Source organism: Leucopleurus acutus, assembly GCF_964270905.1.
Source record: "Leucopleurus acutus genome assembly, chromosome: 1".
Taxonomy (NCBI): Eukaryota; Metazoa; Chordata; class Mammalia; order Artiodactyla; family Delphinidae; genus Leucopleurus; species Leucopleurus acutus.
In genome coordinates this window covers 62016705-62088793 of record NC_139142.1, presented here as the reverse complement: position 1 = coordinate 62088793, position 72089 = coordinate 62016705, and the positions used below count along the sequence as shown (strand labels likewise).

The window sequence follows — 72089 nt, the reverse complement described above, 5'->3', positions numbered from 1 at the left end:
GTATCAGTAACTGCTCAAGAGAAACAATTCCTGCCCACATGGATAATTAATAGAGCAGTTCGGGGGAGAAGACCATCTCTTACTGTAACTACCTGGCACTTGCTTCGCAAACCTTTCAGGGTTCACTCTTCCTGCCTGTGCCAGTCCTTCCTGAAAGCAGCCAGAAAGCTTTTCTCCCTATGGGGTGACTGACTGCTTCCCCACAACTGCTGCAGCCCACGGGGTCTTGCCTATATTCCTGTAGGTTCAGCTTGGGTCTGCACAGATGAGAATGAAATTATCCTGTGCTTGGGACCCTCAGTAATGCTATAGGAGGAAGCCCTTCTCTCCAGCCCAAAGACATGCCCTAGCCTGGTGCTCGGCAGACCCTCTTTTTGATTATAATGACCTTATCCATCTTTTATTATGAGGCAAGATGTAACCCTGAGTTTGGACTCAAATTCCCATGAGGGGTCATTACACTTCAGCTTTTAAAATTCTCCCCCTCACCCCTGCAAATTCAGGTAGAAACTCTTTCCAGTTCTTGCCTGACTTAACCAGGTGTGCAATGTTAGCAAGGCTATGCTCTCTCACAGCTGTTGCTTTTTATCCAAGAAGTGGCTGAGGGCTACCCTGGTGGCGCAGTGGTTGAGAGTCCGCCTGCCTATGCAGGCGACACGGGTTCGTGCCCCGGTCCGGGAAGATCCCACACGCCGCGGAGCGGCTAGGTCCGTGAGCCATGGCCGCTGAGCCTGCGCGTCCGGAGCCTATGCTCCGCAACGGGAGAGGCCACAACAGTGAGAGGCCTGCGGTGCAGTGGCTGAATTTCAGAGGTGGGTGATTCCAGGATGGAGTTCTGGCTCATCCCATTAACTGGCATTCTATTGCAGTTTATAAAAGATGTTTCCTTAACAGGTGATATACACATGAAGGAGTAATAGGAGTTCTAATCTCTTAAAGGCAGACACATTAAATGAATACGATTTTAAAGCGGGATTTTTAAAAAGCTAAAAGAATAATGATAATTGTATCAGAGAAGCAAAAATGGATAAACTGAGTAAATGCACAGTTCCCGGTGGAAGTGAGAGTACCCTAAATCAGGAGAATACTCTGTGAAAGAGAAAGTTAAACCAGGAAATGGTATCACGTGTTACCTGGACGCTAGCAAACTTCTACGTAGAAACTGATGTTTGTGTCATTTCTTTTCAAAAACCGATTTTAAAGAATTTGCAAATAAGCAAATTATAAGCAATTTTTAAAATATATTGCTGCAAAAGAGGTTTTTAGGGTTCTGTCCTTAACTAATATCAATCCGGTTAGTATGATAGCTTAGAGAACTAGTAAGTTGAAGTTACGTAGAACTTTCTAGATGTAGAATATGTATGAGCTTTTAAATGCATATTCCTTCATGTATCACATGTACACACACACACGCTTACTATGTATGTGTGTGTTGACTTAAATTTAAAGTAAGGGTTTGCAAGAGAGTTTCCTCTCAAAAGTAGTTCTCTGCTATAGCAATTAAGAGAAAATGGTGAAAGGAGGAAAATGAATTCTGAAATGCAAAAGGCTTTTGTTAAATGGCAGGTTTTAGATAGTATGTCTTAGTGAACCTGACTGGACTCAGGCTGGTAAGTTCCGGCTGTGAATTCTGCACAAGTTGAAAGATGTGCAAAAACTGCAGCATCAACAGTTCATTTCAAAAAGGTTCCAGAAAAAAAAAACCCTGCAGTCACATTTCAGCATTAATAGATGGGGTTGCCATGGGCACCAGAGAGAAGCTGGGGATAAGGACTGCTGACTGGAGTTCCTTGTCGGGGATGGACAAAAGCGGGAGGCGAATATGTAGGGTTGGGCATCCGCAGCTGAAGGGGAGCGTAGTCATTCCATGGGGCCTCAACAAATGTCGCGTACTGTTGGTCAGTGGAAGAGAATGGGTCTGTATAATTGTGACACGCCTGTTAAGTGAGAACTAACTGATACCCTGGAATTTATAGACAGAGAGACTGAAGTTTCTTGCCCAGGGAATATGACTAGGGTTAGAGAAACAGTTGGTAACTTGATGCAGTTGCCCAGGTACTAGTCCTTGCTCCCGTGTGCTGTAGTTTAGGGAAGTGACTGGCCAGGTATCCTTCTGGATAACTGATTAGCTCAGGTCGGAATTAACCCCACGCTGCAAATACAGACAGAAGTTTGGTAAGCTTGTGTGGCCCTGGAATGAAACCAGCAGAAAGCGTCAGAAAAGGACTTAGTTCCTTCCAGTCAAATATAGAATTTGTATTTATTCAGGGAGAAGTTTAGGGTAGTCCAAATAAGCCACCTCTGCTGATGGAAGTCCCAGCCTCCTGCAGAAGCCTAGACAGACCCCAGAGAGCCAGAAATAAAATGTATCCTCAGCTGAGAACCACAATCCTGGAGTTGAAGAGTTCAACTTATTATATTCCATTCCATGAACATACAGAAGGAGCTTTATTGATTAATGGTAAATTCATAGTGTAGAGTCTGTTAGTATTAGCATCGTAAGGAGACCCTCTTAAAGAAAATGGCAACAGTAGCTGTTATGGTACAGGAGAGAAAATGAGCAAATACCCAAACATCGATGAATAACACATTCCCATCTTTCCTAAACTTGGGACAAAGAGACTAAGCAGGGATCTGATTTTTATTCCCCTCTTTTAGCCAATAAGGAGAACTTTAAAAAAAAAAAAAAAGAAAGAAATCCATGGAACAAACTAGAAATGTGGCTCAAGACAGACAAAGGGAATGCAAAATTAAATTCTTGATGTGAAAAGGAAGGCACAATGAAGGCTTCTAGATGAGATACCTTTGGAGAAAATTTCAATTTCACTGTTTCTTTTCTTGCTTGCTTGCTTTTTTTTTTTTTTCCACAGATATGCTCTGTGGAATGCCTGAAAGCCTTTGTATTATTTCTTATTTTCTTTTTCTTTTTACTATGTGGTATACATTCATTATTTATTTTTTATCTTCCTTCCGAAGTGGTTCCCATTTTTCTAGTTTTGTTTCTGACACCTAGCTGTGCCCAACAATACCTTCCATTGAATCCTTTCTTTCATCTGCTCTGTTTCTCTTATTTCCTCATCTCTCCTGTCCCTTCACTTTCCCTTTACTTCTTATTAACCCTTGACATTCCAGGTATATTGTGACTCTCATAATGATACACTTCTCTTTTTTTTCCCCAAGCCTAACCTATTTGTCTACATAAACTCTAGTTTCTAGCCATGATTCTGTCTAACTAGGTCCATGAACTCAGTCTTAGCAGACAAGGAACTCATATTAATTTATTATATGTTATATAATTTTACCTACTTTTTGAGGTATTTATAAGATGCTATTCTCCTTAGGAGAATAAAGTATATTTTAGTCTGGATGTAGAACAGCTCCACAAACAGCTTTATATTGCATTAATTTGCTAAGTCACTGACTTCCAAGGGTCTCTGACACTAGATTTTGACATGTCTTAGACATGACATGATGTCTTCTGTCAGTTTTTCATATCATTTTTCTTATGGAAGGGTGGTGAGTATTCCACTGAATGACATTCATGTCAGGAAAACGGATCTTTAGGAAGCTAAACTTATGAGAGATCAACTAAAATTTTAAATTGCCATATTATTTCAGTATCTTGAGCTCTTCCAGACACATGAACGCCCATGACATTTGGGTGCATTCATAATTTTTCACCATGAAAATCCCAAATTTATGAATGAGAGTTATCTCATTACAGTACCGTTCCTATTCATGAATATTTGCATTTTGCTATATTCTTCCACATGTTTATTTTTTGATGTTATATTCCCCAATATAATACTCTGAAACATACGGGAAAAAATAATATTTTCGGAAAACAGGGATTATGTTTGCTTGTGAGTGTGGAAGATGTAGGCTTTTCTTTAAATACCATCATCTAATATAAAGTCAGAAAGGTATAAAATCCAAATGTGCTTATTTATTAGACATAAGTCTTCCTTTAAGTATACTCAGAGAGGGATTTTTTTAAACTCACACTTTGATTAAATATTCTGAATTTACACCTCACAAGAGTCTCTGTAAGTTAAGGAACTTATTGGAAAATTGATTAATATGACAATATATTTTGCATAAATCAACAATGAAATTTTTACAGACTTAATCAACTTGGAATTTCTTTTTTCGTGGTCTTTTCTACTTTGGAAGTAAGGCTTAAGGAAAGTACTTTTACTTTTCTTCCTTTAGAAGGAAAAGTTCTTTTTTAATACAACATAGAAATAAATTTTCACTTTTTAAAACATTTTATAGAAGTCAAGCCTTGAGCAAATAGAAACTTTGAAAAACTTAGGGAAAGACTTTTTGGCTGTATCTCAATGATAAAGACGTGTTATTTTTGTGACAATACACTCGTGCATTCCATGGAACTTGCTCTAGGTCATTAAGTAGAGCAAATTTAAAACAAATGAAATAAATCATCTCAAGGAAAAGACTCTAATCAGAAATAACCTGAAATGTGAAATATTTAGGAAATCTTAGAAACTTTTTAAAGTAGTATTTTAAAAAAATTTTGTAAATGCTATGCTTTCCAAATTCAGAAAATCCATTAACTCTAACAGGCTCCTGTACAATTAAAACTCATGGAACACAGAATTGCTCCTCACCACACTATTCTAAAGTAGCCACAAAACTGAAAATAGAGTCATGCGTCCAAAATATTTGTTCACGTGACACAGCTGTCTTTTAATACAAGCAGTCATGTTCAATGGCAAAATGTGTATTTCAAAAAGGTTATTAGAAAGTTCGACAGGAAATGGTCTTTCTGTCTTAGGAAGAGGTTCTCTTTTCACTTTCGTATTCTCTTTCTGTATTTTCTTAGTTGTCACTTGCATCATAAACTTTCATTTTCATCAGTTGGACTTAGTAATATTTTTATTTCCACTGTGCTCTAGAAGGGATTTTTAGTAGAAGTGAATTGCAAAGCCAGTGAGCTTGGGGCATGGCTTTTCTTTTGTCTGTTATTTATCTGTTATTAAGTTTTATTGGGGTACAGTTGCTTTACAATGTTGTGTTAGTCTCTGCTGTACAGCAAAGTGAATCAGCTATACGTATACATACATGGTTTTTCTTTTATTCATGAATTCGGAGGTATTGTTCTAGTAAAATATGCTTTCAGTATTGCTCGGGATATCATATTCTTTTAATAGGCAACAGTAATTTTCTCCAACTACATTATGCCTCTCTGTGTCAGTCTAATAATTATATGCTATCAGTTTTGTGTCATTTCCTTGGGGATTCCCTGTCTGTCATCCACCACTTTTGACTGTTTCACTTCATTCAACATACTCTCTAATTGCCATATCAAAGGTTTCCTTGTACTCATTTTTAAGGATAATGCATTTGACCATAAAATCAAGCATTTACGGTTGAGTATGCATTTATGTCAAACTTATAGCTTTAAATTTCACTTAGGGGAAAAGCCTCATATTTTAATGCAGGTTTTGAATGCAGATTTACTATAAAATAAGTGAATAATAATGCCGGGTTATTTTGGAAAGTGTTCTTTTATGCAATCGCTGCATTTAATACAGTCACAAAATGGCAGCCCAACAGGTGGTCTTTTCAGAGTGTTAAGCCACAACAATCAGAACAAAAAGGACACCAGAATCTAATGTTCTTCAGAATTTAAAAAGCTGTTCACTTTCTTTTGTTAATTTTCAGATTTAGCCATGTTCATTATTGTTGAGTCCCAAATGCAGGACATTCTTTTTTGACATTTTGCCCTAAATAGACACTGACCGAGGCTGACTCTCCAACTAGCTGTTTTGTCACATGCAAGCGGAAACTAGTCGTGAACAATGAGTGGGCATTCTTGGTACTTAAATGGCTACGGAAAGGACCAGTTTTGACATGCTGCAAATCTGGCAAAGTCTGGGTTAACAAAAGTGTGTTTGACAAAAGATGAAGTTCCTTTTCCTCTATTTTCCCCAAAAGTATTTAATTATGTCCTAACACATTTTCTTCTTCTTCGCCTGGAGGATTATATGCCCTAGTGACAGGCTTATTCACTCTCTGAGGTTATCGGGTAGAATTATGGACCGACCATGCCATTCAAAAGCCTTCTGTAGGAAGAAACTATTCTTTAACTATTAATTATTCACTTAAGGGAGAAGGGTTACAAAAATATATAATTTCATTGTAGCATTATTGTTACACTGTAATAGTAGCATTTTATGAGGTAAAGTTGTTTGAGAAACTTCTCAGAAAATTGATAAATGTGGCAATATATCTTTCTAAGCAAAAGAACGGGCTACGTTAAATACAAGAAGGAAAACATTTCAAAGGATTTGAGTTTATAAATGTTCAAGTAAAGAAGATAACTTCTATACTTAAATGCAAGACGTAAAGTACACTTTAGAGTAAGCTGTTGAATATCTTACCCTTCACTGTAAAATCTGTAGCCTTTTAAATTGAGGCTTTAAATATTAATATATATAAAACATGGCATTATTTACATTTCCATAAAGCTAAATAATCCTCTACTTAGAGAAAGAGGCTAGTGATAGGTGCTTGTGAGAAGAACATATAGATCTTATGATACAAATAAGTTAATGTGTATGTAATAAATTACCATTCATTTGCAATGAATAAATAGGGAGGTTAAAATAATTGAAACTGTTTTGTCTGGATAGTGTCATAGAAAGAAGCAATAAAAACATCTTACATTTTAGGGTTTCATTTAAAAAATACAACCTAGGGAATACTGTGGGCTGTTCCAGGTTCAGCCAGGTCACCCTTACCTTCTGCATCAACCATACTATTCAAAGAACACTGATGTTCAGAAGGGTGAAACTGAAGCATTTGGACTTCTGCCTTGTCTGCACCATCATCTTTCATTACATCTGGTAGAGTTTTTTAAAACCTCTTTGCATTATTGTATCTTAATTCTTGGCACTCAGTACTGTGTGTATTATAAGTGGGACTTTCAGTTTTAGAGACACAGAGTCTTTTAAAAATGGAGTTTATTGTGATGCCCATAGCTTTTGTGAGACTGGCCTAAACAGCTCTCATTCTTCAAGGATTCCAAGGCTTTCTGGTTTAGAGAATTTCAGCCTAAAATTCTATCTGATTTTTAAGGTAGACCTAAGTTTTTCCATGTAAATGTGGACTGACCTCAAAGAAGATCTGGCAAGAAGAGACCAGGTCGGTTAGGGCCAGGCCAGAAAATGGCTTACATCATCATGTCTTTGGCTTATATCACTTCCACCCACGTTCTGTTGACCAGAATCAGTTGCATGATCCCTATCTAACTGCAGAGGAGTCTGGGAAGTGTAGTGTTCCTTTACGTCCAGAGAAAGAAAATGGTATTGGTGAATCTCTAGTAGATCTCAGCCACATTGATCTTTACCCCGGGTTAGAGATCATTTGCTTTTTCTCCCAGTCACTCAGGTATCCAGATTTCCCAAGCTTGGCCTTCTTGTGCACACATCTGAAGTGTCTTGACCTCTCTGGTCTGCACTGTAGACTGAGTTGATCATTAGCACTTAGGAGAAAAACTAAAATGCCCTTCCAGTCCTTCCAAAGCATTTTTAACTGATCTGGATTTTAGGGAAACAGCTTTAATTAGCTTCTGGTGGCATAAAGAAAAAAAGTGTTTTGATATTTACCTACTAAACTCTGGCCCTTAAACTTGTTTAGGTTTATCCAAATGTCAAATCTAAATACAGAAAAAACTATATATATACACACATATTTGCATAGTAAAGTTCTAGAAAAGAAAAATGAAAGGTTCTGAATAGACATTGTGGTATTTCAGTGGTACTAATTATAATTCAAAGCAAGACAATAAAGGTGTGAGGTTCAACATAGTATATTACTAAAGTGGAAAAAAATCTATTCATTGAAAAAAATTAGAATCAGTGCTGTCCATGAACTATTTGAGTGGACTTTGGCACTCTGGGTTATCAAACGTATATCTATTTACTTATTTTTAACAGATGATTATAATATTTTATCCCCTGACTCAAAGTGTGAGAAGTCTTCAGTGTGAAATTTATCATCAAGTAGCATTGAAGATGACTGTCCTTTTATTGTGCTCTTGGAGAGTGTGCAGTATATTGTGAAACTAGAACACTGTGCCGTTATTAATTTGGGTAGCTAGTCCAGCCACATGGACAGAAGCAATTCACTTGCACTTATGAAACTGATTGGTAGGGAGATTCTATTTTACTGCTGAGACCAAGTAGATTTTTCATGATATTGTTATGCTTAGTTGAACATCACACCTTTTATGTTCTCTCCATTTGGCCTTGAATAAACATCAGTACAATAATAATCTCAATGGTTCCCAAGTGGTCATGAGCAGTTGCCTATGTGCTTTGGACAGAATTATATAAATCAATTACATGGACATAAAAGCCAAACAGATGTGGGTGAATCAACAACAGAAATGAAATGGACGAACTCTTCAGTTTTGTTCATCATATATAACCCCTTTAGTAACCAAAGATGGGTAAATTACACTCATTGACCTTGAAAAATTAGATGATTTGTACATAATAGGTTTGAAACAATACTTTTCTACTCCCAGTTGTGATGAGTATTTTGTCCTGCACAGGCATAGTTTAATTGGAGGTCTACAAAGGGGATTGTTTTGATATGCTTTGCTCCTTTCTAGAGAGATTATTCCATAAAATTAGCATGTATTTGTTTTTCACTCTCGAATTCAAACTTAAAAATCCAGTTGCTCAGTTATGCTTAGGTAAAAGTGAACGTTGACTATCCTAGGAGCAAAGTAAGTATGTGTTTAGTTTAAAGGAATCAGTACTGAACCTGTGGGCAGGGACTTACCTTGAGAGAGGCCAAAGGAAACAGTGTTTAAGCTTTCTAATGGGTGTTTGTCAAGAGAGTCTTAAACTAGGCATCACTGCCATGAAAAACCTATCAATGAAGAAAACATGCATGTTGGGATAAAGTTAAGGCAATATCTGAAACATCTAGTTTTTCTGAGACTGTCCTTCTCCCATAAAAGGAAGACTCATTGAGATTACTTTTCCAGCCATGAGGCTGTCGGGGAGATCATTACTGGTAATCCCTGAGAGATGGGTTTTGGGTTCTGGTTCTGTTTCCTATAAGACACTTCAACATCACTGCATGTGGGTTGTCCCCTCCCCTGTCAGGGAAGCCTCCAATTTACAGGATCGGGGTTGAAAATCCCAGTGGCACCCTCTCAGAATGGCTTTGGAGAAAGCCATTGGCCATGAATTCTCCAAAATGAGAAAAGTCTATGCATGAATAAACAGGCTTGTGTTACAGAAAGGGAGCATTATCTTGCCGTAGGAATGATTTGACGGCTTAATTAAAATGAAATGGGCTGTGTAAGTGGAGAGTTATAATATGATGGTTAATTTTATGTGTCAACTTGACGGGGCTAAAGGTATCTGGTAAAACGTTATTTCTGGGTGTGTCTGTAAGGATGTTTCTGGAGGAGATTACCATTTGAATCAGTGGACTGAGTAAAGAAGTTTGCCTTCACCATTGCACGTGGGCATCATGTGATCTGATGAGGACCTGAATAGAACAAAAAGCTGTAGGAAGGGCAAATTTGTGCTCTGTTGAACTGGAACATTCATCTTCTCCTGCCCTTGGACATGAGACTCCTGGTTTTCAGTCCTTTGGGTTTGAACTGAAGCTATACCACCACATGTCCTAGGCCTCTAACTTGCAGATGGCAGATCACTGGACTTCGGTCTACATAATCATGTGAGCCAATCTCTCATATCTATCTTCCTGCCTCTTTGCCTGCCTATCTCTCTGTCTGTCCTATTGGCTCTGTTTCTCTGGAGAACGCTGACTAATACGTATACCTAAGAACCTCATCAGATGTTACCAGCCTGGACAAAAGATACCTTGAATCTCCTTTCTATGCTGCAAAACTACTTAAAATGACTGCAGGAAAAATATTTTCTTTCCATCCCTATCTTTTGTCAACGTTTTTTAATTTATTTCAGGCAACTTTCTTTTTTTGAAGACTTACTCTGTGCTAGGCCCTCTGCTAAAAGCTCTGCATCTTTCATGTCCTTCATACCTCCCTCCTTCCCACAGCGTCTTCTGAAGCGTGATGTGATATAAATCTAACATATTGAAGCTGTAAATTTTTAGCTTGTTCTGACAGTATGTCTGGGCTATCTTTCTAATTTCCATTTGCTATCTTTTGGCGTATTTTTTTTTTTTTTTTTTTTTTTACCAGCACCTACACACATCTTGATTTCTTAATCACGCTGGGTTGTTGCTTACCATTGCTCTTTTCAAAGCTCTTCCTGCATCAGGATTAACCCAGAGGACTTAAGCTTGGCACTGGAGGAGTTAAAACACTTGAGGAGTAGTGTACATTCTTAATTAATACAGAAAGAAGAATCACTTATACTTTACTTAAAAAAAAAAAAAATCCAGTGCTGATCCAAATAACATTTTGGAGTAAATGGGTATGTAGTGAACAGTCTTCTATGGTTCCTCATTCACTGATTCTTCCTGCTGGTGTGAGGGCTGTTCAGAATAGCACTTCACTTTTTGGTTTATTTATTAAGATCCTGCACTCAACTATAAGAAATTAGCCTCCTAGAGGTGAATCACTTTCTACAGTGCAAAGAAGAAATCTGTTCCTATAGCAAAGAAGAAAACCCTGCACACATTCCTGAGGCAGACAATAAAGAAAAGATCAGATAGGTTTATTGCATAGCCTATTCCCTGTGTAAAATAGGGCAAGTGGATGTTTACGTAATGTGGACTGTAGTGTCTGAAAGAGTGATTTCCTTACTACCCATTAGACAAGGGGGACGCCTGAGATGGGAACATGATGGGTTTGGGGGTGAACTTTTAAACTCAAAGCTCTTTAATAATTGAAAACTGGAATAGCTCGAAGAAAAGTGTTTCTCCCCACGTAGGATATTCTGAAAGCTAATAGCATAACTGCACAGGAAAAGACATTGAGAGAGCTCTAGTCAAGCCCCGTGCCAGGTACGTTCAAATCCCCCTGCTGCGAGTCACGGTCCTCGCTTTAATTATCCGCAAAACACTCTGACAGTTGGAATGTTTCTCTTCCCTCCTGTCCTCATCCAGTGTACTTGTGGCTGCTTTACTGCATCGGAATTTTCAAAGACTCCCCCACTTCCATTTCCAGGGAGAGAACGCCAGTTAGACTTTGTCTCAACAAAAACAAACTCCTCGATAAAGGCCACCTCCAGGACACAGGTGTACTGATTTATGGTTGGCCTGCCTGCCTAAGTGATGCTGTCTGCAAGAGGCCAGACAGGGGTGAAGAGAATTACTAAATTTGGCCTTGCCTCTCTCCCCGCCCACTCCTTTTTTCATCTTTTTTCATCTTTTTTCTTTGCTGCTTTACTAATAAGTAGAAAGGCACAAAAACCCATATTTAGAAAAGCTCACACATGGCTCACACTATGCCCTGTGGAAAGGGTGTACATATATGTGTGTGTGTGTGTGTGTGTGTATATATATATATATATATATATATATATATATATATACTATATCAATATATACAAAGGATATATAAATATATAAATAATCACTTTGTTCAACTGAGCAGTTTTTAGCCTGTTCAGATATAGCCAGTGGAAAACTTGTTCAATAGGCATTAGTTTGGGGCCTGACTCCTAATCCCTACTTTTCATAACACCTCAACAATTCTTCAAGAAACAATTAGCAGTGACTGTGGTCACAAGAGTCCGTGGTCTGTTGGATATGCAGCCCTGTCCTCTTTACCTAAATGGACTCACATGCTTCCTGGAGAGCTGGCCTTCTCTTTGAGGCAGGTTACCCTGGGCCAGCGTTTTCTCCTCGCACCCACCCCGTCGAAGTTCACCAAATCTGTGTTCCACTCCTTGGAGTTTTGGTAGCTGACTGGCCAGTTCATGAGGTGAGTGGGTCGTGACGCAACCATGCAGATTAACCAAGACCTCCACAAGGTAGTAGGGAGGCTGGTTTCACGAAGGAGACATTTCCTGTGCTCCTGGAATCTCAATATGTATGTAACCATTGGTGGCCCCCTGGCCCTGGATTAGCCTGTGTCTTTGAAAAGGCATGAAGTGATTTTTTCAGAGTGACGGGATCTCCCTCCAAAGAGAGTCTGTATTCTAGAATTTTTGTCACAAGCTTGGATGAATGCTCCTTTTGGAGATGGGAGACCCACCGTTCCTTGTAGCAAGGCATGTTACCTTGCCAGGTAGCCAAATACACTAAAGCAGCTGGCTTTCAGAGGATATGGTGCTGATCAAACCTCTTTGGCCAATGACAAATAGTCTATATGAGAGGGGTTGTGTTAAATGATTTAATAAGTGGATTTCTTCTCTGTAGCATTTTATCTTTAATATTAGTACCTCAGCAAGAAGACCGTCTCTTGAATTCTGTAATTCAATAGAAACTATACTTATGATTGTACTTGTCATATTCCCCCAAATTCAAAGTTGATACTCTCCATTATTCCATATCTCTTCATTTGAGAAGAAAATTTGCCTTTCTTTCTCTTATCAAAAGGATAATTCCTCATATTTTATTTTTCCAATTAAATGTTTGCCTTTGCTTTAGCTGACCATTTTCCCCCTTTTATTCTGTTGTTATTCAAGGTTACCTCAGCCTTTCCCCAGTCCATCTGCTGCCTAACTTAGCTGCACCATAAATGTATTTGCAGCTTTTTGTAGAGAAAAAACATGGGCTTAGAGAGGGTGAGGGCCGGTTAGCCAACCCTGCCCCTTGCAGAGGGCCGTACTCACCTTTCTGAATCTCAGGTCCATTATCTGCAAAGGAGGATAATGATACAAGAACCTCTCAGCCGACTGTAAGGGTTAAACGAGATAATGCATGAGGTCTTCATCCTCTGTCTGGCTTGAGTAAATCCAATTGTTAGTTCGTGTCAGGTCTTTCTTCCTTTTTCTCCATTTTAAACTCTTCTCCATTAGTCAGAATTCACAGACTCGAATACAATTGCAGATGTTTCCTATTTATATAATAACTTTAAAAACTACGTTTAGACAGACCGTAGTAAGATATTTAAAATAGACCTACTGTGGTTTCTTCAAAGGGGCCCTTTTCTGAAATTTTTACTTGAAGGCCCAGAGGTTTAAGGTTAAGACCCTGTTTATAATAATAACTTCTTAAGTGTAATGTAGGGAACAATAGTAATCTATTCCCCATGCTCTAGCCAGAAGCCAGAGGAATTTTTCTAAGGAGCAAGTCTGACAGGGCCATTCCCCTGCTCCTTCCATCGGCTCCTTAAGCTGATTTACTGGGCCCTTTGGACTTGGGTCCTTCTTCCCTCTCAAGGGTCTTTCTCCCACCCACCCCCATCCCCCCGCCTGACACAGTGCTCTGCATACAGCAGCCGAACAACAGCTGTAAGTTGAATGAATAAGTACATGAAGGAATCAACAAAGAACAAGGTGGTCACATATTTTATAGCTTTTATTAAGCTATAGAATTCAACAGATGGCCGCCTAGCTGCAGAAAAAAAGTTCATTTATTAATTTAAAATATATATCTGTAATTGGTGGCTATCAAAGAAAGGCATAATTGGGAAATTCAATCACAGTGTTTGGATTTCTTTTTTAAGGTAATTTTCCCCCATGGGAATTTTCTATTTTGTCAGCTGTGTGTCTGGTGTATTTTTTGGAAGACAAACCTCTTTTCTCCAGTTTACAGCAGCCGGTTAGCTTTAAGTGGAAATCAGTTATATTAACATACGTGCATATGTATTAAATTGTGCAAATAGCAAGGAGGGAGAGATAGCAGTGCCCGTGTTTTTCCAAGTGTTTTCATAAAAAAAAGCTTTCAACCCTTCAACACGGTGGAAAACAAATATGGTGAAAAATGAAATTCTTCGATCACAAATTAAATTTGCTTTTACGCTGGAACAGCTCACATGGAGATGACTTTCCAGAAGAGGGAGCAGACAATAAATGTGATATTTAAGTAATTATGTAGCTTGTTAGAAGAAACTGTTGGGAGGAAAGGAACAAAAATAGGGCAGGTGAGAGGAATCTGGAATGTGAGGGTAGAGGGAAGGCAGGATGTACTTGGGTGGGGACAGAATCCACTGTAGGGTTGCCAGATTTAGAAGAAAACAAAAACAAAAGGGCACCCAGTTAAATGTGAATTTCAGATAAACACTGGATAATTTTTTTTTAGTGTCCATGTGTTCCATGCAGTATTTGTGGGATGTAGGTGGCTATTTATTGCTTATCTGAAATGAAAATTTAAATGGTGCCCGGTGTTTTTTTCTGGCACGTCGATGTCATCGAGAGTGATGTTTGAGCAAAGGAGGTGCAGGGCATGTGGGACAATCTGAAGAGGGCATTCCCGGCCGAGAGGTGGGCATATGGTGAGCACACTGGGGCATCAAGGCAGCCAGTGTGTCTGAGGCCGAGGAGTGGAGAGGACACCGTCACAGAAGGATGGGGGCAGGCGGGTTCTGCAGGGCCCTGTAGACTTCTGGAAGCATTTTGTTTTCTCTCTTGGGTGAACTAAGGATCCATTGTAGCGCTCTCAGCAAAGAAGTGATGTGAACTGACTCCCGACTTTAAGGGATCACTCTGGCTGCTGGGTTGAAAACAGAGACGAAGGAGCCAGGGCAGAGGGAGGGAGACGCACAGGGGATTTCGCAGTTACCCAGGGGACTGGCGTGATGGTGGCTCAGACTGGGGTGGTAGCGGAGAAGTGAACAGAAATGGTTGTATCTTGAATATATTTTGAAGAGACAACAGAATTTTCTGACAGATTAAATGCGGGGGATAAAAGAAAGGTAAGGGTTAAAGGTGGGTTTTGATCTGAGGGCCTAGAAAGAAGGGAGTGGCCATCTCTGAGATGGGAAAGATGTGACGGGAAGGGGTCAGAGGAAAAGATCAGGAGTCCAGTTTTGGAAGTGCTGAGTTTGCTGGGACTCAGGACGGCTCAGGGGTGATCCGAGTGCGCCATGGGGAGAGGAGTCTGGTCTGAGCAGGAGATGTCAGTTTTGTGCTTTTTGTAATCTCCACGTAAATCAGCATTCCCAAGGAGAAACGACTTCTCACCATCCTCTTAAGGAAATTGTTACTCCTTCCTTCTAGTTTTACTTAGCAAATATCTGTCTTTGAACCCATTGCTGTGTTTAGTTTCCTGTCACCTGTCCTTCACTTTTGAGAAAAAGAAGTGTGACAGATTTAAAACATCTTCACTTTTAACCCTCCTGAAGTCCAGGAAAGTGGGAAGAGTCATTCTTCCTATACAATGATCCTTTCAGTGAGATTCTTCTCAACTTTGTCCTTGAGGATCCCATTCTGGGTAATCTGGTTCTTTTTTTAAATTTGACTTTTGGCTGTTTCTGAATCAAGATGTAAATAGGATTTAAATTCATACAAGTGTCTAGGCCAAGGCTTGCCACGTTCTGGGTTCATGTGGAATATGTCGCAGTTTCTAATAAGGGGAAGGTGATAGCAACATTTGAAACAGAAATATTTTGAACCTAATATATCTAAAGTTCCTAGATTTCAGGGACCTAAAAGCTGGGGCTACACTGGAAAGGATAAGGTCTAAAAGAAGACATTATATTTGAATTTATTCAGAAGAGAGATTCTGAATTATTTTTTTACTCTTTTAAAAGGCTTTAGAGGGTCAAATAATTTTAAGTTACATGAAACTTTGCTAAACTGATCCAAAAGCTTTGGGTTAGGAGAAGTAATTAGGTTTTAATCCTGATTCTGTAACTACTTAGCCATGAAGCCCTTGGGCAAAGCTTTTACCTTTCAACACATCCCAGTTCTCACATCTAAAAAAATGAGGAATCAATGCAGCAGGTTACCCCTTTCTAGAGTAAGAACGTGGTACAATTCAGATTACTGTATGAGAAGGTAACTTGAAAACATAAACCAAAGGGATTACTTCCCTATTGTCAGCAGTATTATTTAATACAAGAAGAATTCCTTCTACTCCGTCACTGACATAAAACATAAAATTTGACTTGTTGGCACATTATAAAACAGTCAGAGACATTTTTATTTCTTGAGGGACGAAAATGTTTGTTCAGTAATGGTGTTTCATTGATGAAATGAACAAGAGTTTAAATATTGAGCGATGCCTAATTTCTATTATTTCCCATTTGAAGTTTCAGGTTTGTAATTATTTTTCTGAGACCAAGAAATTATGAGAAAGACTTAATGGGGAAATAGGCATCTCCCAACATTGACCTTCTTCCCCTGTTGCAAAACATAGTCACATGGAAACATTAAAAGCAAATTAGTTGATCAATTTCTTTAACACAGGGATTTTAATTTCCCATTTACATCACTGTCTGTATATCCCTGAGCTTTACACAATACCTGTCCTCTATTTGGTTTGTTCATTTACTTATTTTTTCAGTTAAAAGTAGAGGACATTTGGCATGTAGGTGTTCAATAATTTAAACTGAACTAAATTAGTCTAAGCCAGTCATGGAAATGTAATTCCTCTGGACAGTCATTGGTTTGGGAAGGCACATGGGATGCAGTTCTGGCCAATGAGACGTAAAAAGAGGAAGTCTCATAAAAAAAGAGACACTTGAGAAGAAGTATCACAAGACAGCTTCTTCTGCTGTCCTACTTACATTGTTTTATCTGGATGTGATGCCTGGAAGTGTGGCAGCCATCTTGCCACCGTGAAGGCTTATAGGTGACAGAGCAGAAAGATGGGAAGAACCTGGGTCTTTAATGAAACTAGTGGATTAACCTATCTTGGACTTCTCTTTATGTGTAATAACAAACTTCTCATTGTTTAAGCCAGTTGAGTAAGAGTTTTCTGTAATTTGCATACAAAAGCAGCATAATATTACAGATATACAAATCCTAATGGTGAGCTTTTCTGGTTATTTTCATTCATACATTCTCTTGGTCATGTTAGTTATGCTTCCTGGCATTTCCAGATCCCCCTAGTTTTCTTGAAAAGAAGTAACTAGGGCTGTTGTCAATGCTGTGGATAAGGACATATACTGCTTCAGGCTTCTGAGGGCAGCAATTGCATCTGTTTTGCGTATCATTGTATACCCAGCCCCTTTATTGTGCTTGTTATTTAATATAAGTTGAGTGAATAAATGAATTTTCCATAATGCCTTTTTTACCATAGTGTTACATTAGGATGATAGCCTTAGGCAGCAGACTAAGGTTAACAGAATGCCTTTTCAATTCCATTCTTTTTTTTCCCCAATTTTGTTTATAAAGGCAAATAAAGGTCAGAGGCCATGACTTTTCAAGCATCAGTCACATTTTTTCCTCCACATTTGTTAACTGGCATGAGAGGTCATCTATGCTTGTCTATCTATTGAGACAGAAAAATGAGATCACAGTTCCAAGAACAAGGGGGAATAAAGGGTGGTGAATAGCAGCTATTTAATAGGCTGCCACGTGAAGGCTGAAGTTCTTTAGCAACAGTGAATTTTAAAGCATACTTCCCATGCTATTAAGCCTTAAATGTTTAAATCAACTGAGATGATACAGGAAAGAAACAGAATTTTCACAGTTAAAAATTGAGCATACATTTTATGCTTGGTTAAACTTTCCTATCTAACGTTTGAAATATCTGGTTCTATCTGTATTAAATGGCTGGTTAATTTGCATCCCTCTTTTAAAATTACATTCCAGAAAATCTCTAGGGTAGCTTGTTTTCCAAGGTTGGAAGCTATGTGTTTTGGAAATCTACCCACTCCAGAGGCTACCACCTGTGTACTTCAGGGTACCAGCCAAGAAGTAAAAAGAATGGAAATAACTTAGATGTCCCTCGTTTGGGAAATGAACGTAGAAACTCTAGTTTATTCATACATTTGAAATATTAAGTAACAGTGAAAATAGGTAAAGTAGATATACATAAATCAATATGGTTAAAACTCAAAAACTGTGTTCAGTGAAAAGTAGCAAGTTTTAAGTAGGATACAATTAAAATAACATGTTAAAAACAAAACTACTTTAAAAATGCATGAAAATGATGCATACCAACTTCAGGATTGTGGTTCCCTCTGAGACAGGGAGATTGATTGATTTTCACTGTATCTCCACTTGGCCTATTTCTTTAAAAGTAAAAACTTGAAGTAAGAATGGCAAATGTTAACACCTGTTAATGCGGGATGATGGGAAATGATTGTTTGATATATTATTGTCTGTACTTTTCTGTATGTTTGAAATAGTTCATATTTTTTTAAAAGGGGGCTAATTTCACAGTTCTGGAATGGCAAAGATTATTAACTTAACTCCTGTATGGTAGTCTAAACTTATATTAATATTCAAACTTTTAATTTTAGTAACTTGGAAATTTTTTCTATTTCCTAGTGATTTATAGCAGTGTAGATTAAGGTCATCCCAGGAAGGCCATTTAGACAAGAAAATAGTACTTATAATAAAATAAATTTCTCAGACAGTTCTGTGCTTACCAAGACTACAAGTTATAAAAAATGAGTAAAGAACATTTGAAGCATTTTGTCCTACAACGATGGGTTGTTTTTGAAAGTGTACCAACTTTTTACATAGAGAAAGCAACTTAAATGTTTACTTTTTTAAAAAGCATAAGCATGTGAATATTTTGCAACCCAAGGATTTTCTCACAATTTTATTCATTCCTCTTGACTAAAGTTTCCTAGAGAAACTGCATGGGGAAGTGACCTCATGTCTTTAAATTTCTTGAAACCATTAAAAAAAAAATCTTGGAAAGTGATTTTATCTTGCCTAAATACATGATAATTTTTTTTACTTTGCTACTATTATAAAATTAATATTGGCATATGAATTTTATAAAGCTCTTCATATTTTAAAAATATATCTTAATTCTCAATATACCAGGAAAAATACCATTACCATCTGTGTCCATTAATCTTAAAATTTATAACTATATATTTTAAGTCATATTATGAATAATTTACAGAAGTATAAAGGGATAGCCTAATTTAAAACTTTAAAAAGAATTTTAACACAGTAAACACAATTTTTATTTCATTTTTTTTTTTTGGCTTTGAAGTTATATATACTTGAAATGAGTAATGTCAGTTGAAGGTAACTAACGGCTCATTACCTGCCATGCATGAACCTGGAATATATCCATCTTGTTAATTGTGACTCCAGATTTCAAATACGTTTCTATTAGGTTCTGGCTTATCATTACTCTGGTTCTTCTTGCATGTGCATTACCAAAATGCAGTACTTTAAAAAACTTTGACATAATTTTTTGAAGAAGGATGGCAATGACTGGAAAACATTTTTGATTTAAAAGTACAAATTAGAATAAGTCCAGTAATTTTTTCACTTCTACATCATTTATTTACTTTCAATCACATTTGTGTACATACCTGTCTTCAGCATATTTCACTTAGGAACTATGTCAAGTAAATTTTGGTGGCTAAACATCATAAAAGGTGAAAGAATACTGCCAAACTATCTACTTAGCAAAATTAGATGGTCCAGGTCCTTGTCGTAAAATATTGCATGATGAAGCGCTTCCTGTTGAGTAAGTGGATGAGAATACCATATCTGCTTGTTGTCCTTAGAAATGTACGGTTCACTCATCCATTCTTGAGTTTGAGAAAACTCAATTAGAATATGCACCTGAAGACTCATGGTCTGAGGTTTTCCCTACATGATCAGTTTCATCACATCATTGGGATCTAGACTGTCCTCTCTTTGCATTCACCTTCTGATTCTCTTAATAATTGTGAAAATTCCTCTGTTAATGTTCTCCTACTTGCCATTATGGTCAAAATGAAAAATTCTAAACTCTCAACTCTACTACTCATTGAAAGCCTTTTAAAAAAAAAAAAGAAAGACTCAAAAGCTGGTGTCTTTCCAGAATTTTATACCTTCTCAAAAGATGATGTTAATACTGGGGGCAATGCGATATGAAAACTAAGGATGAAGTAATAGTGATCATTTATTGTAAAATAATTACATGGGTATAATTAATTAGTAATGATTAAATAATTCCTGAGCTAATGAAGTATCTCAAAAGATGTAGGAAAAATTGAATAAAATTAAGTCACTGAGATTCCATAATGTATCTTAGAGTTATAAAAGGGTCCAATGGACATGCATAGGGATTGAAAGATATAATGAATTTTATTATATTTTTAAAGAGTAGATTTTCTCGGGCTTCCCTGGTGGCGCAGTGGTTGAGAGTCCGCCTGCCGATGCAGGGGACATGGGTTCATGCCCCGGTCCGGGAAGATCCCACGTGCCGCGGAGCGGCTGGGCCGGTGAGCCATGGCCGCTGAGCCGGTGCGTCCGGAGCCTGTGCTCCGCATCGGGAGAGGCCACAACAGTGAGAGGCCCGCGTACCACCAAAAAAAAAAAAAAAAGTAGATTTTCTCTTTATCCCTGGGAGAATATTAAGAAAAAGCAAAAGTCATGAAATCAATCCTTATAAATAGTTAGTTGCTCAAAACAAAACAAAAACTAAAATTTTGTCCAGTGGACCCAGATGGTGTCTCTAGGGTTAACAATCATAAAACGTTTTCAGTTAAAGTAACAGGCAAAAAGGTACTTCTTAAAGAACTAAAAACTTTATAAAGCGGCAGAGATCACAGGGGCAGAGTTCCCAGCCCATGCTTTCTTTCCCCGTAGGGCTTGGGCAAGTGTGGCTATTTTTGTTCTTCTAGATCCTAACACTCAAGCCAAAGATAACTGGCCCAAGTGTGGACAGCTGACCCAAGTTGAGAATATGAGTTCCTCTTTTTCCAGATTTTGAATCATATGAAACAAACACGGGACACCGGAACCAAAGGGCTACGTCTAAGCTAACAGCACCATGGAGCCCAAAGTCTCGAGCAAAATCAAACTGCAAAGAGGCAGGAAAGAAGACATCTTTCAGAGAAGCCAAGCTACAAACAGAGTGAAGCAGGTATGCAGAATCCAGACAACATGCCCCAGTGCGGGCAAGAGGGTAACCAATCCTGGCTGAACTTCCTGCAATTTGAATTATTCACGTTCTTTATTACAACACCCCTTTACTTAAGTCAGAATTGGTTTTCTGTTTCTTGGAAACAAGAAATCCCTAAAACGGAAATCAGTGCCAGGAATAGGATTGTAATAGGCTCTGTGTAGAACTAGCTGTGGAGTCAAGGCAGAGGGATGGGGTGAAGGCAGGGGTGAGAGAGAGAATTCCCAATTCCATAGAAAACGGGTGGCATAGAGGTAGGAGGTGGCAAAATACCTAAACAACTGCCCCAAATCTCTTGGGCCCAAGCCACATGCCACTAAAGCCACAGCTTCAGATGTAAGTGATCAATGTTGAAATGGAGGAATGTGCTAATTCCCTTTGGACATAATTTAAAAAGTCAGTGGCAACGAGTTTTCTGTACCAGGTTGTCGGGCTAAAAGTAAATAGGAAAAAGCAGGAAATTACATATCTCTGTTTCATAAAGGGAATTCTTTTCTGCTGAGATTGTTGAAGGTAAGATCCGGATATTATTCATGAATTTAGAAAAGCTCAGGGCTCAGGAGCCTAGCAGTTGAAAGGATGATAGCTAGACTAGTTGGGGAAGCTCAGCCCTTTTCCACAGGATGAACATGCCTGTCACCCCCAGCCCCCAATTTCCAAACCCTAGTAAAACACGTCCCTAGATTGGAATGTAACCTGTGGAGGGGAGGGATTTTTAAGGGCAGACTAGGGAAGAAGTGCTTCCGGTCCTACAATCCAATCCTCTTTCAAGTCACTTTTCCTCCTTTATTCTTTTGAGGACAGAGCCATTAAGAATAATGGGGTCTAAGAAGAGCTGAATAACAAAAGTCCTGAGGGAATGGTCATTAGGTGGCCTGGTGATTAAGAGAGCAAGCTTACTCGCTCCCCCGGCCCACCCCAGAAATTCTCGGCATCACCTTTTAGTCAGTGATGCACTCAAGAAAGACAACGATTGAAAGCCCACTGAAATACTGGGTAGTTATCACCAGAAGAACCTGTCTTAAACAAGCAACTACACCAACTCACGCCAACGGCCTCTTCTGGAGGCTCCGACTCAAGCAGAAAAGGATGCTGGCACCAGACGTTACTTACTGTAGACAGGAGGACTCTCTAATGTCCTTCAGAAGAGTAAGTCTGAAGGATAACAGAAAAAGGAAATCCTTCTAATGGCCAGATCCTAGGACTGTCAGACATGACTTAGGAACATATTCTGCTACTAACAGCCAAGAAACAGATCTGTGGTATTTATTTAGGGGCAGACTAGTGACCAGTATATGATCCTGTTTTCTAGGTTTCTTCCCCACCTCTAAGTCATCCTCCTTTTCTAATCGATAATTTTTGTTGAGGTTTTTCCCACTGTATTGCTGATGTGATCGTAGTACAGTGTGCCAATAAACCCAGAGGTCATTCTGTCAGGATGGTGGTTATAAGCACTGGATAGAGACTGAAGGGCAGACATTTGTTGCTGTACCTATTAATACTGGATGACATTAGGCAAGATTATCTTGAAGGATAAGTTTGTTCTGCAGAGAAGAAATATAGTGGTAAGACATTAGTGGAAACAACTTGTCCACATGCAGTTCTTGGGAATGGTTTTAAAGTCCCGTATTTTTTTTTTACCAGGTGACCCCATTTTCAAGGATTCCACAAACATGGTACAAGACTGTGTGTACAGTGCATATTCCTATGAAGAGGTCCTGCCCCATCATCCTGGCCACAACTGACTGAGACCCCTGATGACACTGAGATTCAGTTTCTGAAGGACTTGAACTAAGATACAAAGACAGGTAAGCAGGCAAGGGTCAATGGAGTTGCGAGGCTCTATAGAGCTGGGCTCAGAGGGTGCACCATGGAAGTTCAAAGGTATGAACAAGCCAAGGTGATGGAGACAGGGCTAACATGTCACCCATGTGAGGAAGCAGAAATGAAGAGGCCTTCAGAGAAAGCAGTTCACAGAGAGAGAATAAAGCAGATGCATAGATGCTTATGTGTAAGAGAAAAAGAATGAGGAAGACAGAGGGAAAGAGACACACAGAGGGAGAGGGAGAGCAGAAAAAAAGGAGGGTAGGGGACAGAGACAGAACTAGACAGAGCCAGAGGCAGCTAGAGACACAGAGAAAGAGATGAACCAAACCACTGGTAACCTTCTGGATGCCACACTGTCAAGCTATACTTCCTGCAATTAAATTCCAGATTTCTGATGCTTTTTAACAATTCTGCTTTACAAGCTATTTTAGGTAGATTTCTGATTCTTGCAACCAAACAATTATTGAGCTAAACATCTGCTCGTTGATTATACCTGCTTTAAAAAAAAAAAACATTTTTTTTACTGCAGTATAGTGGATTTATAATATTGTGTTCCAGGTGTACAGAAGTGATTATTTTTGCAGATTATATTCCAATATAGATTATTACAAGATAATGGGTATAATTCCCTGTGCTATACAGTAAATCCTTGTTGCTTATCTGTTTTACACATAGTTTCTGTTAATGCCATACCCCTGATTTGTCTGTCCCTCCTCACTTCCCCCTCACCTTTGATGACGGCAGGTTTGTTTTCTAGGTCTGTCTGTTTGTGTTTTGCATATTACATTCATTTGTATTTTTTTAGATTCCACATGTAAGCGATGTCATAAGTATTTGTCTTTCTCTGTTGGACTTCACTAAGCATGATATTCTCTAGGTCCACCCGTGTTGCTGCAAATGGCAGTTATTTCATTTTTATGGCCAGGTAATATTCCACTGTGTGTATCTACCACATCTTCTTAAGCCAATCATCTGTTGATGGGCACTTAGGTTGGTTCCATTTCTTGGCTATTGTAAATAGTGCTGCTATAAACATTAGAATGCATGAATCTTTTTAAATTAGTGTTTTTGTTTCCTCTGGCTATATACCCAGGAGAGGAATTACTGGATCATATGGCAGTTCTATTTTTAGTTTTTTAAGGAACCTCCCCAGTGCTGCACCAATTTCCATCCCAACCAACAGTGTATGAGGGTTCCCTTTTCTCCACAGCCTCTCCATCATTTACTGTTTGTAGATTTTTTGATGCTGGCCATTCTGACCGGTGTAAAGTGATACCTCATTGTAGTTTTGATTTGCGTTTCTCTGGTAGGTAGTTGAGAAATGATGTTGAGTATCTTTTCATGTGCCTGTTACCCATCTCTGCCTTCAGAAAAATGTCTATTCAAGTCTTCTGCCCATTTTTTGATTGGATTGGGTTTTTTTTGATAGAGTTCTGTGAGCTGTTTAAATAGTCTGAATATTAACCCATTGTCAGTCGCATCGTTTGCAAGTATCTTCTCCCATTCTGTATGTCGTCTTTTTGTTGATGGCGTTCTTTGCTACGCAAAACTTACAAGTTTAATTAGGTCCCATGTGTTTATTTTCGCTTTTATTTCTTCTGTATTGGGAGACTGATCCAAGAAAATATTGCTACAATTTATGTCAAAGACTGTTTCACCTATGTTCTCAGTTTTATGGTTTCATGTCATACTTAGGCCTTTTAACCATTTTGAGTTTACTTTTGTATATTGTGTGAGGGAATGTTCTAATTTCATTCTTTTCCATGGAGCTGTCCAGTTTTCCCAGCACCACTTGTTGAAGAGACTGTCTTTTCTCTGTTGTATATTCTTGCCTCCTATGTCATAGACTAATTGATCATAAGTGTGTGAGTAGTAGCGGCATCTTTTAAATGTTTAGTTTGCAACTATGGAAATATATGTGCTGCCTAATAAAAAACTGGGGCACTCCAAAAAGGTGAGGCTCTCAAGGGAGAGGAACTATATAAGTTGTAACATCTTAACTACTTTCCAAAGACACACTTGGTTTTAGTCAATAGTAATAATAGCTAACGTTTACTAAGCACTTCTTTTAGGCCAGTTTCAAAAGCTGTACATGTAGGATTTCAACTACTGTTCATAACAAATGTAGGATATATTATCCTACATTTTACAGATAAGGAAATAGATTAAGATCACACAGTCTAAGAGGATAAAAGGTATGATCTACTATTTAGATTAAATTGACACTTGGAAAAGAATATATGCATTCATTTAAAACTCACTTCAAATTTTTATTGAATGCCTATTATGTACAAAGTACTGGTTTAAACTAAAACTGGTTAGTATCAATGTTACAAATATAAAGTCTTCTTAAATATCACTATTCAAAATAAATCTTCCTTTCTGTGGTAAACACACACATACACATGAAGATGTACTTTCAAATTAAGTTTTTCAATTTCCAAAATACCTCCTTTAAAACAGAAGGGAATAAATTCCAACATTGCTATTTTCAATGCATTAACTGTTTTAAAGTACACTGGAATATTTGAAGATTGCTTGCTGCAAGTGGACTCACATGAAAATAAACCTTGCTTTCAGAGGGACGTCTACATTAATACACTGCAATTAATTAAATGGCTATGTAAGTAAGTTATACACACATATCTAAAAAAGTAAAATGACAAGAGAGGAGTTTTTCATGGAAGGTGATGCGTCACCATAGATTCTGCTTCTCTTGATTTTCTGAGCAGAGCTTGCTTGAGGGCACTAATTTTCTCATCAAGTTCAGCCAGTGAATAGTTCTGCTGTAAACAATAACAAATTGCTGAAGTATCTTAATGCAGATAAAGTTCTAAATGTACTATAAATATATAAAATATCCAAAAGCATGGTAAATACCCTTTTCTCATGAGAATTTAAAAACTGAACTATATATTAATGTTGACTATACTATAAATTTAAAGGCATAAAATAACAAGGCTTAAATATTTCTTACTTTTGCTTTTCTAATGACTAAGCTCTCCTGGAACTTTTATACTTTTTGAAAGGATTGTAAAAACATTTTTTCAACTGACTGACTATTCTCATAATCAATAGTAAAAAAAAAAAAGTATTTAGGACTAGTTTAACTGCTTAAAATAACTAGAAATTCTCTTTTGATAGATTAACTGCAATCAACTACCTCTCCTGGAAAACGTGGATACTCTCAAATATACTCAAAATTTTACAATCAAAACAATAAGGAGAGGGGGATCAAGATGGCAGAGGAGGAGGATGTGGAGCTCACCTCCCCACACAAACACATCAAAAATACATCTACATGTGGAACAGTTCTCATGGAAAACTAACTAACTGGAACCTGGCAGAAGAACTGTACAACCAAAGCTGCAAGGAAGATCTCTACAAAACCAGGTACGACAGAAAATAAAACACATCAGGTCAGGACGGGTGCCCCTGGGAGGAATATGTAAGGAAGAGAAGGTTTGCATGGGTGGACCCTGGCATTGGGGAGTAAGCAGGTTAGGCCACAATCCTGAATTCCAGTCCTGGGGTGAGAAGTGCACAGGGGTGAGAAGTGCCCTTGCCCGCTGAGAAATCCACTGGGACAGAGAGAAGGGCTGGAGAAACCTAGACTCTACCCAGGAGGAGTACGTGTGCTGGCTTCCCAATAATCAGGGTGGAGAGAGCCTTGCACTGGTAGATGCTGCCTCATTACACTTCCCAATCCGAAGGGGTGTATGTACACCCCCGGCCCTGTTCACTCCACACCACAGACTGAGAGATCTGGGCCAACTGAACACTGGGAAAAAGACTTGGTCTAGCGATGCAGAGACAGAACAGGGTGCCTGGAGTATGATCCGGGTGGGGCAGGGGCAGCCATTGTCAGAGCACTCAGGAACACAGTGGTTCATCTCCTAGCGAAGAGTGCCCTGGAATGTCCAGTCCACACTGCAGCTTAGTGCTAGATTCTAAGAGAAGACTGCCACAGAGGCAGCCCAGCTCTCAGGCAGCGGTGCAGCCACCTCAATTCCTGCAGTCACAACACTCCTCCATGCCATACCTTTGCACTAGATCCTGGACAAATACAGTAGAGGAAAACACGTAGCCTTGGGCTGCTTCTAAGCAGAACCACGAACACCTACACAGGCAGTGCATAGGTTCTCTCTGACTGCACTGGGCCTCACTTGCTTCAGCAATCACCTCCTTGGGGCAGGGCACACACTCAAGGGCAAAGAAGCCTGATCTAACCCAACCCTCTGGGCTTCTACAGCAACTGTGAAATAGACCCCACCCTTGACAGGGCGGTGACAGCAACAGCAGAGAGAAAGCCCTGCCTCACACCCTGGACAGGCTTTAGATACTCCAACACCAACCACATACCCTATTAAGGGGATAATGGCCAGCACACCCAGAGGAAAGACATGGCTGTCATCCATGCTAAAACCATCCCTTGCACCAAAGACACTGGATACAGTTTACACAGAAATGTCCCCACGTAGAAACAATCCTTCAAGAAGACCACAGTAGATAACTTTCTGCCTCTATGAATTTAGAAGAAACAGTTAAGTAAAATATATAAAACAAATACTAACAGACATAAAAGGAGAAGTTGACTATAATGCTAGGAGACTTTAACAGCCCACTGACATCAAAGGACAGCTCATCCAGACCGGAAATCAGTAAGGCAACAGAGGTACTAAATGACACAATATACCAGTTGGACTTAATTGATTTGTACAGGATGCTACATCCAAAAAACCCAGAATACACATTCTTTTCAAGCACGCATGGAATGTTCTCTAGGATAGACCGACCATAAGGTCACAAAACAAGCCACAACAAATTTAAGAGGACAGAAATTATTTCAAGTGTCTTTTTTACTGAAAATGGTATGAAACTAGAAATCAACCACAGAGACAAAAACAGGAAAAGGAGAATAAAAAACATGCACTAAAAAACCAGTGGATGAATGATGAAATCAAAGAAGAAATCAAAAAATACCAAGACAAACAGAAATGAAAAACACAACTTTACAAGATCTATGGGATGCAACAAAAGCAGTTCTAAGAGGGAAGTTCATAGGGATATAGGCCTTGCTCAAGAAAGAAAAATCCTAAACAACCTATCCTACCAGCTAAAATAATTAGGAAAAGAACAAACAAAACTCAAAGTCAACAGAAGACAGGAAATAATCAAGATGAGAGGAAATAAATAAAAGAGGTCAAACAAAAATACAAAATATCAATAAAACCAAGAGGTGGTTTTTTTAAAAGATGAACAAAATCGACAAACCTCAAGCCAGGTTCCCCAAGAAAAAGAGGACCCAAACAAAATACAAAATGAAGAGATATAACAACTGATACCAAATACTACAAAGAGTTATATGCCAACAAATTGGACAAACTAGAAGAAACGGACAAGGTTCTAGAAACACAGCTGCCAAAACTGAGTCAAGAGGAAACAGATAATTTGAACAGACCAATCACTAAAAGTGAAATAGAATCTCTAATTAAAAAAAAAAAAACACAAAACTCCCTGCAAACAGAAGTCCAGGACCAAACGGATTCACCGGGGAATTCTACCAAACATAGAAAGAAGAACTCATACCTATCCTTCTCAAAGAGGAGGGAACTCTCCCAAATTCATTCTATGAGGCCACCATCACCCTGATACCAAAACCAGAAAAAGACACTATAAAATAAGAAAATTACTGGCCAATATTTCTAACAAATATAGACGCAAAAGCCTCAACAAAATATTAGCAAACCGAATCCAACAATACCTTCAAAGGATCATGCACCATGATCAAGTGGGATTCATACTACAGTCACAAGGATGGTTCAACATATGCAAATCAATGTGATACACCACATTAACAAAAGGAAAGACAACACATGATCATCTCAATAGATGCAGAAAAAGCATTTGAAAAAATTCAACATCTATTCATGATAAAAACTCACAAAGTGAAAATATCTCACCATAATAAAGGGCATTTATGACAAACCCACAGCCAACAGAATATTCAAGGGTGAAAAGCTCAAAGCCTTCCAGCTAAATTCAGGAACGAGCCACTGATGCCTACTCTTACCACTTCCATTTAACATACTATTCGAAGTCCTACCACAGCAATCAGACAAGAAAAAGAAATAAAAGGTATCCAGATTGGAAGTGAAGAATTAGAACTGTCACTATTTGCAGATGACATGGTACTCTCCGTAGAGAACCCTGAAGTCTCCACACAAAAACTATTAGAACTGATAATGAATTCAGTAAGGTAGCAGGATATAAGATTAATATAAAGAAATCTATTGCATGTCTTTACACTAATAATGAAATATCAGAAAAAAATTTTTAAAGGCCCATATAAAACCATGTCGAAAACAAAAAACCAAAACAAAAAAAACCTAGGAATAACTTAACCAAGGAGGTGAAAGACCTATATGCTGATAAAATGGCCACACTTCCCAAGCAATCTACAGATTTAATGCAATCTCCATCAAAATACCTATGACACTTTTCACAGACCTAACACATAAACCTAAAAGTTACATGGAAACACAAAAGATCCAGAATTGCCAAAGCTCTCCTGAAGGAAAAGAACAAAGCTGGAGGTATAATACTTCCAGACTTCAAACGATACTAAAAAGCTACAATAACCAACACAGCTCTGTACTGGCAAAAAAACAGACAAATAGATCAATGGAACAGAACAGAGAACTCAGAAATAAACCAATGCACCTATGGTCAATTGATCTGCAGACCAGGGAGGTAAGAATACACAATGGAAAAAAGACAGGTTTTTTTTGGTGGGGAAAATGACAGACTCCAGGAAGGCTAAAGCCAAGGACTACTTCCCAGTACTTCTGCTGCCAGTGTCCGTGTCCCTGTGGTGAGCAACAACTGCCCCCCACCCATGCAGGAGACCCTCCAAAACTAGCAGCCATGAGGCTGACACCGTCTTGGTGCTCTGAGCAGGTGTCAGGCCTGTGCCTCTAAGGTGGGAGAGCCGAGTTCAAGACATTGGTCCATCAGAGACACCCTGGTCCCACATAATATAAATCAGCAAGAGCTCTCCCAGAGATCTCCATCCCAACACTAAGACCCAGCTCCACTCAACGACTAGCAAGCTCCAGTGCTGGACAACCCATGCCAAACAACTAGCAAGACAGGAAAACAACACCACCCATTAGCAGAGAGGCTGCCTAAAATCATAATAAGTTCACAGACACCCCAAAACACATCACCAGATGTACTTCTGCCCACCAGAAAGACAAGATCCAGCCTCATCCAACAGAACACAGGCACCAGTCCCCTCCACCAGGAAGCATACACAACCCACTGAACCAAACTTACCGAAGGGGGCAGAGACCAAAAACAACAAAACTACAAACCTGCAGCCTGTGAAAAGGAGCCCCCAAACACAGTAAATTGAGCAAAATGAGAAGACAGAGAAACACAGAGCAGATGAAGGAGCAAGGTAAAAATCCACCAAACCAAACAAACGAAGAGGAAATCTACCTGAAAAAGAATTCAGCATAATGATAGCAAAGATGATTCAAAATCATGGAAATAGAATGGAGAAAATACAAGAAACGTTTAACAAGGAACTAGAAGAACTAAAGAGCAAACAATGATGAACAGCAGAATAAATGAAATTTAAAATTCTCTAGAAGGAATCAATAGCAGGTTAACTGAGGCAAAACAGGTAAGTGACCTGGAAGATAAAAGAGTGGAAATAACTAGTGCAGAGCAGAATAAAGAAAAAAGAATGAAAAGAATTGAGGACAGTCTCAGAGACCTCTGGGACAACATTAAACACACCAACACTCGAATTATAGGGGTCCCAGAAGAAAAAGAGAAAAAGAAAGACACTGAGAAAATATTTGAAGAGATTATAGTTGAAAACTTCCCTAATATGGGAAAGGAAATAGCCAGTCAAGTCCAGGAAGCGCAGAGTCTCATACAGGATAAATCCAAGGAGAAAGATGCCAAGACGCATATTAAACTATCAAAAATTAACTACAAAGGAAAAATATTAAAAGCAGCAATGAAAAAAACAACAAATAACATACAAGGAGATCCCCATAAGGTTAACAACTGATCTTTCAGGAGAAACTCTGCAAGCCAAAAGGGTGGCAGGACATATTTAAAGTGATGAAAGGGAAAAACCCTACAACCAAGATTACTCTACCCAGCAAGGATCTCATTCAGATTTGAAGGGGAAATCGAAGGCTTTACAGACAAGCAAAAGTTAAGAGAATTCAGCACCACCAACCCATCTCTACAACAAATGCTAAAGGAACTTCTGTAGGCAGGAAACACAAGAGAAGGAAAGACCTACAATAATAAACTCAAAGCAATTAAGAAAATGGTCATAGGAACATACATATTGACAATAACCTTAAATGTAAATGGATTAAATACTCCAGCCAAAAGACATACACTGGGTAAATGGATACAAAAACAAGACCCATACATATGCTGTCTACAAGAGAACCACTTCAGACCTAGGGACACATACAGACTGAAAGTGAGGGGACGGAAAAAGATATTCCATGCAAATGGAAAACAAACAGAGCTGGAGTAGCAATTCTCATATCAGACAAAATAGACTTTAAAATAAAGACTATTACAAGAGACAAAGAAGGACGCTACATAATGATCAAGGGATCGATCCAAGAAGAAGATATAACAATTGTAAATATTTATGCACCCAACATAGGAGCACCTCAATACATAAGACAAATGCTAACAGCCAAAAAGGGGAAATCGATGGTAACAAAATAATAGTAGGGAACTTTAACACCCAATTTTTACCAATGGACAGATCATCCAAAATGAAAATAAATAAGGAAACACAAGCTTTAAATGATACATTAAACAAGATGGACTTAATTGATATTTCTAGGACATTCCACCCAAAAACAACAGGATACACTTTCTTCTCAAGTGCTCATAGAACATTCTCCAGGATAGATCATATCTTGGGTCACAAATCAAGCCTTGGTAAATTTAAGAAAATTGAAATCATATCAAGTATCTTTTCCGACAACAATGCTATGAGACTAGATATCAATTACAGGAAAAAATCTGTAAAAAATACAAACACATGGAGGCTAAACAATACGCTACTAAATAACCAAGAGATCACTGAAGAAATCAAAGACAAAATCAAAAAACACCCAGAAACAAATGACAATGAAAGCATGACAACCCAAAACCTATGGGATGCAGCAAAAGCAGTTCTAAGAGGGAAGTTTATAGCAATACAATCCTACCTCAAGAAACAAGAAACAACTCAAACAACCTAACCTTACACCTAAAGCAACTAGAGAAAGAAGAACAAAAACCCCCCAAATTAGCAGAAGGAAAGAAATCATTGAGATCAGATCACAAATAAATGAAAAAGAAATGAAGGAAATGATAGCAAAGATCAATAAAACTAAAAGCTGGTTCTTTGAGAAGATAAACAAAATAGATAAACCATTAGCCAGGCTCATCAAGAAAAAAGGGAGAAGACTCAAATCAATAGAATTAGAAATGAAAAAGGAGAAGTAACAAATGACACTGCAGAAATACAAAAGATCATCAGAGATTACTACAAGCAACTATATGCCAATAAAATGGACAACCTGGAAGAAATGGACAAATTCTTAGAAGTTCACAACCTGCCAAGACTGAATCAGGAAGAAATAGAATATATGAACAGACCAATCACAAGCCTGAAATTGAAACTGTGATTAAAAATCTTCCAACAAAAAAAAGCCCAGGACCAGATGGCATCACAGGCAAATTCTATCAAATATTTAGAGAAGAGCTAACACCTATCCTTCTCAAACTCTTCCAAAATATAGCAGAGGGAGGAACATTCCCAAACTCATTCTATGAGGCCACCATCGCTCTGATACCAAAACCAGGCAAGGATGTCACAAAGAAAGAAAACTACAGGCCAATATCACTGATGAACATAGATGCAAAAATCCTCAACAAAATACTAGCAAACAGAATCCAACAGCACATTAAATGGATCATACACCATGATCAAGTGGGGTTTATTCCAGGAATGCAAGGATTCTTCAATATACGCAAATCAATCAACGTGATACACCATATTAACAAACTGAAGGAAAAAACCCATACAACCATTTCAATAGATGTAGAGGAAGCTTTCAACAAAATTCGACACCCATTTATGATAAAAACCCTGCAGAAAGTGGGCATAGAGGGAACTTTCCTTAACATAATAAAGGCCATATATGACAAACCCATAGCCAACATCATCCTCAATGGTGAAAACCTGAAAGCATTTCCACTAAGATCAGGAACAAGACAAGGTTGCCCACTCTCACCACTCTTATTCAACATACTTTTGGAAGTTTTAGCCACAGCAATCAGAGAAGAAAAGGAAATTAAAAGAATCCAAATCGGAAAAGAAGAAGTAAAGCTGTCACTGTTTGCAGATGACATGATACTATACATAGAGAATCCTAAAGATGTTACCAGAAAACTACTAGAGCTAATCAATGAATTTGGTAAAGCAGCAGGATACAAAATTAATGCACAGAAATCTCTGGCATTCCTATACACTAATGATGAAAAATCTGAAAGTGAAATCAAGAAAACACTCCCATTTACCACTGCAACAAAAAGAATAAAATATCTAGGAATAAACCTACCGAAGGAGACAAAAGACCTGTCTGCAGAAAATTATAAGACACTGATGAAAGAAATTAAAGATGATACAAATAGATGGAGAGATATGGAGAGACATACCATGTTCTTGGATTGGAAGAATCAACATTGTGAAAATGACTCTACTACCCAAAGCAATCTACAGATTCAATGCAATCCCTACCAAACTACCGCTGGCATTTTTCACAGAACCAGAACAAAAAATTTCACAATTTGTATGGAAACACAAAAGACCCTGAATAGCCATAGCAATCTTGAGAACGAAAAATGGAGCTGGAGGAATCAGGCTCCCTGACTTCAGACTATACTACAAAGCTACAGTAATCAAGAGAGTATGGTACTGGCACAAAAACAGAAAGATAGATCAATGGAACAGGATAGAAAGCCCAGAGATAAACCCCCGCACATATGGTCACCTTATCTTTGATAAAGGAGGCAGGAATGTACAGTGGAGAAAGGACAGCCTCTTCAATAAGTGGTGCTGGGAAAACTGGACAGGTACATGTAAAAGTATGAGATTAGATCACTCCCTAACACCATACACAAAAATAAGCTCAAAATGGATTAAAGACCTAAATCTAAGGTCAGACACTATAAAACTCTTAGAGGAAAACATAGGCAGAACACTCTATGACATAAATCACAGCAAGATCCTTTTTGACCCACCTCCTAGAGAAATGGAAATAAAAACAAAAACAAACAAATGGCACCTAATGAAACTTAAAGCTTTTGCACAGGAGAGGAAACCATAAACAAGAGGAAAAGACAACTCTCAGAATGGGAGAAAATATTTGCAAATGAAGCAACTGATAAAGGATTAATCTCCAAAATTTACAAGCAGCTCATGCAGCTCAATATCAAAAGAACAAACAACCCAATCCAAAAATGGGCAGAAGACCTAAGCAGACATTTCTCCAAAGAAGATATACAGATAGTCAACAAACACATGAAAGAATGCTCAACATCATTAATCATTAAGGAAATGCAAATGAAAACAACAATAAGGTATCACCTCACACCAGTCAGAATGGCCATCATCAAAAAATCTACAAACAGTAAATGCTGGAGAGGGTGTGGAGAAAAGGGAACACTCTTGTACTGTTGGTGGGAAGGTAAACTGATACAGCTACTATGGAGAACAGTATGGAGGTTCCTTAGAAAACTAAAAATAGAACTACCCAGCAATCCCCCTACTGGGCATATACCCTGAGAAAACCATAATTCAAAAGGGGTCATATACCACAATGTTTATGGGAGCTCTATTTACAATAGCCAGGACATGGAAGCAACCTAAGTGTTCATCGACAGATGAATGGATAAAGAAGATGTGGCACATATATACAATGGAATATTACTCAGCCATAAAAAGAAATGAAATTGAGTTATTTGTAGTGAGGTGGATGGACCTAGTCTGTCATACAAAGTGAAGTAAGTCAGACAAAAACAAATACCGTACGCTCACACATATATATGGAATCTAAAGGAAAAAAAAATCATGATGAAGATCCTAGGGGCAGGACAGGAATAAAGATGCAGATGTAGAGAATGAACTAGAGGACACAGGGTGGGGAAGGTTAAGCTGATACGAAGTTAGAGAGTGGCATGGACTTATATACACTACCAAATGTAAAATAGATAGCTAGTGGGAAGCAGTCACATAGCATAGGGAGATCAGCTCAGTGCTTTGTGACCAGAGAGGTGGGATAGGGAGGGTGGGAGGGAGACGCAAGAGGGAGGAGATATGGGGATATATGTATGTGTATAGCCGATTCATTTTGTTATAAGGCAGAAACTAACACACCATTGTAAAGCACTTATACTCCAATAAAGATGTTAAAATAAAAGAAAAAGAAAAAAGACAGTCTCTTCAGCTTGTGGTGCGGGAAAGCTGCACAGCTATATGTATATCAAGTCACTCCCCCACACCATGTAGAAAAGTAAACCGAAAATAGTTTAAAGACGTAAATATAGGACATGACACCAATAAAACTCCTGGAAGAAAAACACAGGCAAAACATTTTTCAGCCATAAATCACAGCAATTTCTTAGATCAGTCTCTCAAAGCAAAAGAAGTAATAGTAAAAATAAACAAGACCTAATCAAACTTAAAAGCTTTTGCATAGCAAAGGAAATCATCAACAAATTATAAGACAACCAACATATACTGCAGAGAGAAGACCAGCCCAGAGCATTTGGCTTTGAAGCCCAGCAGGGATGGCTTTTGGGAATCCCACAGGGTTGGGGAAATAAAGACTTCACTCTTAAAGAGCACACACAAAATTTCACACACTCTAGGATCCAGAGCAGAATCAGAAATTTGACAGGAGCCTGGGTCAGACCAACTTTCTGATCTTGCAGAGTCATCCAGAGAGACAGAAATTAGTTGTAGCTCACCCTGGTTACACAGCCACTGGCTGGTGGGCCAGCCATTTTTAGAAGCCTGTTCTAACATGTGGACAACACTGGTGCTAGCAAGTGGCATTGTGGAATCCTCCCTCTAGATTATTAGCCGCAGGACCCAGCCCAGTTCTAGCTCAGCAGCCTGTAGGCACCAGTGCTGGGATGCCTCAGGCCAAAGCAACTAAATGGGCCAGGACACAGCCCCACTCACCAGCAGACAGGCTGCCTTAAGACCTCCTCAGCTAATGGCTACCTCTGGACACAGCCCTGGCAACCAGAGGATCCAGGACCCAGCTCCACCCACAAGGAGGCAGGCACCAGTCCCAGAAACCCCTGGGCCCCGGCCCTGCCCTGGAAGCCTGCTTTAACCTCTGAACCAGTCTCACCCACCAAGGGACAGACACCAACCACAAGAAAACCACAGCTCCACAGCCTGCATACCCAGACTGCCTACCAGTAGGCCACACTTTAAACTGGGACCAGCTTGGCCCTGCCCAGTAGCAGGCCAACACAAGCTTCAGGATGTCCTGGATGCCACACTCAACTGTGTCAGGAACCGGCCCCACCCACCAGTGATGCAACACTAGCTCTGGGTCGCCTTGGCCATAGAATTAAGACTCCAGGACCTGGCTCTGCCTGCCAGTAGGTCAGCACTAGCTGCAGGACCTGGATTCACCCACCATGTGCAGGCAACAGCCCTGGAGTGTCCTGGAACTTGACTCCAGCCACCAGTGGGGCAAAATTAGCTCCAGGCCTACCTGGGGTTCTGCAGTCAGCCACCGTGTGACCCAGTCCCACCAACCTGTGGTTGGCAGCCTCCACACAAGGCAGGGCCTGGCAGCCAACCAGACTGGGAGCCAACCAAGCCTACTAGTCCACCCACATAGCCAGCCGCAACAGAAGGACCCATGCAGCCCTCATAGGGGGAACCCCTAGAGCATATAGCTCAGGTAACAAAAGGCCAATTCTCCATTGTTGGGAAACATAACCAACCACCAGATACATAAAAGTAAAAACAGCAACTCAGGCAAAATGAGACAACAAAGGAACATGTTCCAGACAAAAGAACAAGATAAAACACGAGAAGAAGAACTAAATGAAGTGGAGACAGGAAATCTACCTGAGAAAGAGTTCAGGTAGTGATTGTAAATATGAACAAAGAGCTCAGGAGAAGAATGGATGCACAGAGAGAGAAGTTAGAAGTTATTAACAAAGAGTTAGAAAACATAAAGAACAACCAAACAGAGATGAAGAATACAATATCTGAAATGAAAAATACACTAGAAGGAATCAATAGCAGACTAAATGAAAGAGAGGAATGGATCAGTGAGCTGGAATACAGAGTAGTGGAAATCATTGATGCTGAACAAACAAAAGAAAAATGAATGAAAAGAAATGAGGACAGCTCAGGAGACCTCTGGGACAACACTGAGCACACTAATGTTTGCATTATAGGGGTCCTAGAAGAAAAGAGAAAAGGGCCGAGAACATATTTGAAGACATAATAGCTGAAAACTTCCCTAATCTGGGAAAGGAAACAGACATCCAAGTCTAGGAAGCACAGAGAATGCCACTCAGGATTAACCCAAAGAGGAACACACCAAAACACACTGTAATTAAAATGGCAAAAATTAAAGTTAAAAGTAGCAAGGAAAAAGCAACAAGTTACATAAAAGGGAATTCCCTTACGGCTTTCAAGTGATTTTTCAGCAGAAAGTCTGTAGATCAGAAAGGAGTTGCATGATATATTTAAAGAGATAAAAGGGAAAAACCTACAACCAAGAATACTCTATGCAGCAACGCTCTTGTTCAGATTCGATGGAGAGATCAAAAGCTTTACAGACAAGCAAAAGCTAAGAGTTCAGCAGCACCAAATAAGCTTTACAAGAAATGTTAAAGGAGTGTCTAGAAGCAAAAACAAAAGGCCACAAATAGATATGTGAAAATTACAAAAGGAAAAGGCTCATCAATAAAGGGAAACATACAGTAAAGGTAGTAAATCATCCATGCACAAAGATAGTAAGAAGGTTAAAAGACAAAAGTAGTAAAATCATCTAACATCCACAATAAACAATTAAGGGATACACAAAAAAATCAGATGTAACAATATGACATCAAAAACAGTAATCATGAGGGAAAGAGAGGACAAAGGCAGGGTTGTTAAAATGCATTTGAAATAAGAGATCAACAACTTAAAACAATCATGTATATATGTGTGTGTGTGTGTGTGTGTGTGTGTGTGTGTGTGTGTGTGTGTGTGTGTGTGTGTGTATATATATATATATATATAGTCTGCTATATAAAAACCTCATGGTAACCACAAACCAAAAATCTGTAATAGATATATACACAGAGAAGAAAGACAAATCCAAATATAACACTAAAGACAGTCATCAAGTCACAAGAAAAAAAAAGCAAACAAAAATTACCTACAAAAAACAACCCCAAAACAATTAACAAAATGTCAACAAGTACATATCAATAATTACTTTAAATATAAATGGACTAAATGCCACAATCAAATGACAATGGCTAAATGGATAAAAAGCAAGACCTCTATATATGCTGCCTACAAGAGACTCACTTCATATCTAAAGACTCACACAGACTGAAATTGAAAGGATGGGAAAAGGTAGTCCATGCACATGGAAATCAAAAGAAAGCTGGAGGAGCAATATTTATATCATACAAAATAGACTTTAAAATAAAGACTGTTCCAAGAGACAAAGAAGGACATTACATAATGATCAAGGGATCGATCCAAGAAAAAGATGTAACAATTGTAAATACATATGCACCCCAGCACAGGAGCACCTAAATACATAAAGCAAATATTAACAGACATAAAAGGAGAAATTGACAGTAACACGATAATAGTAGGGGACTTTAACACCCCACTTATATCAACAGACAGATCACCCAGACAGAAAATCAATAAGGAATCACTGGCCTTAAATGACACATTGGACCAGAAGAACTTATTCATATACAGAGAACATTCCTTCTGAAAGCAGCAGAACACACATTCTTTTTAAGTGCACATGAACAGTCTCCAGGATAGATCACAGCTAAGCTACAAAACAAGCCTTGGTAAATTTAAGAAAATTGAAATTATATCAAGTATCTTTTCCAACCACAACACTATGAGACTAGAAATCAACAACCAAACAAACAAAAAAATCACCTGCAAAAGACACAAACACATGGAGACTACTAAAAAAACAATATGCTACTAAATAACCAATGGATCACTGAAGAAATCAAAGAGGAAATAAAAAAAAATACCTGCTGACAAATGATAACGAAAATACAACATTCCAAAATCTGTGGAATGCAGCAAAATCAGTTCTAAGAGGGAAATCTACAGCAATACAAGGTTATCTCAGGAAACAACAAAAACCTCAAATAAACAACCTAAACCTTACATCTATAGCAACTAGAAAAAGAAAAAACAAAACTCAAAGTTAGTAGAAGGAAATAAATCATAAAGATCAGAGCAGAAATAAATAAAATAGAAACAAACCAAAAAAATCAACAAAATAGGTAAACCTTTAGCTAGACTCATCAAGAGAAAAGAGGGCCCAATCAATAAAATCAGAAATGGTAAAGGAGAAGTTACAGCCAACACCACAGAAATACAAAGAATCATAAGAGACTACTATGAAAAACTATATGCCAAAATGGACAAATTCCTAGAAATGTACAATTTCCCAATACTGAACCCAGAAGAAATAGAAAATACCAATATCAACAGACCAATTACCAGTAATGAAATTGAATCAGTAATTTTAAAAATCCCCAACAACAAAAATCCAGGACAAGATGGCCTCAGAGGTGAATTTTACTAAACATTTAGAGAATTAACACCTATCCTTCTTAAACTACTCCAAATAACTGCAGAGCTTCCAAACTCATTCTACAAGGCCATCATCACCCTGATACCAAAACCAGACAAAGATACTACAAAAAAAGAAAATTACAGGCTAATATCACTGATGAACACAGATACAAAAATCCTGAACAAAATACTGGCAAACCAAATTCAACAATATATTAAAAGGATCATATACCATGATCAAGTGGGATTTATCCTAGAGATGCAAGGATTTGTCAATATCTGCAAATCAATCAATGTGATACACATTAACAAACTGAATAAAAACCATATGAACATCTCAACAGATGCAGAAAAACCTTTTGACAAAATTCAACATCTATTTATGATAAAAACTCTCCAGAAAGTGGGCATAAAGGGAACATACCTCAACATAATGAAGGTCATATATGACAAGCCTGCAACTAACATCATACTCAATGGTGAAAAGCTGAAAGCATTTCCTCTAAGATAAAAGGATGTCCACTCTCACCACTTTTATTCAACATAGTATTGTAACTCCTAGTCACAGCAAAAAAAAAAAAAAAGAAAAGAAAAAAGAAAGAAAGAAAAGGAATCCAAAGTGGAAAGGAAGAAGTAAAATTGTCACTGTTTGCAGATGACATGACACTATACACAGAAAATCCTATGGGTGCCACCAAAAAACTACTAGAGCTAATCAATGAATTTGGTAAAGTTGCAGGATACAAAACTAATATATATAAATCTGTTGAATTCTACATATTAACAATGAATTATTAGAAAGAAATTAAGGCAACAATTCCATCAAAAAGAAGAAAATACCTAGGAATAAACCTACCTAAGGAGGTAAAAGACTTGTACTTAAGAAAACTATAAGACACTGATGAAAGGAACTGAAAACAACATAGATGGAAAGATATACCGTGTTCATGGATTGAAAGAATTAATATTGTTAAAAAGACCATATTACAAGGCAATCTACAGATTCAATGCAATCCCTATCAAAATACCAATGGCATTTTTCACAGAACTAAAACGAATAATCTTAAAATTTGTATGAAACCACAAAAGGCTGAACAGCCAAACAACAGAGCTGGAGAAATCAGGCTCTATGACTTCAGACTGTACTACAAAGCTACAGTAATCAAAACAGTATAGTACTGGCGCAAAAAACAGACACGTAGATCAGTGGAACAGAACAGAAAGCCCAGAAATAAACCCACACACCTATGGTCAATTAATCTACAACAAAGGAGGCACGATTATACAATGGAGAAAAGACAGCCTCTTTGATAAGTAGTGCTGGGAAAATTGGACAGATACATGTAAAAGAATGAAATTAGGACATTCTCTAACACCATATACAAAAATAAACTCCAAATGTATTAAAGACCTAAATGTAAGACTGGAAACCATACAACTTTTAGAGGAAAACATAGGTGGAACATTCTGATATAAATCATAGCAATAATTTTTTGGATCTGTCTCCTAAAACAAAGGAAATAAAAGCAAAAATAAACAAATAAGGCTCTATTAAACTTAAAAGCTTTTGCACAGGAAAGGAAACCATCAACTAAATGAAAAGACCTACTGAATGGGAGAAAATATTTGCAAATGATATGACTGATAAGGGATTAATATTCAAAATATATAAACAGCTCTCACAACTCAACAGCAAAAAACAAACATCCCAATCAAAAAATGGGGCAGAAGGGAAGGGATGAGATTTAAATTACTTGAGCATTTATTATTTTTCAGCATTTTGTAACTGATATTTTCTTCTACAATTAACATCTGGATAGATTTTAATACTTATTTGGCCCATCTGAGTCATTCCACACACTTAAAATTATTTCTCTAATTCAACACATTAATTTATGTTGCTCTTTTTTTTTCAGTCCTTAAATCCACAAACAAGTCCACAACCACAGTAGAAACTTTTATTAATAAGAAAGGTATAAAACCAATCAAACTATTTCAGAAACAAAATAAAAATGTAGTAACTTACTTGAGGTGGTTGAACTTTTCTTCTTTTTCCAGAAAAGTTCTAGATTAAAAGTAAAAAAATAATAAGTAATCAATGCTTAGAAAATCTAAACAATTTTCCATTATAGAATAGTGAACAAAATAAGGAGAACCCTGGCAGAAATAAAGCCCACAAACTCACCTAGCACTATCTGTAACTAATATCTGCCTTTTTCTACTTTGGAAGTTACCCTCCAGAGATGGTATTAAAAGTATATAATAGTAACATCACAGCAACATGCTTGTCCCTGACTACACACACTTTCCCATTAATTCCCAGCTTCTAATGAGGCTGAGTGATTGTGGAAAGAGGTGCTCTGTGGATTTCCTACTTAGTTTCCTTTCTTTAACATTTCTATCCCAGGATATTGAACAAGTGAAGCAGCAATAGACAGAGGGAAACAGAATTTAGAATACCAGGCAAAGGGGTGAAAACACACACATACACACACACCCTTGATTGACTATAAGGGACACTGTGGTTGTCTAAATGAGCAGCTGTCTACTGTTCCTCTATGTGACTCGGAGGAATACTGATTCCACCCCACTGGTCTTGTCAGTGACCAAAATGGGCATGGGCCCAATTCTGGCCAATAATTAAGGAGAGTCAGCTGGGGATTAGGGGGAAAACTTCTGGAAGAAACTTCCTCACTTCTAAGAGAAAGCCCTCAAAGGAGGCAGTTCTTCTGGACACTGCTGTTATCTGGTTAGGACACCAGAAAGCACTGTAGCTATCTTGCCATCTGCCTGGGGAAAGAGCCAACACCAAACAGAGCTGAGAGGGGAAAGAGCTCAGTTCTTTGACAATCATGATTTAGCCCAGTAAATCAATTTACCCTGAAGACTGCATTCTGCTGAACTTCACATTTTATAAGATTATTTCCATACTGTTAGAACCAGTTTGAGTATAAACTTCTATTACTTGAAGCTGATAACATTCTCACCAACACACTGCTGTGTGTTTTTTAAACCCTGACCTAATGAATTATTTCTAGACTTTGTTCTTAGTTTCACAGAACCACAAGCTCTTGAATGGCAAATTAGTATATTAGTACATCTGACAAAGAAACTGTCAACATAGGTGGCAAAATTTTCTCTTGAACATTTGTGACCACTGTGATTTACAAGAGAAAGTAAAAATCCTGATTTTCCTTTGTGTCAAAAGCTATTTTCAAAGACTACTGAGGTATGCCTCTTATCAGTAGTTTATAATAAGTGGGAAATCAGTTAAGTGTTGGAATTATTAAATATGGGGAAGAAAGTGCCTATATAAACATGCTCCTTCCTGTGCCAAACTGAGCTGGATACCTGTGGTGGGGCCTATGGGCAGGTAAGGGCTTAATGTTTAATTTGGTCACTACTCAGTCACCTACCTTCCCACAAGGTGGTTTTTTACACCCTGATGAAAATATACTTCCCCTTGTTTTCCTAACAGCTTAATCTGTAAAATATGGACAGTTTCCATGTCATTGAGCAATCAGATTATTAATATATCATGAAACCAAAGTGAAAAGTATCAGAACAAGGACATCAGTGGTTCAATGACTTAAAAACAGTACAATACGGCCTTTGGGGGCTTATTTTAGGTCTGAGCAGAATATTTCAACACGCTGAACACTTAGAAACATATCTGTTGTGGATACACTGGACCAGCTTTAACATTTATTCTGTTTGGGTACAAGGAAATCTCAGTGTAAAAGGCAGAAATTTTAACAAGTCTTGGTACCTGAGAGAAAATATTTGAGAGCACAACACACTAAACAGCTGGACAGAGATAATTAAAAATTATCTCTACTCTCCCACTATTTTAAGTTAGCAGGTAATTTATAGCTACATTTATAATGCCTGTGTCCCAAAGAGAAGGTGATTAAACACATACATCAGGTTCAGAAAACCCATGCTCTAAGAAAACTCAGTGGTAAGGAGGCCTTTTTCATGACCAACCCCCTTCCTTACTTCTAATCAGTTTTAAAGGGTAACCAATTGCTAAGGGTTACAGATGGAGTGCCTTAAATGTTTCTTCCCTTCTAGTCCCACTGCCCTGATTCAGACCTTCATTTCTCCCTGGTATGGACAATGACATGTTTCCTAAACTACTTTCTTTGACTCCGAACTCTCTCCAACTCACAACTTCACAATGTCACCAGACAGAAACCCATTCTAGGTTTCTTTCGCAAAGACTTAACTGTGCCCCAATGACACTGGAATTACAAACAGGTTAATGTGACCTTCAAGGCCCTCCAAAATGTGTTTGCAATTTAATTTACCAGCCAGACCCACTTGTTCACCTCATGCTACAGGCCCACCATGACCTTCACGTGTAAACGGCCTGCATGCATGAAGTTGACGTGGCCTTCAGGGCTCCTTCTTCCCACGCTTCCCTTTAGAACCGGGACTTAACCATTACAGACTAGAGTTAAGATTCCACGTAGTCAGTGCTTTCGAACAAAGTTAACATACTTTAAAAGTCCAATAATTAACTATCAGCCAGGTCCTATCCACTCATTCGCACATTTATTCCATGCCTACTACACTCTGTGTTCAACGATGAACAAGACACAGTTCCTGCCCTTCAGAGGCTGAAAACATAGTGTGAAAAACAGATGTGTAAACATATAAGTCATAAGTGCTATAAAATGAACAAAGTGCTGTGGAAATATACCTGTGAAGAACATTACACTTACTGTTTTCAAGGATCATAATTTAAAATCAGTAAGTAATTCTCTGGAAATACTCATAAAATTGTATCTTTTAAATGGTATGTTAAGCAATGCCCTTAAAATTTTTAAAACATTACCACATTCAAATTTTTCCATGTTGAATGTGATGGGTAAAGATCTTAAAACGTGCAACAAATACTAACTTTGTTGTAATTCGTGCTTTACATACATTTTTTTGAATTTTATGTCTGTTTCATAAATGAAAAGAACTTTACATAATCTAGGTTTTTTTTAGGAACAAAATACAATTTATATCTTTTCTCTGTTAATGTTTCTCTTTTCATATGCTGTGCTTCAAGGTTCCCCAAGATAATCTCTATCCAACTGTGTTTAGAATTCATCTACATGTGAACCTGGATTAGACACATTTCAGTTAAAAACTTTTCATAAATTCAATTTCTAACAAAAGTTCAATCCTTAGGAAATTTAATAGGCTCAATCTTCCCTTACTTTCTAACTTTAGAAGCTACATATCTAGTCTTTTCCGTAGACTTCTGAGGAATAGATACGTAGAACTATGCAATTGCCATGCGTGTACTCCCAGCAAGAGGAAGGTAAGAGCGGTGAATAACGTGCTATGTCGTCTGCAGGGTGTGTGTTCATTTCCTCTCACGCGCAAGGACAATCCTAGAGCTGGCTCCATTCTGAGCGAGAAGCGCAGCTCCTAGAGATGGCACATTCATCTGTTATGGAAGGGTGGGTATGAAATCTTTGCCTTTGGGTCTGAATGTGTACCATACATATTCATAGGCCTTAAGGACAGAGTCCATCTGAATGTTTAAACCACTGTCAGTGTTTTGTGCTTGTTGCTCAGTATTAATTTGTGTATGTCATTTCCGATACTAATCCAGAAGTGATCCTTCTAATCAAATATAGATTGTTTAATATATTTGGAACTATTCTTTTAAAGCACTAGTTTTGTTACAGATATGACAACCCAACACATCCATGCCAATCCTGTTTACATTTATCACACTTCCTGCCCCTGAAGTAAGTTTCAGACCTTAGGCCTCTGAAAGTCTCAGTGTTCTTACCAATTCTATGTTCTCACCTCTACACTGTCTCTCCCAACTACCTCAAGTGTAAGTCCTACATTTTGAAAAGCTTACCCGATATTTCTATCTGCACAGCCTGCTATGACTCTAAGTTCACATTTCACCCAAAAATCTCTCTCTCCAGATTTTATTTCTACCAATGATGGTATCATTTTTCCAACCAGAAACTGGACTCATTCTTGCTCCATGTCTCTTTCCATATTCAATCAATTATCAATATTTGCCAACCTTTCTTTCCTACTGTCTATGGCACTAATCCTTTCTATTCTCACTCTCATGTCCTTGTTTCAGGATCTCAGTTCACATCTAAACTAGTATAATACTGTCTCCTTATTTTCAGTCTCTCCCTTTTCATATATTTCCCAGAACAGTAATAGATAAATCTTCTAGATATCACTTGCACAAGTCCCTTCCCTGCTCAAATGATTTCAATAGCATTTAAACTTTAAACTTCTGGGGACAGCATTTAAGGTCCTCTACAATCTACTTCTACCTCCTTAATCAAACATTCTAAACATTCTATCCTGTGTAAAATGGATCCCCCAAAATAAGATTATGATTTAAAGGGCTTGTTCTTTTGTTAACTAAATTTAGTAATAGGTGTTTGTTAAGCTTTTAAAATCAGAATCAGAGAGAAAAGATAAATGATGGGGCAAGATCTCACTTGAGGCATCTAATACTACGATACTCTCTTATAAGATCAGTTCTACTGTTAACAAGAATTATATTAACAAGGTATGAAATTGAATGAGAAAAAATAACCTGCCTAGGGATTTCTTAATGAAGGCAGCTTGAATGGGAAAAACTTATGGTATATTGTTGTAGGAAAAGGCATACAATCTCTATGAAGTTTTCTAGGAAGATACTATGAATAATTCTAAAAGTGGAAAGACCTTTGTAATTATGTAAAACAACCAACAAGTCTTCTAAAATTAAAGATATATTGTAATTGTATGACTTATCCATGTTTATACAGCTACTTCATAGATGGTTTCTAAAATTAAATAAATGCCAATATTTACTGAGGTTTTATCATGTGCTAGACAGCAGGCTAGGTGCTTGACTGGTATTATCTCATTTAATCCTTGCTTCAGCCCTCAGTACTTTAATAGACATCATTTTATATTTGAGGGAAGTAAATCACTAAACATCTCTAAATTATTGAGCTTTAAGATTCACTACTCACTTTGGTTATTCAACTTGCCTTCTTCATCTGGAAATATTCCTACCTTTGTACCTTACTCTAATACCAATTTGAAACTGGAAAGATTGCTGTTATTCCTAAAATAATTCTAAGCGCACTTTCACCAGTGACTTATAATGATCCATGCTAACTGAGCTATCTTACATAATATTTCAGAAACAGGAGTTTCAGTAAATTTTATTGAAAATTTAGTAAATTTAAAAATTTTGTTCACTTTTACTTTAGTTCTTTCTAATATGGCATTGCTTTAAAACAAACAAACACTAAGCCCCAGAAAAGGCAGTTGTTATGTACAATCACCCCAGAAGACTGAGGAAATTAACACAAGGAACTCAGAATGGCTGGTCTGAAACATGCTGATATGACAAAGAAGATGCTTATCAGCACAAATTGTTTTCTACTGTCCTTGGTAAAAGGGATAAGAATGAATGAATAAATAAATGCTAGAATTGAGAAATTAAACAAATATAGACTAGTCTTTCAGAAAGTCTAGTGGTTAGGGTAAAGAAAAAGGTAGGGTGGCAGATTGAGGTGTGTGTTTGTTTCGTATGGGGGAGAAATGTAAACGTGTATGAGCTGAGGGAAGGAGTCCGTAGAGAGTGAGAGATTAGAGAGACAGAAGGGACAACAGAGAACAAGGTTTCAGAGGGAGTCTTTGTTTTACAAGATAGCAAGTTCAGAGTGACACGACTCACCACTATTCAGGCTGATTTATTATGCCACAAAAATGGCTTAAGTTTGAGAATTTGGGTAATGTACCATAGAAGTAACCCTTTAAAAAAAATTGAGTCTATAATACAATATTTAAAATCACAATCTTTAAAGAACGAGGTAACTCTTTACTCAGAACTACGTTCATTCATCACTGAACTATTAAAACAGTGTTTTGCACACAGCAGATCGATGAGTGAATTATGTGATAATGAATCCTAAAATAACATTTATTTCTTACAGACACTTATACTTACTACAGATTGAAAATATTCAGGAGAAATGCCTTCCAATTCAAGGATTCTGTCCTCAAGTTTTTTAATTCTCTGATAAATGTCTCTTGGCACCGGACCACCTAAATACATTAAAAAAAATTCTGAGATACTATGGATAATTCTTTCTTCTTACAATTTTTATTCTTAAAATACCATTCAAAGACACTTATGCAAAAGAATGGGAATTATTTAAACTTAAGAAAACAAGTTAACAAGAGTAAGACAGAATGAAATCTTTAGCAAACATTTTCATAATATACTCTATGGGATATATTATTATACTACACTTCTCCCCAAGCCCCATTTATGCTTCCTATGTTGCTAGGCATTTTGTTTTATGTTAAATTCATTTTACAAGACATTGAATAGTTCCTGTTTAGAACAACTTGTATCTCTGACAGACTCTGACAGTTGTTTAGGAGGAGGAAAATGCATAGTGACAACTGACAATTCATTTCAGTGGCTGTAATATGTCATATCATTTTCTTCAATTTATACTTCTCCTTACATGCCATATTTTCTCCTTTAACCCAGAAGACCATTTAAAAGGAGCTTTACCATAATTTTTTTTAACATCTTTATTGGAGTATAACTGCTTTAAAATGTTGTGTTAGTTTCTGCTGTATAACAAAATGAATCATCTATACGTATACATATATCCCCATATCTCCTCCCTCTTGCGTCTCCCTCCCACCCTCCCTATCCCACCCCTCCAGGTGGACACAAAGCACCGAGCTCATCTCCCTGCGCTCTGTGGCTGCTTCCCACTAGCTATCTATTTCACATTTGGTAGTGTATATAAGTCCATGCCACTCTCTCACTTCGTCCCAGCTTACCCTTCCCCCTCTCCGTGTCCTCAAGTCCATTCTCTATGTCTGCGTCTTTATTCCTGTCCTGCCCCTAGGTTCATCAGAACCATTTTTTTTTTTTAGATTCTGTATATATGTGTTAGCATACAATATTTGTATTTCTCTTTCTGACTTACTTCACTCTGTATGACAGACTCTAGGTCCATCTACCTCACTACAAATAACTCAATTTCATTTCTTTTTATGGCTAATATTCCATTGTATATATGTGCCACATTTTCTTTATCCATTCATCTGTCGATGAACACTTAGGTTGCTTCCATGTCCTGGCTATTGTAAATAGTGCTGCCATGAACATTGTGGTACATGTCTCTTTTTGAATTATGGTTTTCTCAGGGTTTATGCCCAGTAGTGGGATTGCTGGGTCATATGGTAGAAAGGATGCTCAACATCACTAATCTTTAGAGAAATGCAAATCAAAACTGCAATGAGGTATCACCTCACACCGGTCAGAATGGCCATCATCAAAAAATCTACAAACAATAAATGCTGGAGAGGGTGTGGAGAAAAGGGAACCCTCTTGCACTGTTGGTGGGAATGTAAATTGATACAGCCACTATGGAGAACAGTACGGAGGTTCCTTTAAAATACCATAATTCTTAACTAACAAACTTTCTAGGCAGGGGTATGGTAAAATTAAGGTTACTCAAATTTCAAGATGATGATTATATCCCAAATCCTTCCATTTCTTAGCACCTCCAATGTAAACATTCTGGTCTAGACCACCATCACCTCTCCCTGAATTATCACAACCTCCAAACTGGTCTTGTTTCTGCCTTGCACACATGAAGTCTGTTCACAACACAGCTGCCAGCAACCCTTTTAAAATGCAATTCAGATAGTGTTAGTTCTCTGCTCAAAACCTTCCAACACCGTCACATTTCACTCAGATTAAAAACCAAAGCCTTTACAATAGTCTACAAGATCCTATACAATTTGGACATTCTCCCCACATTCATACCATTTCAGCCATTTTTCTGTTATTCAACTAGGCCAAGTACTCTTACAACTTTAGCACTTGTGATTCTCTCTACCTCTGTATTCACAAGGCTTGCACTTGCCAACTTCAGGTCTTGGCTCAAAAGTTACCATATCGGTAAGGCCTTCTCTGACCACACTTTAAAAAATACCAGTACTACCACTTCCCCCTACCTAGCACTCCCTCCCTATCTTTTTTCCCTTATTTTTCTCCAAACCATTACTACCCCAACATTCTGTGTATTTTGCTTATTTATGGCCTGTTTCTCCACTCTAATGTAAGCTCTTAGAGGGCAGAATTTTATGTTTTGTTCATTGGGTATGGCTGTGCAGGTTGTACGCTACACAAACCTAGGAAGCATCAGTGCATAGACTGAACAGGTGCTCAATATTTACTGAATGAACAAATACATGATTAAACAGTCGTTATGCAATTAAAGAATATGGATAAATTTTCATATCAAAAGTATCAACTTGTTAAATATAAAAACTCTAGAAATATGGGGGGATTTTTTTGAGAATTTTTAAAGTTTAGGATCTTGGTTGTTCTTGCTTTCGAATAAAGTAAAATGAATAACTTACTCACCTGACTTTGCTCTTGCTGCTCCCTTTACCTAGAACATCCTCTGCCTCACCTCCCTACCTTTCAAGAACCATTTCAAGCTTCCCTGGGTCAACAAAGCACTGCCTGAATCTCTTCACATGGAGGCTCCTTGTGCCCCACCATACCCTTCCCTCACAGCCCCTTTAACATCCCCCTTTGCTATTAATCTTTCTCCCAAACAGATTATAAAGTCCTTGACGCCAGAAACTGTGACTACATCTCAGTGTCCCTCCTGTCTAAAACAGTGCTTGGTGTATAGTAGGCATTCAACAGATACTTTTCAAAATTAACTACTTGACACTATTAGATTTAATAAACCAGTCAATCCCGTTATACAGTTTGTATTGTAAATGCATCTAGTTCTGAGAAAGGGAGTTACTTTTAATGCTAATCTCTTACTATCCTCAAAGATTTACTCATTCTCTTATCATCTTCTCCCTTCATCCACAAATACACCAGATAGACTGGACTCAGAAATTCCCTGAACCATATTTTATGCCTCTGTGCTTTTTGCAGATATTTAGAAGACAGAATCAACAGGATCTGGTGACTAAATCGGGAGGGAGACTGAGGCTTTGCAGCCAGTTAAGATCTAAGTTTGATTTCTAGTTGCCACTTACTACCTTGGGCATGCTGCTCTGAAAACTTCAGTTCCTTTATCTGACAATGATTACAGCACCAACATCTCACAAGGGTGCTGTTAAATAGTGAGTTGATATATGTATAATACTTTCAGAGTGACTGGCACTTAGGATTTAGTCAGTCACTTAATAAATGTTAGTCCCCAATGGCACTTATTTATTTATATGCTTATCCTCACTGGAAGATCTTAAAGAGCTAGGGTTACACTTATTAATACTTTTTACCAGCACAGTGGGGGATACGAGTGAGAGATGGTCATGGTTATGAAATTAATGGCAGGAAAAAAACTACATTAGTTTTCAGCTATGACTTTAATAAACTGAGAGAGTCAGGATATTGTTGAGAAGTGTAAGAGGAGGAAGAAGGGCGTAAACACATGAACTGTAAATTCCTTGAAAGCAGGGACTATGCTTTCTTCATTTTTGTACCAATCAGAACAATGTTTTTCGTACACGACAGCTGCTCAATGAAAACCTGGTGACTAGTGAATCGGAATTTCTTTAACCACTTGCAAAGATACATTACAGGACACTGCCCAGCACTCTGCTTACCTGTCTGCAATCGCAAGTGAGCCTCAATGTTTTGTAGTCGTTCTTCTACAGCCTGATTACCACAATCGCGGAGCATGCTGTTAGGTTTATGACCTGACCCTTGAATTCCTTCAGGTCTAGTCTGTGGTCCATATGTATTCACAACTCTAGAAACTAAATTAAGAAACTTTTGAGCCTATTAAATTTACATTTCAAAAATCAGAAAGTCTCTCTCCTTAACAGTATTTGATGTTCTTTTCATAACCACAAACCCAAGTACAAAGAAAGGCAAGAGTTTTTGATTTGTTTTAAAATAAATAAAATTTAGATAGGAAAGTGATTTCTATTCCATTTTGCTTATAATCTAGAATAAGTTTCTGACAGTGATGAAGATATTATATAATGGATACTTACCTTTTACATGACTTTTAAACCCAGGGTAAGGAGTAAAAACGGCATCGGTTCTCGCACAACTATTTTCTAAGGAGAATTCAGATGAGTATAAGTTTAAATATATTCTTAACTTCAAATGTATGATATTTTGATAACCCTTCAGTAATGCATATTAACATATTACTCATAATCAGAGAATATCATTTTAAATAACTAATTAAATTACTATCATGCACAGGATAAAATTTAGTGATCTTTACTCTCTAAAACTTATATCTAATGTTACCTATTTCCAGATTTATATATAGAAAAGTCCTCAACATTTGGTGGCATAATTTAATTTTTAATGAATACCAATATCCCTAAAAACCATCTGGGCCTTTGGAGAAAATAATTTATATATTATAGAGAGTTAAAATTTCTAAGCTAAAGAGACATAGAAATAAACAAAACTCAGTATTTTTACTAAAATATCTTTTTTAAAAATACAGCATTTTTGATATTACTGATATTAGTGAACATGTAATATAAAGTATTATGCCTTTAACACATTTATATTTCAGAACGCCACACAAAAAAGACCTTGAAACCTACAACACATACTTTTATACTTTTCCTAGATTTCCAGTGCTCATCTAAAAAAAATCCCTAATCACAAAAGCTATCTATCTCTTTCCAGACTGCCGCTTTCAAAAAACGCAATTTTAAAAATGATACCATGTGAAATTTCGTTCCAAATTTTTTCTAAGCTGAAAAGTATAGTTTCTTTCAAGTTATATATCAACAAATAAATCATAAACCAAGGGAGAAAGTTGGAATGATATTAACATAATATATAAACAATTCAAATATTATAAAATAATCTTTAAAATGACATTAAGTAAAACCATGCATTGCAGTAAATTTCCTAAAAGACTCCCCTTAATTATTTTGTAATAAAAATGGATGGTAAAAGATAATGAAGGAAAATTCTTTTTTTCCCTAGGGAATTTGATTTTTTAAAAAACCCATTGTTTATATTTTGGTCAACTGAGAGGTATTAAAAGGAACACACTAACACGTTACAATACATCTGAATTTTTTCAGTCTAAGTTTCCTTAAGATAGTTCTGCTGACACATCAAACTGTGAATAAAATTCCAAACCGACCTATCTTTTATATATAGATACTAGAGTCATTTTCTTTTTCTTTTCTTTTTGAAACACCTGAAAATATGTTTAAATGGCCATCACCTCTCCATTCTCTTTCTACCATTTCATGGGGCTAAGGGTTAAAAAAAGAAGCTATCATCCCTTCCAGAACTATATTCCAAATATATAGATTAACTGACCCATTAGAGAAAAATTCAGCATGGTGTGAAGATAGTGAATGTGTAAGTGCTAGTCACTCTCCACAGCAATTCTTCCCAACACTGTTTGGAGCCAGCAAGGGATTGAATGGGCTAAGGAATCCTGCTGAGCATTTCAATTCTTGTCAATTTCTATCCCCTGGTGGTTTATAATAATAGAGTTAGCAGGGAGAACAGAGGAATAACATTAGTGATACATGTGCTTGCTCCTTCAACAAACGCTTTCTCATGGGTAGCTTGCAGTTGGATTGTAGTACCTGAGATTTTGCCACTGCTGAACCTGTTCTGAAAAGCTAACAGTAAAATATACCAAATCTAGAGATACGTATGTATAATGTTAACAGTAGAAAAGGTTGCATTTAGGACCCACCTTGAGCCTGTATTATCAGTGTACCAGTGTGATACGAGTCAATTCTAGGTTCATCTGAAAATTGTGTTCATAATAATTAGCCACAAGATATTAGAGGCAACAAGAAAAATGTTCATTCCAATTAGGAACTCTTCTCCATAATTTTTTCTAAGAACTACTTGTTCTGATTATTACTATGATGCCTGACTATGATCTATGCTAGTGCTTTGCAATTTTGTATTCTGCAGCATACCTGCAGATCTGTAAATATACTATAAAATCATGTGGAGAGGAAAGGAGAATCTGATGAAAAACAGCAAATGTATGCACTATGAGAGAAAGGAAAAAAGCATAAGACACCATAGTCTTGTTGACAAATTGGTTTTATCGTGACATAAAACATTTCAAACAGCTAAGGAGTAGTGAGAAAACTGCTCCCTCTTGAGGAGTATTAACTTTACTAAGTTCACTTCATGTATTAATATCATAATTTCATAAATACCTTTAGAGACTTGAAATTTATATAGCTTAGACCTTCTTACTAGTGAGACTGAGACACCCTACCACCCACACTTTATCTTCATTTCCTGAAGGAACTTTAAAACAATCTTTACACCTGTGGTAAACATTTGCCTTTTTACGTTAGCATTTATTTGATTTTTGGATAACCAAGATGAAAACCATTTTGTATTATTAAACAGAAGGAAATACTGCTGTCTTAGTTTCCAAATAAACATGTGAAATAATTAAAAACTGTGTTCTTAATGTTATTCATTTTAAAAAACAAATGAAAGATCATTAAAATCCTACAAAAATTAACTTCTTCTAGGTAGTTACCTTGATTACAATCAATAACATTGCAAAATTCCCTGACGTTGTTTTCATTGATTTCAGCTTGCTTTCTTTCAATAAATGCAGATATTCGTCTGTCAATCTACAAACAATAAGCATGTGTGTCTTAATTCAAACACAGTAAGATTAAAAAAAATAGTCCACCCACCCCCCAAAACCCAACTTCTTACTTCTGCTTTTCCAGCCTTTATTTGAACTACTTCTGGATCAAAATGGATCTGTGTCTTTTTCACATCTCCCAAATCACAATCTTTGTGCTTTTCTTCCTCCTGTAGGTCGCCAATGGGAAATTTGGCATTTACTTCATTCTTGTTCCCTGTTTCTGTTTTTCCTATTTCTTCAACAACAGTTGTATTCTCCTCTTTAATCAGAGGCTGAAGTTTTGCTAAAAAAGGCTGAGAACACAATTCCATCTGCTGAGGTTCAAACTGATCAAAATTAATCACATATTTACCATATTTATATAAATTTCTGCTAAGTAAAGGCAATATTCAATATCAATTAACTAAATTTAAAAGGTTGGCACATCATACATAGATCTGAGCACATGTAAGTGTTTGTGCTGTCCTCTGCTATTGTGACCAATATCATTTGCTATAAATCTGTTTAAAAAAAAAAAAAGGAAAGAAAAGAAGAAAAAGAAAACCTGAGGAAATTTAAAATTTTCTTTGAGGGAATCATTCTGTCACTCATCTTTTATTTTGTGCCAAATCAAAGCCTCAGCCTCTGGCACCAATGCCACTTAATTAACATGTCATTCAAATGCCTCCTCAGAATACTAAGGCTTAGTATTTTTCCTCCTTAACACGAGAGCCAGTGCTCTCACTCAGCAAAGCCCTGTATTATCACTATATCACTGGAGATTCTCCACTTGAAACTGCAGTTGGCCGAAGTAAATGAGAGAGCATAGACATGAAATATATAGGTGTTATGCTGAGTGAACACTCAAGCTTCTCCTGACATGGCAAGATATCTTCTTGGGTCATGAAATTAAATTTTTAAAAAGAAAACGAACAAGAGCCATAGCTGAAAAGAGGTAGATGCCTATCACCATACTAGAGGGGGAAAAAACCCTGTTGTATAATGTAAATTATACTACCCATTCCCCCCGCCCAGACCCATCCACAATTAGGCCTCAATTGAGTCCTATAGCTCATTGCTTCCGCCCTTTAAAACTAGGGTTAACTATTACTTTTAACATGAAACAGAGTTAAAATTTCCCATAAAGTCACTGAATAGAGGACTGAAAATTAAATGTCTACTCCATTAATCAAAACACACCAACACTTGTCAGTGTTCCAATTATTTCATACCTACAATTTTGCTTCCATTATTTGCTATACCAAATACTCTTCTGAATCCTTGTAACATCTTAACAGAAGTAAACTTTTCGACACTTCATATTTTATACTTTGATTAGAGATAAACTGCAAACTTGCATCAATTGTAACTGCAAAGATGTTCAATTGGAAACTAGCAAGGTCATAATACTGTTCAGTTATTGAACTGAAATACTAAAAAATATAACTACTATTATAAATTAACAATTCAGTGTTGACTTAATATAAAGGATGAATTTTTTCAAACTCAAGAAAAAGACGATAAAAAAGTGACTGGCTACTTACTAATATGAGACATTAATGTCACAGAAATTACTTTCTTTTTAAAAACTATGCTGAAACTGTTTAATTGCAATAGACACTCCAGGATGTGTCATGCTGGGATAATGCCACTTCTTGAACCACTGAAAGCACTCCATGAGCCTCCAAACTCACCCAAGGCATGGAATCATTATCATAGCATGACACACACCTGCCGTGTCTTATTGCTTAATTATAACCTACCATAGATGCAACTGTATTGAATTTTCAGTGCAAGTCTAGAATTGAATAGAACTGCATTTTCAATCTTCACATCCACATCAGCCTATTGGGCTATATTCCTGTAATTGTCCTGATCACTATGTAAATTAACAGATTTGGATCCAATCTGGCCAAAGTAACCTTTTATTAATACCACTATTAATACAGTGTTAAGATAGAGCTAACAAATACTACAGCTTACAATTTAACTACAATTAATTTCTAGTCTCAATATCGAGTTAACATTTTTAACACGAAATTTACCTGTAAATATAAAACGTGTTGTTCAAGTGCACTAAAGAGCAAAGCAGGCTGGAATGCCGAGAGGCTCTGGAGCTTGTTCCAATCGATTGTAATTTTCACCACATCATCTCTGATGTTAAGCTTCAAAGGGGCAAACCAGCAACATCACAAAAAATTACAAGATTAAGCTGTACACATGGGATTGTCCAAAAATAAGATTTCTATAGAATAACACACCATTTAGCTCAAAGTTGTCAAGTTTTCAATCATACATAAAAATGCTCTACACCTAGTTACCACTTTAAAAAGCCAAAAAACGTGAAATTTTCATAAAAAAATAGAATGACACCTCACTCTAATTCTATTCTTGGGTCTGTGTAACAGGACCATCTTTTTCGATAATTCATTATCTAAAAACCTTTGGATAGGGGTGAAAATAGTCTTGTCCTACTCAGAATCCTACTGCTTCTAGCTCAGAGCATTAAACAGAGGGGGCAGGTACCTTTATGAAAGTTCTGATATACACATTTCTTTTTGTTAAATATGCACATAAATACATAACGAACATATCATTCCTCTGATGTCTTCTGAATCACATTTTTATTGTTTTCAATTTTAACCAATTTTAAAAATAATTTAAAAATCAATTCATACATTTATATTCATACATATTATAAAGTCTAGTGATACATGGCAATGTGTTTATCTACTTCAAATAAAAATTAAACTATTATTTAGCTGCGGAAATCTGAAATTGAAAAACAAATACTTTTCCACAATAGTGAAATAAATGGCCAGAGACTGGATGGAAAGGCCAGACTTACTGCTAAACAGTATTTTCTAGTAAAGTATGAGGGCTCATTGTATGAAAATTTCTTATAAATTGGCTATCCGTGACCTATTACAATAATAGTATATACAGAAAACTACCAAGAACCTGAATATAAAATTAATATCAAAATGAGTGAAGATTTTAGAGGGAAAGCCTCCATCTCTAGTCTTTCGAGTGAATAAAAGTGAATCACCGTAAACTTTTCTAGGGACACGTGTTTATAAGGATATGATACATTGCAGAATCAAGTTAACTATTATTTTTTCAAAAATCATTTATTTAAAATTAGTCATGTTTTCTACGAAATAAAGACAACTGTTACATTAGTTCAAATACAGATCTTATAAATTGTGATTGTAATAAAACAAAAATATAAACCAATGTACATAGAACCGAAAAGATCCAAAGTTCCCAAAAAAGGCACTATATGAATGAACGCTACATGACAGAAGTTTACCACCCTTTGACCAGAAATATTTAAAGTCCATATTAGACAAGTGTAAAGAAATAAGTTTTGTGTAGGCTGCACTGGCAAAAATTAGTTTACATTATTTTAACTAAGGTTTTATATTAAGATAACCACATTAATCTTAATTTACATTATTTAATGCCTATAAAGATTTCCTTAGACAACAACTTATGCACGGAAATAAACTATTACTATACTTTTACAGTTCTCAAGGGATCTATAGTTTATTATAACAAATTTATGAATACAGTTTGGGGATAATGCAGGCAAATCCTCAACCAAAGGAAAGCATCAAATTTTCTAGAGAAAATAATAACTTATAGAAATTAAATTTAATGTTTGGATCATATTCTCATTTCAATTCAGCAAAATTATGTAAGCTTTCAAGTGCAGTTAAAGATATTTGGTCTTTTAAGAAAATCACATAATGTCACAAATTAACTTTAAAACTATCCCAATACATCCAACTATTATTCAACAAATTCCCTGTTAGTAATATGAATTCTATGCATTTTTACACTGTAGAACTTGTAAACCATTCACTCAAAAATGTATTAGTCTGCCATTAATATGGTCTATTTAAAATATGTATTTCAGTAAAAACTTTATTAAATTAATATGAAAATCCAAGCTAACAATAAATATTTCTTCAGCTTGGTAAAATGGACCAACTAGAGGTAAGCAATAAGTTAAAATTAGAAAATTGGAAATCTGAGATAAAAAATACTTTTTAAACATTCAACTTTGTTTCCTATTGAGGAGAGCTAATAACATGATACTATACAGAATAAAGTAGGCATTTTACAACATACATTTTTAAAAATTCCTTAAACTGGTTTTGAAAGGAAATAGTGATTTCCACCAAGGGCAATTTTATAAGTATAGTACTCGGGCTTTAATTCTTTAAACAATACATCTCGAAATACAGAGAGTATTACCAAGTTGGCTAGCATTTAATTGATAAGATGATCTTATTTTTGACACTTGTATAAATGGTCCTTTCACTCTGTCATGAAAACTCACCAAATATTTACTCTAAACATTTTTGACAGGTGACATAAGTAAATTTTAATCACATCTCTACTTTTACCTACAGAATATCTGAATGGTTAAAATTTTTTAATGAATTTAAAAAATTCAGTATACAAACTATTTCAAAAGAAATGTTTTATTTCTTAATGTTATTTTTAAAAAGTATATCATCAGTGGGGGGAAAAAAACTTGCGTAAACTATAGGTGAGTATAAACTTTTTTCATCCTGATATTAGGATATTAAAAAAAAACCTTTAAGTTCCAATGTCCACGCCATAGAAAGTTCTCAAACTTTTAAACCATTTACAGGTCTTGAGTCTTGAGACTGAAATAATGTGTCCCCAAGTCTTAAAAAAAAAAGTTTAAGTCCTTGACAAACAAGTGAGTTTAAAACTTTTAGCCGACTCTATTAATAATCGTTCTATTAAACCAAACTGAATGTTTAACTTAGAGTAATGCTCTTTTTAAGTTAGACCAAATATTAGGATTTTAAAAAATATTTAAATAACGTTTTAAGAGACTGTTTCTCCATTCACCCAAGGCTTTTAAAAATAATTTTCACAAATCAAACGCTCTATTTTCATAAAGGAAGTTACCATTATCTTCAACATAAATGCCTAATTCCGCCTTAAGATTAAAAACATCTGTTTTTTAAAAGCAGACAAACATATTTTCAAGTTGTTTCTCATTTAAAATTTGCTTTGCACTTTACATCATGAAACGAAATAGTGACTTGAATGTAAGGAGTACCTTTATTTAAACCCGATTTTATTATGACATTTCTACAAAAGCTATTTATCAGCCAGTTAAACTAGTTAATAGCTAAATTACTAAACAACAGTTGTGATACAAGCAGTATCGACCATGGATAACTCAGCCAACTTTACGCTGTGAGTAGTTTAGATTAATTCCTTTTCTCTTCCTCCCCGTTTTAAAGGGGAAGAGATGCAAGCAACGGCCAGAAGCAAAAAAGAAATAAACAAAAGCAAGTGACTCATAAGAGGAAATCACCCAAAAAAGGCGGAGAGAGAGCTTTTCCAGAAATCGCAGGCCGTACTAACCTATCAATTTCTATAATGAATGAACTGGAAGTAAAAGGAGCCTGAGGGCCAGACGCCTCCCAAACCCTCAGAGAAGCTTCTCCGCATCCATTCTCTCCAAGCCTGTTCATCTCCGAGCCGGGTTTTCACTTACACTAGCCTCACTCACTCTTGGGGAGAAGAGTTGCAAGGAAATCTAGCCTGCAACCGGCCGTGAACTAACCCGCGCGGCCATCCTCACTCAGACCGCAGACGGTTGGGCCCGGGCTCCTCCCCCGGCCTCGGCTACTCGCGCCGGGTCCCACACCCCGCAGGCCTCCGCTGCCCCCTGCCTCCGCTCGAGGAAAAAAGGGGGGGAGGGGCTAGACGGTTCCCAGACCCCTACTCCCACAGACCACCACTCACTTGTCCAGCCAGGGTATGCAAGGAGCGAAAGACTTCGCAGACCACCTCTTGGGAGAGGTTGGGGCTGCAGCTCCGCTCTAGGCTCCTGTCACCGATGGTCGGGCAACTAAGCTCAGCGGCAGTAGCCATGACACTTTCGTAGGCCGCCCCCGCCAGCACCGAAGAACCCTCACAACCCACCCCACCCTCCCCTGCTTTGGTCGCTGCGCGATGATGTAAAAGCACTGCGTCTCTTTTAGAGCGGGGCTTTGAGCACCCGCCCCCTCTGTGTGACTGACAAGCACGTGCACCAATCAGGTGCAGCTACAGGGTTCCGCAGAGGACCCTGAGCGGATGACTGCGAACCTGCGTGAGGCTAGCTACAGTATTTCAGATAATGATTGGAGTCGTTATCTAATGAGGGTTAGCTTCTTGAACCCTCATTAGTTAGTTAACATCGCTAATTTAACATAAATTAGTTATCATAACTAATTTTTCATGCGAGGAAGAGGATATAAAACAAGAAAAAACTTTTATGCCTCATTTACCATCAAGGGAATGATATTAATTACTTTAAATCTGCAAAATAATTCTGTCAAGTTTAAAAACTCGTAAATCAGTTGCTATTCCCTGTGTACTACGGTAGAGACGCTCATCCTAAAACTGTTTCAAAGAAGGGAAACACTGTCAATATGATTCTAACAGGAATTTAACTAAGTAAGCAATCGCATGCAACACAATCTTTGAAATTAGAGATCAATCCGAATTGAAATTTGACAAAGTATTACTTATCAGATAACTTTGGTAAAAGATATTTGAAAGACTTTGTAGTATTACAGAGTCTAACATTAAAAATTTTGTTGTGCAATTGAAAAGTTTAGAAAGTTTTTAGTGTTAAACTTTATTCCAAAACACTTGAAAAAAATAAATATCATCAGTTTAGAGATAAGGGATTTAAAATTCTTAATTCCAGTAGTCTAATGCTCTTACAGTAGAAGAAGCAGAGGTGGAAACTTGCACAATGTGTATTCAGTTTTAGAGTACGCTGAATGAAAGGGGGAGGAATAAGCCATCAAGGAACTGGGATTAAGGGCAGTAGGGATAAAAGAACGCCTTTGACCTGCCTCTAGGGAGCCTGTTAATTAGGCTTTCATTTCCAAAGATCACCAGGCGACAGGATCTTGAGTAATCTTGTCTGCTCCCTTGTTCACAGCAGGATATACAGTTTATAATCCAGCCTATGTCTAGAGATGTCCATAGAAAGATTTCACAATATCTAATCCCAAATTGAGCAACCTTCTCCTTCAAGCCACTCATCCCCATATTTAACCTAAATTCATGATTCTTTGCAATGTTAGCAATTTTCTTTGCCTCTGGTTCTCCTGTTAGAGAATAATTCTAATGGGGTAACTAAAAGTTTTTGTTTTGTAACATATTAGCAACTAGTTTCAGATTATTTGTTTTCACCTAGGTGTGAGGTTTGTTTTTGTTTTTTTTTTTCAAATATTCAGGCCAGTGGTATGAGACACATTTGGGAACTTGCTTTGTGTATTATAAGAATACCATCTTTAATAAGGTACTGCTCATTCTTTCCTCTGCCATCACTGATTTTGAAATTTCAAGTTTTACTTGTTCCCTTGAACATCTAATATAGCATTAATTGATGGCCATTTGATCTCTATATAAATTCTCTATGAGATTCTGTTTCAATACGCAGACTTCCACTTATAGTATTGCTTACTTAGCTAATACTTGCAATTTAACTCTTTTGTGCATTATTTCTTCTTTCCAGGGACTTTTCTTACTCCTTCCTGATGCCTATTACCTTCATTTGGAACTTATTTAAATAGAAGAGTTTGTAGGCTGAAAAGATGTGGATTTCCTTAGGCTAACTTTATATAGAAACATATAGAAAATAATGTGTAACAAAAATATGATGAAAGCTCTGAAATTTAAGAGAGTAAAGGAAATAATTTACCCTTTATAGAAAACTAATTACAGTTTATAAAGTGGGTTGCTGAAAAATCTTCTGCCTGGTGGAAATAATTCAAACTGTTGGTCTTGGCATTAGCAACAGAATTAGAAAAACTGTCCTGAAAATTCATCCTAAGTATCACTGGGGAGGATAAATGAAATCTAGGCTATCTACCTTATCAACAAAAATGTCCTTTATGAAGAGCTTTAAAGGTACAACCCTATTAAATAAACCAGTGCCCAGCAAAGTGCCTGAGATATACGTGCTCAATAGATGGTATAATACACCTTTTTTCTAATGTAGAAAAGGAAAAGTTTAATTTGCCTTCTCTGGCTCCCCATCACCTGATGGATAAGCCCAAGTTCCTTAGAATGGCATCTAAGGCTCTTCTCATGATCTGGCCTTTGCCTAAATTTCCAGCCTCATTTTCTGCCACAAACCATCTGGTGCTTAATGCTCTCAAAACTGCTTTTACTTCTTGAAAGCTTTACTATTTTTTTTGCCTCCATGTTTTTATTTGTGCCCCTGCCTCCTATCCGATTGGAAAACTCCTATTCCTCCTTCAAAAACTCCAGTTCAGAAATCTCTGGGAAGTTTTTCCTCATACTCCTTGTCATAAAGACCTTATCTTCTCCGCTAAACAACTCCTACAACTCATATATGCTTCCATTATTGTACTTATCACATTGATACTGAAATTTACTTGACTACGAATCTGTCTCCCCACTGAGCTATGAGAATTTATATGTATCATGTTTGTATACTTAAGGCTTAGCATAGTTTCTGGCACAGAGTAATTGCTCAGTATATGCTTGTGGAGCTGAATTTATTTGCCTAAGTTGAACAGATTTGTAAAATGGAAAAAAAAAAAGAAGTTCCTACACTTGAGGGGAAATTGTAACATGTAGTAAGAATGCTACAAACAATTCATTTCAAATAATGAAGCATGTCCGTTTATTCTCCTCCGGAACAGCAAATTCAAAGTGCTCAAATTTTTCTTAATGAATAAATACAGCTAGTCTCCATAACCTTCTCACGAATGATATCCATACAAATTAATTGTACCTACTATATGCCAGACACTCTGACCATGTTGAAGGTACAAAGATGAATCAGGCAAGGATATTTCTCAAAAAGCTCCAGTTCTCATGGGTGAGGCATACATGTAAACAAACATCTATGATATAATGTGACAATGATCATATTAGAGATACGTATAAAGCAATACAACCTATTAGTTCCTTTGGGGAGGTGTTTGGATTCAGTGTCAGGAAAAGCTCTAAACACTTGATGTAAAACATTGATTTTGAGGCTCAAATGATGAGTACAAATTCTTAATTAAGATAAAACAGGAGCAGGAACTTGAACATGCAGTGATGTGTTTAGGGAGGATCATTGGATAGATAAGTATGGTGAAGCCAGCATTTCCCAAAGTTTGCTCTGCTGAATACCAGTTCTGTGAGATGCTTCTTCCAACAGAAGTTTCCACAATCAAAGAAGTTGGAGTAAAACTGACTAATTGTGTTGCCATGTCGTGCAACGGATCACAACATTCCACTTTCTATTAGCAAGGAGCTCAGTACTACAATCAAGTCCAAGGACACAATAAACCAGTTTCAAAATCCCAGCTTTGAGGACTGGTTTATTGGGACTTCCCATACTGATTTGTGATTCATTCAAGGTTTAGAAAACATACCTGTTACTTGAACAGAGAAAAATTTTAAATAAATTATTACTTATGATAAGTTGTTAATTAACTGAAAAGATAACAAGAAAACAATAATCTATCACAGTGTTAGCAAATTCAGGAAGCAGCTAACCCCTCTAGGGCTGCGGGAACAAAGGGAAGAGTTTGGAATTATTAAAATTCAGGAGCTTAGAGGAACATGGAGTCCCTCAGAGAAGGGGGTGCTGCTCAGATAGGATTGGTGACTTAAGGGGGGGGGGCATGATGAGGCTGATTTTGCAAGTTTTTAAAACTGAAAATAGAGCATCCAACCACTGTAGAACAATATAATGTAGTCCAATATACATATAATTGGAACCTCTAAAGGAGAATAGAGAAAGATTGGGGCAGAAGAAACATTTCAAAAGATGATGACTGAGAAATTTCCAAATATAGTGAAAGCATCAAACCACAGATCCAGGAAACCCAGAGAACTCCAATATTATATACTGCTGTGTAACAAATTACCCTGAAATTTAGTGGCTTAAAGCAACAAATATTTCTTATCACCAAGTTTCTGTGGGTGAGAAATTCAGGAGTGACTTTGCGTGGTAGTTCTGTCACCCACTGTGGAGAAAAGCAGTGAGAGAGAAGCCACAGGGCCTTTTAGGACTAGTCTTTCAAGTCACACATTGTCATTTCCATCTGATTCTACTTGTTAGTAGCAAGTTACTATGTCTGGCCCACACCCAAGAGGTGGGAAATTAGGTTCTATATCTCCACTTCAAATATGAAGGAGAAATAAAGATTTTTTTAAAGGTAAACAAAACAAAGATTATTCATTACCAGCAGACCTGCACTATAAGAAATGTTAAAGGAAGTTTTTCAGGCAAAAGGACTGACATCAGAAAGAAATTGGTATCTACACAACAAAATGAAGATCTTACAAAATGATTAAAATAAAGTGATATATGAGACATTTTTTTCTTATTTTTATTTGTTCTAAAGATAATTAACTGTCTAAAATAGAAATAGTGGCAAATTATTGTGGGTTTATAGCACATATAAAGGAATGTGTGACAAAAATAGCACAAATATTGTGAGGGAGGAATTGTAAGTATTCAGTTGTAAGGTTTTTACATGCACATGAAGCAGTGTAATATTTGAAGGTAGACTGTGATAAGTTAAAGATGTAAATTATAAGCTCTAGGGTAACTACTAAAATATTTTTTTAAGTATAAATAATAAGCTAATAATGGAGATATGAAGGAATCATAAAAATATTTAATTCAAAGTCAGGAAAAGAAGAGGAAACAAAAAAGAGATGGGGCAAAGAGAAAATAACAAGGTAATAGATTTTAATCCAACCATATCAATAATTAAATTAAATGTGAATGATCTAAACACAGATTTAAAGATTGATTAAAAATTAATATCTAACTATGTGCTGACTAAAGGAAACCCACTTTAAATATAAAGCTTAAAAGTTAAAAGATGGAAAAAATATATACTATGCAAGTACCAATAAAAATAAAGCCAGAATGACTATTTTAATATCAGACAGTGGATATCACAAGAGCAGTATGTAATGTTAAAAGGGACAGTTCACCAAAAAGACTTAACAGTATTGTTTGTGCACCAAAAGCAGATCTTGAAAATATTTGAGGCAAAAACTGATAGAACTTAAAGGAAAAAGAAACAAAACCACAATTATGTTTGGAGACTTCAACACCATTCTCAGTAATTGGTAGAAAAAGTAGAAAAACAGTACCTAAATTGCTAATTTTAGTAGAAAATAGACCAACTACAAGGAAAATGGCTCATTCAAGGGTACAAAGGCATGTTTTACATTTCTTCTCCCATTTTATTATAGTTGTCAATCACCTCATTTATTTTTATAAATGCTCACCTTATATTAAAAATATTTTTCTTTGGAAAATCATGTAAATCAAGCTTTACAGTATCAACCCCACTTTTCCCCTTTGATTTGTATTTTAATTTCAGAGGTAGTTAGTCTACATTTCTAATTCATTTTCACAAGTCAGTAGCTCCTAATATTTAAGATTTAGGTTTCCTAATAGATGTACAAAATCTATCTAAAGAAAACTATAAGAGGACTTCCCTGGTGGTACAGTGGTTAAGAATCTGCCTGCCAATGCAGGGGACACGGGATCGAGCCCTGGTCCGGGAAGATCCCACATGCCGTGGAGCAACTAAGCTTATGTGCCACAACTACTAAGCCTGCACTCTAGAGCCTGTAAGCCACAACTACTGAGCCCATGTGCCATAACTACTGAAGTCCGAGTGCCGTGCTCCGCAACAAGAGAAGCCACCTCAGTGAGAAGCCCATGCGCTGCAATGAAGAGTAGTCTCCGCTCAATGCAACTAGAGAAAGCCCATGCGCAGCAGTGAAGACCCAACACAACCAAAAATAAATAAATGTATAAAAAAGAAAACTATAAGACACTTCTGAGAAACACAAAGTAGACTTGAACAAATTGAAAGACCTCCCACATTCTTGGCTAAGAATTAAATATCATAAAGTTGATAGTTCTCCCCATATTAATGTATAAGGTTAATATAATTTGAATAAAAATATCAAAAATATGTTTTTCTGGAGCTGGAAAGTTTATTTTAAAGTTAATATGGAAAAATAAACAAACAAGAATAGTCAGGAAAATCTACATATGTTATATCTTCCCACAAATAATGATTATTATTTAGCCTTGAACCATCCATTATGTTTAAAACCAAAAAAATGAAAAAATGTATTTTATATTAACCCATATAGTCATCATTTCTGGTGCCCTTCATTCCTTTGGGTAGATCCAAATTTCCATCTGGTCTCATTTCCCCTTTGCTTGAAGAGCTTCATTTAACTCTTTTTGTAGTGAAGATCTGTTGGTAATGACTTCTCTTAGTTTTTACTTTTCTGAAAAATTATTTTGGTTTCAATTTTTAATATATTTGCTGGGTAAAGAAATCTGCTCTCTTTTTCTTTCAGTACTTTAAGGATGAGTCTCCGTTATCTTTTGGCTTGCATAGTTTGAGAAGTCTGCTGTAATTCCTAGCCTTGTGACTATATGTGTGTATGTGTTAACTCTGGCTGCTTTTAACATTTTTCTCTTTACTGTTGGTTTTCAGCAATTTTGATTATACTGTGCCTTGGCATAGTTTTCTTTATTTTTATTCCACTTGGGATTCATTGAGCTTCCTGGAACTGTGGTTTTGCCGTTTTCATCAATTTTGGAAAATTTAAACTTTTACTTCTTCAAATATTTTTCTAGCACCTCCTCTTTCTCTCTTTTCCTCTTGGGACTCCAATTGTACATATGGTAGGCCACTTGATATCCCAGATGGCTATTCATTTCTTTCTAGTCTTTTTCTCATGGTGCTTTATTTTGGATAGTTTCTATTGCTATGTCTTCAAGTTCATTGGTATTATCTTCTAAACTGTTTAATCTGTTCTAAATCCCATCCAGTGCATTTTTCATTTCTTATATTGTACTCCTCTACTTTAGAAGTCCCATTTGACACTTCATTCTATCTTCCATATATCTCCTCATCATGGTCCTGTTTCCTCATAATTTCTGGAGCACAAAGAGAATATTTGTATTTGGTATTATGAAAATGAATAAAGGAAAACCTTATTCAAAGGGAGTTGGGAACTCATGAAGGGGAAATTCTCACACACCATTTGTCACAGCTTACTTGACATACCCTAGCAGAAAGAAGGAAGATTTTCTCCTTTCCCAGCAGCAACGCAGCCAATGAGAGGCTGCCACAACCCCAAACTCTCACTACCCTCCAATGAGCTTTTGTTCAAAACAGCCCCTTCCAAATTCCTCTTCCTCTATAAAGAATGCTCCTCTCCTTTGTTCTCTATACTTGCGTATGGTTCACCATGGTTTTCATGTTCCAAATTGCAATTCCTCCGTTTTTCACTAACAAACTCGATTTTGCTGGATAAACCACTTACCTTTTTTGTTTAAAAGGTTGATGTTACTTGGTGTCAGAAGTGGGATCTGTAGGCAATGAATCCCTAAGGAACTAACAACATAGCAATAGAAACTATCCAGAATCATGTGGATTACCCACTTGAGCCCTTTGCACTCTTCATTTCATTGAGTCTTTTTTTTTTCCTTTTGGTTCAGTAAGTAAGTTTCCTCTAATATTTGAGCTACCTCCTTTTGTTTAAGTGCTCCAACTTTAATTCAGTACCTGTTTTTGTTTTTGTTAAGGCATCATCCTTTTGGTGAGTCCACATTTGTTTTCTGAACCTCAGGTTCTAAAGTATGGGATCCCAATTCTCTAAATTCTCCCAGGAGGATCCTCCTTCTGGGATCCCAGCTAGTTTTATGTTCAAAAACTATAGTCCCTCTTCATGTACATTTTTAGCTAAATGGGCCAACTTAACCAAAAGTAATTTACAACTCCAGTGGCCATTATGGGGAACTTTCAACATCCCAAAACTTGTTTTTCTCAGAACTAAATTAGAAGACTGCAGCTCTAAAATTAAACAGATGGGAATAAAGACACAGACCTACTAGAGAATGGACTTGAGGATACAGGGAGGGGGAAGGGTAAGCTGTGACAAAGTGAGAGAGTGGCATGGACATATATACACTACCAAACGTAAAATAGAGGGCTAGTGGGAAACAGCCGCATAGCACAGGGAGATCAGCTCGGTGCTTTGTGACTACCTAGAGGGGTGGGATAGGGAGGGTGGGAGAAAGGAGAACAAGAGGGAAGAGATATGGGAACATATATATATGTATAACTGATTCACGTTGTTATAAAGTAGAAACTGACACACCATTGTAAAGCAATTATACTCCAATAAAGATGCTAAATAAATTAAATTAAATTAAATTAAACAGACTGAATGGGATCCCTATTTTAATCGGAAACTGGAGGCTTCCAAATGCATTCAAAAATAGAATCTCCTCTTTACAAAATACCATTTCTAAATTAACCAATGAAAGCAAACTACTGAAAGAAAACAAGAAAGCTTCTGAGGCTTCTTTTCCCTCTCCCCCACCCTCTTTGTCTCTGGTGCCATCTTCCTCTTTCCATTCTGTGCCATCCTCACCTCCTCTATACCCTCTGCTTCCTCATTCTAAATGTCTCATTGAACTTCCATTTTTCTTCAAAGATCTCCCCACTTCCTCCTCCCCTGAATCTATTAAAACCTGTCCCTTTGAAATCAGACTCTCTAAGAATCCAAATGCTAAACCCCTAATTTCTTATGTTCCCTGAACTAAAACTATGAGCCACAGTCAAAATTTTTCCTAAAGTATCTAAGGTTCCCCACAGATTTGCTGAGGAATTTAATATAGTCATTCATACATATCAACTTGGTTTCTCTGACTTATATCAGCTAGTTCGTATGCTTGTCAGTGAAGGCCAGGCCCAACACTGAATGAAAACTGCTAATTGGGATGATCTCAAGAAGTCTTTAAAATTACAATCTGGAGAAAAGTCACTATTGCTTTATTATATGATCAGGATCAGGGAATTGCCAGGTAACTCCATTTGGCAATTGCTAGGGCTTTCTCAAACCCCGCTGATAGAAACAAAATTCAGGCTTGTCCCCAGAAGCCCAATGAGCTGTGCATGATTATTATGGCCAACTCCAAATTGTCTTTGAAAAATTCTGGTCTACCTTTGAATGTTGAATCCACTTGGGTAGCCTTTAATTCTATGTTAATTAATGAGCTGAACCAGGATCTTTCTCTTCTAGTTAAAAGGATCAGGACAGAATGGGAAACTACATCCTCTCCAGATTTAGTTAATTTAGCCAACCAGCTCACCCACATCCTGGATGATTCAACTAAAGTAAGACCACGAAAATCCTAAATTTTCAACTCTAGCAAATGGAGGCCCCTAAACAAAATTAAAACCCTCTTGGTCTCTGCCATTATTGCAAAAAGCCAGGACATTAGAAGAAAGCCTATTACAAGGTTAAGTGCCCCAGGTGTCTTCTGTCCTCTAGTCAGTCTTTCCAATGCCCTCCTAACCCCCAATGACAGGACTCTGAGGAACTACAGAGGTTTTCCCAAGCCTTCCCCTTAGTCAACTTGGAGAAACCACTCTCCAGATTGGGAATGTATCTCTCTGTGCTCTTATTGACCCTGGAGCTACACTCTTGTTGCTCAACCCCACTGTTATTAAACAGCTCCTACTTTGGTTATCAAAATTGTCCAAATAGTGGGGGTCTCAAATATCTGTCAACAGGTTCCTGTTTCTAAACCTATCTCCTCTTACTTAGGCCCTCTAAGAGACACCCACTATTTTCTCCTTAGTTCTCCTTCTCCTACGCATTTACTGGGCCAAGATTTCTTAGAAAAATATCATGCTGGAATTTCTTTCTCCAAAAACGGGGAAATAATTCTAGAATTTGATAGCAGCAAGCAAAATGGACAACTAGGCAAAACAAATGATCCTTCAACATCTTTTATTTGTTCCATCTCTTATGGCACTAGAGCTAATTCTAAAGAAACTAGTTATTTGTCTCTACTGATCAGCTACCACCTTCCTTAAGGGCAATATCCTTAAGTGTCACTGGCACAATCCACAGTGCACCTTCTATTAAGACCCAAAGAGATTCCTCAAAGCCTTTCCCCAGAATTAATAAATACCCTATAAATATGGAGGCCCTCCAGGCCATTAAGTTAATAACAGAATACTAGAAGATCCTGGGCTTCATTTTCCCCCGCACTAGTCCTGGCAACACCCCTATTTTACCTGTCAAGGAACCCAATGGTTGGGGATGGAGATCTGTCCAAGACTTCTGAGCCATACACAATATTGTTACCCCTCATCACCTTGTTGTTCTCAATCGCTATACATTACTAGACTCCATCCCCACTGAAAGCTAATTTTTCACTGTGATTCATTTATGTAGTGCCTTCTTTAGCATCCCAGTGGATAAAGAAAGTCAATATCTCTTTGCCTGTATTTGGGAATGACAACAATACACCTGGACGGTAATGCCCAGGGTTTTACCAAAAGTCCTTATTTCTCACAAACCTTAAATGCTGATTTAGATGATATAAAATTTCCTGGAGATTCTTACTTTATTACAATGTGTAGACAATTGCTTCTCTACCCTGCTTTCCATGTCTCCTTATAGGAAGACAGCATTCACCTGTTAAAACTTTTAGCCTCAAAGGAACATAAAATTTCTAAGGAGAAACTGCAGTTTTTTCAGACCCAAGTTTGTTTTTTGGGGCCTGCTCTCAGAACAAGGGCTGAACCTAGATCCAGATAGGCTTCATGGGATCCTGAACTTCCCCAAACCCCAAATCAAACCCCAACTACAAGTTTGGTCAGATTGGCTGGCTACTGGCAGAACCGAATTCTGAACTTTTCTCTCATGGCCCAGTCTTTATATGCATTACTAAAGAACACCAAACCTGACCCTATTGCTTGAAAAGATCAGGATGACCTAGCCTTTAATACCAGAAAGGAAAGCTTGATAAATTCCCCTGCCCTTGGTCACCTTAATTATCAACTTCCCTTTTTCCTCTTCGTATATGAGGATGGAAGCACTCTTGGAGTACTTACCCAAAAACATGGGGATCACTATTGCCCCATAGAGTACTACAGTCAGCAGTTAAGTACTGCTGTTAAGTACACTGTTAAGTACTACGGTTTAGCATTGGTTCAAGGATACCCCCCTCACTTCAGAGCCATTCCTGCCACTGTCCTTTTAGTTAAGGCCGCTGGAGAAATAGCCATGGGATCCCCTCTAACCATCTTTGTACACCATGCAGTAGAAGCCCTCCTGAATTCTCAGCACACTCAACACCTTTCAGCCAGTTGTCTCACCTCTTGCTAACTGCTCCTTATATAGCTCTTTCTCACTGTAATAACCTTAGCTCTGCCATCCTTCTTCCCTCCTATAGAAATGATATTCCTCATGACTGTTAGACTCTGGAAGATCACTTTTTGACCACTCACAATGATTTACAGGAAACTTGGCTAACCAATGCTGAGTTCTCATGGTTTACCAATGCTTCTTATTTAAAGCATGAAAATGGTAAACTTTGTCCTGGATATGCAGTGCAACTCCTTTTGAAGTCATGGAGGCCGTATCTTTACCTTTGGCTACCTTGGCCCAACAGGCTGAATTATATGCTCTTACTTGAGCTTGTACTCTAGCCCAGGGCAAAGCCACATTTATACCAGTAGTCAGTATGCCTCTGGAGTAGACATGACTTCAGAATGTTATGGAAACAAAGACGTTTCCTTATCTCTAATGGAGATAAAATGAAAAAATGCACTTATGTCCAAAATTTATTAGATGCCATACTCCTACTATTATTAAGATCTCTGGGTATTCCAAACTTGACTCCCCAGAAGCGAAAA

General features: G+C 37.3%; 1 protein-coding gene across 3 annotated transcripts; it reads right to left on the bottom strand.

Moving 5' to 3' along the window:
• Window positions 1–24848: 24848 nt before the first annotated feature.
• MBIP (MAP3K12 binding inhibitory protein 1) lies at window positions 24849–60243 on the bottom strand. Of its 3 annotated transcripts, none has more exons than XM_082844561.1 (9): window positions 60097–60243; window positions 56340–56459; window positions 54384–54608; window positions 54199–54295; window positions 51686–51751; window positions 51293–51445; window positions 47631–47728; window positions 41667–41705; window positions 24849–25508 (listed from the first exon to the last, which is right to left on the bottom strand). In XM_082844561.1, exons 1-9 carry the CDS (start codon window positions 60223–60225, stop codon window positions 25404–25406), a joined length of 1032 nt encoding a protein of 343 aa, XP_082700687.1. In that variant the 5' UTR covers window positions 60226–60243; the 3' UTR covers window positions 24849–25403. The 3 variants fall into 3 exon arrangements, with proteins under 3 accessions (XP_082700687.1, XP_082700688.1, XP_082700686.1); XM_082844562.1 differs by having other exon boundaries at window positions 24849–25511; window positions 54384–54482; XM_082844560.1 differs by having other exon boundaries at window positions 24851–25511.
• Window positions 60244–72089: the final 11846 nt, after the last annotated feature.

Bases quoted from the DNA above. Each gene is read 5' to 3' on its own strand.
- MBIP (XM_082844560.1), bottom strand. From the start codon at position 60,225: ATGGCTACTGCCGCTGAGCTTAGTTGCCCGACCATCGGTGACAGGAGC. The intron at 51,446-51,685 runs GTAAGTATCCAT...TTCTTAATTTAG, and splicing joins GTTTAAAAGTCATGTAAAAG to TTTCTAGAGTTGTGAATACA. The intron at 25,512-41,666 runs GTAAGTTACTAC...TATTGTTTACAG, and splicing joins GAAAAGTTCAACCACCTCAA to CAGAACTATTCACTGGCTGA.